The sequence below is a fragment of the Hippocampus zosterae genome, chromosome 11 (genome assembly GCF_025434085.1).
Source record: "Hippocampus zosterae strain Florida chromosome 11, ASM2543408v3, whole genome shotgun sequence".
Taxonomy (NCBI): Eukaryota; Metazoa; Chordata; class Actinopteri; order Syngnathiformes; family Syngnathidae; genus Hippocampus; species Hippocampus zosterae.
The window spans coordinates 17,851,517-17,908,500 of record NC_067461.1 but is presented as its reverse complement, the minus strand read 5'-3'; the positions used below and the strand labels follow the sequence as shown (position 1 = coordinate 17,908,500).

At 40.2% G+C, this 56,984-nt stretch overlaps 1 protein-coding gene across 1 annotated transcript; it reads right to left on the bottom strand.

The window, feature by feature from the left end:
* Positions 1–8,262: 8,262 nt before the first annotated feature.
* On the bottom strand, positions 8,263–53,848 carry LOC127610802 (cilia- and flagella-associated protein 46). The gene is made up of 60 exons (XM_052081244.1): positions 53,746–53,848; positions 53,318–53,374; positions 53,122–53,240; positions 52,694–52,825; positions 52,429–52,493; positions 51,544–51,708; positions 50,882–51,005; positions 49,959–50,053; positions 49,502–49,627; positions 49,042–49,141; positions 48,510–48,608; positions 47,995–48,185; positions 47,045–47,270; positions 46,048–46,165; positions 45,137–45,266; positions 44,757–44,881; positions 43,485–43,600; positions 42,885–42,991; positions 42,260–42,472; positions 40,916–41,105; positions 40,578–40,727; positions 37,611–37,715; positions 36,906–37,087; positions 36,524–36,655; positions 36,241–36,406; positions 35,126–35,192; positions 34,800–34,935; positions 34,533–34,716; positions 34,148–34,301; positions 34,041–34,055; positions 32,771–32,994; positions 31,685–31,792; positions 31,425–31,583; positions 31,149–31,297; positions 30,773–30,871; positions 30,617–30,677; positions 30,125–30,265; positions 29,845–30,045; positions 29,666–29,772; positions 29,211–29,393; positions 27,573–27,711; positions 26,528–26,722; positions 23,442–23,630; positions 22,065–22,184; positions 21,116–21,298; positions 20,763–20,936; positions 18,982–19,079; positions 17,740–17,810; positions 17,045–17,208; positions 16,833–16,939; positions 15,752–15,828; positions 14,813–14,977; positions 12,267–12,337; positions 11,547–11,652; positions 10,859–10,961; positions 10,628–10,740; positions 9,436–9,517; positions 9,131–9,267; positions 8,660–8,767; positions 8,263–8,428 (listed from the first exon to the last, which is right to left on the bottom strand). Exons 2-60 carry the CDS (start codon positions 53,364–53,366, stop codon positions 8,319–8,321), a joined length of 7,725 nt encoding a protein of 2,574 aa, XP_051937204.1. The 5' UTR covers positions 53,367–53,374; positions 53,746–53,848; the 3' UTR covers positions 8,263–8,318.
* Positions 53,849–56,984: the final 3,136 nt, after the last annotated feature.

The following is a 56,984-nucleotide window of genomic DNA, read 5'->3' as shown; positions in this document are numbered from 1 at the left end:
AATATATATTGTTCAGAAATTGGATGGAGGTGTCTCCTGTTTTTGCAAACAGTTGCTTTCCTTGAAGACATGTGTATAATGACTTTTTTGATGCTTCAATCTTGTTGTGATCTAGTTACACTCTTGTTATGATCTATTCTGTGACTAAGGTAAGGCCTCAGGTGCCAAAACAAGGAAAATAAATCCGCTTGTAACTTGTCTTGTCCTCATTGGTGTTTTCAAGGTCATGCAAAGCTGCCACGTTGGACTGATCAATATTTGCTGCAATTTATCTTATTTTGAAGATGGATGTCGGTCCACATGTACACCGTAAAGCTATCGTCACACATCACTAACTACATTAACTGACACTGTATCACATAAAATGAGTGGTAGCTTTAAAGATGCAAAAACATTCTCGTGAAAACTATGTTTTGAACAGATACGCAAAGAAGACCTTGGATTGTCTTTAGAATACAAATAGTCTTTGACTTTTACTTTAAAGAAAAATATTTAGGATCTGATAAACATGCACTAAAGCACAGGTGTCAAAGTCAAGGCCCAGCGGCCAGGTCTGGCCTGCCACATCATATTATGCGGCCCACGAAAGCAAATCAAGTTCCACGATGCTTGCTAAAGTCAGAACCAAAATTTCAAATTGTCATATGTAATCCACAATAAGAGTCATTATTCTTGACGTCTGATTTTAAAAGTAGTTATTCATCAATTTGCTGTGCGATGTGTATGTAAGATGTGGAGGGGATTAAACATTTACTGTATTTGCACGACTATTCGACGCACCTTACGGTTGGGCGCAGTCTCATTAATGGGTGACATTTCTGTATTTTACACATAGACACTAAGTCTACAGTGGTAAAACATACGCCAGCTTAAACATACGGCATGCATGCGCGTACGCTAACACGTTAGCTTGAAACATACGGTAGCATGCCAAGACATACAGATACAAGCTAAAAACACGTTTTTAAAAAGGCAACGAAAGCAGAACTGAGTTCGGGTGTATTTTATTTAGCCATCGTACAATGTTCTCACGTTTTTCGATCAATCATCACCCAGAAATCCATCAAAGTCCTCATCCTCTATCAGAAGCAGAGGACTGCACATCCCAGTTGTCATTGAACGCATGGGGTCAAGTAGAGAGCCTTCACGCATGTACCTATAAGTACCGGCGACCCTGTTAATCTCCCAAACCCACGGGGGAGACCAATCGCTACACCACGCACAGTACTGAATAATTGGGGTGGTAAAAGGATAAACCCTCGGCCCCAATTATGCCAAACTTCAAGATAGTCAGTTTCAATGCTGAAGGAATTTCATCAACAAAAGCCAAAATTCTCTCCAACCTCAAAGCTGACATACTATGCCTACAAGAGACCCACAAGGACTCAATAAAGTCCCAGGCATGCACCTAGTCGTCCACCATGCTAGCCCTGTTCATGGAAGTGCCATCTACACACGAGATCCATCGAACATCCTAAACAGCAGGGATCTCTCCGAAGAAGGGATGGAAATACTTGAAGTAGAAACGACACATTTCACCATTGTGTCAGTTTACAAACCACCATTAACACCATTCATGTGGCCCAGAACCGTCAGCCAAAGAAACAAGGCCCTAGTTGCGATTGGTGATTTCAATAGCCATAACACCATCTGGGGCTACGCCCAAAATGATAAGAATGGAGAGGTCGTTGAAGAATGGGCATTAAATAACAATCTGACAATCATACATAATGCTAAAGATAAACCATCCTTCATGAGTGCAAGATGGAAAATAGGCTATAACCCTGATCTGGCATTTGTGTCCTCTAACATCTACACAAATTTTGAAAAATATGTCAACGACCCAATCCCCAGATCACAACATAGACCAATCACTTTGAATGTGAGGCCAGTCATCAGGCCCCTCGTCGACTCCAAATCAACACCCAGATTTAACTTTAGAAAGGCAAAATGGGAAGACCTCACCCTTGAACTGGATTCCAGGATCTCCACCATTGTAGCACGAGCAGAGAACTATGAACACTTCCAAAAGCTTGTCTGGGAGGTTTCCAGGAGACACATCCCAAGAGGATGTAGAAAGACCTTCATTCCTTGCCTAACAGATCAAAGCAAGGAACTTGATGAGGATTATGTTCAAGCATATAATGCAGATCCATTTGATGAAAATACTATCCAACTAGGTGAATTGTTAACAGCCTCTGTTGCAAATGGAAAATGTGAACGCTGGCTAGAACTTATATGCAACACAGATATGCCTCATAAGAGCAAGAAGGCATGGAGCACTATAAAGAAATTGAATACAGAAAAGAACATCCGAACAAGAACAGCTGCCATAACACCGGACGAAGTGGCAAACCAACTACTACTCAATGGAAAACCACCCAATAAAGAGCGAGGATACCTAAAAAAAATGAAATCAGAAATGGACTGCATTATGCAAGAAAGTGATGAACTCTTCAATCCGTTCACCATGGAAGAACTCTTGGCTGCCATGAAATACCTCAAACCTAGCAAAGCAGCAGGACTCGATGGTATTACAACAGAAATAACTCAGCACTTCGGTACAAAGACCAGATCATGGATACTTGCTCTCTTCAACAACTGTGCAGCAAGTCTAAAGATCCCGAAGATATGGCGAAGAGTCGTGGCCCTGCTAAAACCTGGTAAAGATCCAGAGAATAAAAAAAGCTTTCGTCCTATTTCGCTCCTATGTATCCTCTACAAATTATATGAACGAATGATAATGGCCCGAATGTACCCAACAGTGGAACAACAACTATCGCCAGACCAGGCTGAATTTCGTCCAGGGCGATCATGCTGTAGCCAAATATTAAACCTCACTCAGTACATCGAGGATGGTTTTGAGGCCAAGCAAATTACTGGTGTAGTTTTTGTAGACCTGACTGCTGCATACGACACAGTAAATCACAGAATCCTTCTCCTGAAACTTGCCAAAGCTGTTCATAATACAACGATTGTGAAAATCATACAATCACTGCTTACAAACAGAACATGCAAACTCCACATCGGGAGGCTGTAGCTGGAATAGAACCCGCTACCTGCACTGTGAGGTCGGCACGCTAAACCACTGGACCACTGGGCCACCCAACATGCAATTTCCTCCTCTATATCCTCCTGGAAGTGGTGTGATACATTAGTGTCAAAGAAACTTCAAGGATTGTGCGCTTGGACGACATTAGCATGAAATCCATAGTTGTGTCTCTCTGGCCTTTGAGCAGAAGCAGTGCAGCCAGAGATGCTATAAAGAGAGTTAACAAGGTCATTTGGCAACCTTCAAAAATCCTACATGACATCATTGGTAGTATACATTATGGCTACCTGAGCCCTTGTAAGAATCCAAGTCACAGGAAGCATAAGTGGACACTGTCTTTGTATTACATTTCCTACAATCTGCCTGGTGGGAATTGCAACCGCCTTAGAGATGCTATATATCAGTACAAAGTACACCTATGTACTGTAAAGGACAATATTATAGCCACGACTATTCAAAACCAATACTGAACACGGATCTACTACATTCTGGGCAACAGAAATGTCCAAAGGAAAACCTAAAATTCATTTTATTATCAATAATATAAGAGGTCGGTGCTCCGTTCAGCATGCCGTTTACACATTAGCCCTGGTTGAAATACATTTCAATCCTCCACATCATCCTATTAGTATTACATGCATTGGCATCTCAACAATAGAGAGCCCAAGGGTGACGCCCTCCAGCCCATAAATATTATTGCAAAAATATTTGAAAATACTGTATAGGTACAGTATATCTGTTTGTGTTTGGTGATGCTAAAGTGTGTGTGTGTGTGTGTTTGTGTAAACCTGGTCCGTGTTATGTCTGTTTTATTTTTTCATAAATAGATCTGATAATTGGCATTGCGCTGACATGATCATGTGAATGCAAGACATGCAGCTATACAATTACTTCAATTACATAGACTGACAGCGACTAACTGGTAAAGATTGTTTAACACATTCAATTATAAAATCAATAACAAACCCATGCTCAGAGTAAGCCAGTAACATTGCAGCATCTAATGTGATTTTAGAATCTAATTAGAATTTAGCACAGGGTAACGTGATTATCAATATGGAAGCCAAATGTGAAGTGGCTAAATGTTGCTTTGCTATAAAATTGAGGTCCATGGTTATTAATACGAAGCCAATTCCAGTGAAGTTGGTAAGTTGTGTTCAATATATGATTTGCATATCATGTTCAATCTATATTTATTTGACTGCACTACAAAGATATTTAAAAAAAAAGATTTGGGCTGCAACACGTTCCAAAAAGCTGGGACAGGTGGCAAAAAAGACATTGAGGAATGCTCATCAAACACTTATTTGGAACATCCCACGAGTGAACAATTTAACTGGGGAACGTGTGTGTGTGCGTGTGCGTGTGCGTGTGCGTGTGCGTGTGTGTGTGTGTGTGTGTGTGCGTGGCGGCCTCACAGTGCAGAGGTACCGGGTTCAATTCCAGCTTCGGCCATCCTGTGTGGAGTTTGCATGTTCACCCCGGCCTGCGTGGGATTTCTCCGGGTACTCCATTTACCTCCCACATTCCAAAAAAAAAACATGCATGGCACACTCCAAATTGTCCCTAGGTGTGAGCGCGGATGGTTGTTTGTCTCTGTGTGCCCTGCGATTGGCTGGCAACCGGTTCAAGGTGTCCCCCACCTACTGCCCGAAGACTGCTGGGATAGGCTCCAACACTCCCTGCAACCCTTGTGAGGATAAGCGGTTCGAAAAATGAATGAATGAATGAATGAACATGTGTGTGTGCCATAATTGGGAATAAAATGATTGCTCAGGACTGTTGGAACAGCGGAAGCTGTACATCAAACAACAATGGGAAATAATTCCACTGTACGAAGCCTCAAAAATTTAAGTTCTCAGTTCCGAAATGTTTCTCAAATGTTTGAAAAAAATGTAAAGATCCCAGTAAACATGACCCTGTCCCAGCTTTTTTGGAATGTGTTGCAGCCATAAGTGAATGATTATTTGCTCAAAACAAAAAAAGTTTAGCAGTTTGCACATTAAATATCTTGTCTTTGTAGCGTATTCCCTTAAATATAGGTGTAACATGATTTGTCATCTCCCATCAATCATTGTATTCTGTTTTTCTTTGTTTAGCACAATGTCCCAACTTCATTTTAATTGGGTTTGTATAATGCCTGTGGATTCTTGTTCTGTTTAAAGAGGGAGGAAATCCGATTTGCTGCTCTGTTTGACACATCAGGGCAGCCTCAATGTCCACCTTGAGGCATGGCAGACAGGAGCCAGATGCTCCCAGAGGTTAAGTCAAAATCAAGGCTCAACTTGGGAAAATCAAGTCTAATGCAAAATGAGACCTTCTTACCCACCATTTCCACTCCCAAAACAGGGACAGTTACAAAAAAAAACGTAAGCATAAAAACACCATCAAGAAATACAAAACTATGCAGAGGGCTGCCCATGTGCTTTTCCGCCATAGCACATTGAGCGTCATCTCCTAACCAGCTATTTGGATTTATGTAGCTTGTCAAAGGTACTGTACATTTAAGCTGTGCCAAAGTCAGAATTTTTATGAGATTCATTCATTTAAAATACAAGGAATAGAGGAGCAGGGGCTCAAGACTCCCTTTGATCTGTACGTGTGCACATGCTTGATTGCAGACTATGCAAAAGAACATTTTTGATGTCCATTCAAAATGTAACAATAAATCTACTCATTTCTGACACTCAAAAAGGCCACTTAAAAATCCATTCATTGTGAATAGCACTTGTCTCATTAGGGTCAGAGTTGAGCTGGAGCCTTTCTCAGCAGGACACATGCAGGGTACAACCTGGACTAGCTATTTAATATTACATTTCAATAAATTTTCATTTCCTCTCTAGCAAGCCGCCAGCTTAGAAGATTTGCATATTATGCGCCCTCTTGTACTGACCCACATGCATACCTAAAGTGCATACAAAGGTCAAAACGATACATAGTTCAGCTCCAGTCTCACTGCATCCTCTGGATACAACTGGCCGAAACAAACAAGATTAATGTCAACCCGGTGTTTTGGAACCTGAAGGCTACGCGCATGTTTAAAATTATAATACTGCCCACCTGTCGCTGTTCCACTGATTCATTTTTAGACAAATGAGAAAAAGTTTCGAAATTCACTAAAAGTGACTCACGTTCATATTTTACTGTACAATAAAACATCCAGCCATCCATCCATGGATCATAACGAGAAGAGCAACTGAAATTTTTGTACTATCAGCATTGTCGAACGATTGGATTTGACGACTACTCCAAAACCGACTGTCTTAATTATTGCGGAATATTTGTTATGTATGATTACATGTATGTATGTACACTCTTTTCTCTTGCACCTGCTATCTCAGCAACCGGATTCACATTGCCTGGACAAAGTCAGGTGAGTGAATCACTACACCAACGCACAATAAGACAGATCTCCAAAATAAAGCACTTCAGGGTAAGATGGCCAAATCTTACAAAAGTTTGCAGATGAAGACACGATTTGTTTCTTTTTAATGGTCATGGCCGCCCAACCCCGATAGGAAGTGCATTTCACTTTTTTAACTTACATATACACAATAGGAAGCAGCAAATCTCAGGGTTAAGGTTCCGTCTTCTTCACAAAACAAACAATAGATTGTTTGTTTGTTTATTGAACATAAAACATAAAACCACCTTAAATATTTCTTTCTTTCTTTATTTTATCTGTGTTTTACTATTGGTCTTGGCTGTACAGTGTCCTTGAGTGTTGTGAAAGGCGCTTACAAATGTGATGTATTATTATTATAAAACATATATACAGTAATAATTTGACAGAAAATAAGGTAGATAAAAAATTAAAAAGAAAGAAATCAATCTTCATTCAACACAGTTATGTTCAAGGGAGTAGGAAGGAGTAAAAAACGTCTCTAGTCCTACCCCGTTATGTGTTTATATCAAATAAATCATTTTTATATCAATCAGAAAAGAATAAAAGTAAGAAGAAAGAAGTCTCCATTAAGGCTCATACTTTACCCTTAACCGTGATATTTTTACAACTTTTGGTTTGTATCGGGACTATATACTTCCACACCCTGGCACTCTTGTGTCAATTTTCTCTTGTATTCATAATGGATATTTATATACCTTTCTCTATTTATCAACTTAGTTCTGATGTATCATTATATTTAATGTTTTGAATTTATCATTTAAGCGGTTCGGAAGATGAATGAATGAATGAACTCTGATTGATGTAGGTTGTTTGTACTATTTTTTTGAATTTGTTTTTGAACTCAGCAAGCGATTTACTCATTTTCAGGTCCGTTTCGAGATTATTCCACAGATTAACACCTTTGATAGATACGCTTCTTTGCTTGATGTTTGTTCTTGTTTTGAGTTTTTTGAATACGTTTGGTACCTCTTAAATCATAGATGCTGTCATGTCATGAAGAATGAAGTCGAATGGTACAACAGCAAGTACCTTTGCTATTTTAATTAGTGAGAAACTCTGCAGAGTTAATGGCCAATATGAAAAATATTTGCCACCATATAACTACATTGGGAGAGGAAATGATGAGTTACAAAAACAATTCTATTCAGAATTAACAGTCGAACAAAAGACACTAAATTGGGATATAGTGACGATCACCATCATTTGCGGACTATGGTTCCATGACAGCTGGACGGATGCAAAGAGCAAATACTGTATTGCTAAAGGTTTCCAAAGGCTGCAGTGCTGCATGTTGAAGCGGACAGGACAAGCTAATTGGTGAATTTGTCTCATGACGTTAGTGACAGGTACCGACAGCGACAATGAGAGCGAGACTGCAAACATGTTTCAAAGGAAGTTCTGGGGCTGTACCCTTCTGGAACTGAAGAGGTCTTTGGTGGGTTAAGTGCGCAGGAGGAAGAAGACGAAGATAGCAATGATTTTTCTGGGAGGCTACTGTCTAATGAGCCGTGTTTAGCATTGTTTTGAGAAAAAAAGGGATTTATTGGTGTTCAAGCTCTTACGTTTTTTAAAAATACATCTGTGTGACAACATTTTCAGACTAAAAATTATATTTATTGGTCAAGTATGTAAAAATACCAGGAATGTTTCTTGATAGTCACAACACATCCAAGAAACATGAAAAATAATCATTAACAGGAGATTTTTTTTAAATATCTAAATTTTAGCTGTTGTGGCTTTATGTCAGGTGCGCTTTGTCGTCTGGGATTTCCTGTCATATGCATTTGGAAATTTGCTGCCTGTGTTTCAGTACTCAATATACTTAATGCGCAATGCAATATCCGAGTTACTTTAATAGCTTTATGCGCCGGTCACAATAGGGAGTCCATAAAGAACACAGTTGAAGGCTGATGGTGTCAGTTCAGGTTTGCGCTGACGTTTTTCTTTTGAGTCAGAGACAGAATTGCGATCTGCAAAGGGGGAAAAAAAAACTCATGTCATAAAAAGTCTGCTTTTGAGATGGCTAATTCTGCACCTCGTCCAGTTACATTTGTCAACTGGATGCTTTTCTCTTTCCAGAGAAATGAGAAGAGGTGGAAATGTTTCTGCAAGTGATTTTAGACAAACAACATTTGTATGGCTTCTTATGCAGACACGCTCATTTGTTTGAAAATTTCGGTGGAATGCAGAATATACTCTACCATCTAATCCCGTGGCATCATTATCATCAGCATCCTCCTCGTCATCATCATCATCTCGCCTGAGGGAACGGACAATCTGACCAGAGGTCTGTCTGCCGCTCAGAAAACCTACAAAACAGATTCGATCCTCAATTCCCAAAGCCAAAAAAGCAAATCATGTACTGTAAACAAAACAAGTAAATAAATAAATAAATCAAATCATACAATACAATACATGCATGCTTGAAAGAATTTAGTGTTCAGAAGTGACATGTCCAAATACAGTCAAGAGCGAAGCAGCATGTTTTCGACACTTCCCTACTCCAACACAGCTGACTCAAATGATCAGGATCATCATCAGGCTTCGGAAAAGCTAGCTAATGAGTTGATCATTTGAATCAGGCGTGTTGCGGGAGGGAGACATCGAAAACATGCTGGATCCCTATGCAGTCCTCAAGGACCGGAGTGGGACACCTCTTGTTTAGAACATACTGTCCAAAAAGTTGCTCATGTATTCAGAGATCTGTTGAAGGCTGCTATGCCACTGGTTGAGGACAATGCAGTTGACGCCATTCAAGCTCAAAAGCAGAGCGACCTCCGAGGGCTTCTCGAGGGTGCGTTGTCCTGCCCTGGGGGAAACGAGTAGCAAGGTTAGGAATGCGAGGGAAATCTGATGCATGAGTCTATGTTGACAACATAAGGACAAATGTAATGTGAATGGAGTCACGTTGAAAGCGGAGAGAAAATATCAAAAAGAGATAATGAATGGAAATGTTTTAATGAAGGGCTACATTTACCTTTTGTCCACGTCAAAGTTGGATGAGTGCACAGCATTGGTATTACTCTGGACCAGGTCAAACAGAAGAGCCATATGGCATTCTGAAAAGGACAGAAAATCATCAACAATGTCTGCTTTCATGTAATTTATCCTACTTTTGAAAAGCCCATTCATTGTGGGTTCATGTGTGAAAAACAGGATAAAAAGAGGTATTTTATCCAAACACATCGAAATGCAAATGGGAAGAGGAAGTTAAAAAGAGGGCGGCACGCTGGTCGACTAGTTAGCACGTCGGTGTCACAGTGCAGAGGTGCAGGGTTTGATTCCGGCTTTCCTGTGTGGAGTTTGCATGTTCTTCCCGCACCTGCGTGGGTTTTCTCCGGGTACTCTGGTTTCCTCCCACATTCCCAAAACATCTGTGGCAGGTTAATGGAACACTCTAAATTGTCCCTAGCTGTGAGTGTGAGTGCGAATGGTTGTTTGTCTATGTGTGCCCAGCTTCATGCAATGAATCCCACAAGAGTCACTCTGAACCAACCAGAGGACGGAAAAGTGCTGCCTCTATCCAGCTTGGCAGGCTCTCCGATACTGAATATGAAATCTGATTGGTCGTTCGTCTTTCAAAAAAAAAAAAAAACAGACAAAAAAAAGTACAGATTCCATTCTACTGGGTTTGCAATCCTGCATCTGAAGGCCTTGGGAAGTTTATATAGCAACAAATAGAAGCTGAAATCTCATTGGATGAAAGCGATAATAACGATAACCCACAAACGACTTTAAGACACAAAATTGAACAAAGACAAAAGATTGCTGGAAATGAATCTATGTAATATTGCCCAAATTTATACAACGTTTTGAAGGCAGGTCAATGCTTTTGATTTTTCGGCCAGTAGGGAAGGCCGTGAAGGCCCTGACGACATGCCACTGATATGGCTAAAAATGTTTTGCTCAACTAGCTATTTGGGATTATGCTATTTTAAGTTCGCTGTATCTTAATTACTCATTTTTGCAAAGGAAACTTTCTATGAAATGTTTTTTAAAAAAAAAAAGGAATTCAGAGGTTTTTAAAAGTACATCATGCTAAAGCTCCTTTCCCATGTGATCTGACCCCCGATAAGTGGAAGAAAATTGATGAAGGAATGGGACATTTATTGCTTATAACGGTCAAGAAATACATTAATAATGAATGACTTTGGGAAAATATACTTTACCTGACAAATTGAGAGCTGCGAGTTTGGCAGATGGGACTGGAGTCAAGAAGCGTTCCGCTCCCAGGTACATGAATCCACTGCAGTTGCACAGCACCTTTTCCAACTCACTCAGACTTTTTATTTATTTTTTTAAATAGGAGATGGCATTAGGAATATTACACTATGACCCATGCAATGCTTCTTTCTGTCAGTAGATAAATGTGAATTTTAAAAAAAATGACAGAGCCCCACCTGGGAGTTTGTTTGATGCCCACAAAGCCCGGCAACAAACGGTTAAAGTGCTGACCGTATGCGCCCCAGTTCATCTTCATCCTCTCAACAAGAGTGGTCCCTTCTGGAAAACGTTTGGACAACAATGAATTTATAATTAAGTACAGAGTTCATCACAGTACACACAATTTCTAGCTGATTGCAATACATAGCTGTGAAGATATGTTGAGGAAGAACAACGAAACTTGAGGATGCTGAATGTAAGAGGATGTGTAAATGAAGCAGGAGGAGCAAGCACAATGGACGATTGTGACAGCGTGCTTTTTATCTCATCTATTTACAATCTATAATACTTTTTATAAGTCATTTTGACAAAAAGTGCAAGAATGTTTTGTAATAATACAACAACTGGACAAAACATGAAAAGCACGCTGGCAAATTGGGTCTTACAAGATGCAATGCAAGAGTATTAGCAACGTTCATTACAATAAGGCCCAGTTTAAGATGAACTTCTTCCCTCATTTAGCATCAAGACTTGAATCGAACGATATGATACAGCCTACTACAAACTACAACCCAAATAGTAAACATACAGTGATAGTGACATGAATACATTTCTAACCCTATCTATCAAAACTGAGCATAAAATATTCTTGGTCTCCGTTTCCCCGAAAAGTAATGACATGACTTGGGTTCAAGTTTTACTCACCAAAATTGTTGAAAGTGTTGACAATATCTTTGTCATTAAAGATGCATTTGAAGTTCTGTGAGTTCGTTGGGACGGTGCGCTCAGGCAGAACGTGACTGGCAGGTATCTGCGGACATTTGAAAATATGATAGCTTGTTCACACAAAGAATGGCTTTGTCCATTTACTTAACTGTAAAAGGAAGGTGGCCATAGTTTATATGGACACATACAATGAATAATATTAAACATTGTAAGGGTTATGCAACACCTACAGAATCACAAATTAATTGCTATTCACCATTTTATTTTAGGCAGTCAATATTTAGGCGTTAAATGCAGGAAGTGTTTAATTGTTTCTGTTGGATGGTCCACCTATTAGCGGATAAATCGATGATCACTTTTAAAGTCCTTCTATAAGGTTTGTAAGTAAAAAACACATTCGCCGTGCATGTGGCACATTGGCAAAGAGCAGCCGAGAGACATTTGCAGCAGACAAATTGGCCAATGGAACCAAAGCTGAAGTTCAGAATGTGAGAAATAATAATAATAATAATAAGACATTTTATTTGTGGGCGCCTTTCTCAGAACTCAAGGAGTATGCTTAATTAAAAACCGCATTTGGCAACTGATGGATAAAGATTCTTAAAGGAGTCTGGAGCTTGGGGAAACACATATTACCATACTAACAGCAGGTAAATATGATATTGTCACTATCGAGCAGGCTCAAATCAATTTACTCACCGCTTTGATAGCTTGGCTTTGATCGACTTTCCCCTTCATGCCTTTACCCGCTTTGGGGTCCTTTTCCACCGCTAGAAGCAGAAGGCAGAATGAACAAATACGTGTGTGTTTGTCAAGTCTTTTCCACCATTTAGAGCACTTAACCTACCATACACAAGCAGAGGTACCGAAACCAACCAGTTAATAAGCACATTCAGTGAACCCTTCATTAGTGATAAATAAATAAATAAATATTTACAAATTCAATATATTAAAAAATGCAATTTATTAAACAGAAAAAAGTAAAGAAAATTTCAAGAGATAAATATATATATATATTTTTAATTTTTAATTGTACAACGTACTATCATGACAGTCACACGTTGACTACTAAGCGACCTAAATTTCCCACAGCACCGATTGGACAAGCAATGTCATGTAATCATCTGCAGCCAGTGATGGCCAAGCGGGCGTGTCATAATTAATTGACATGAGTCGGGTGTGTCTTGCCCTCCATGGCAGAAGCTCCGTCGAACCCCTGAGACCGATTCACCAAACCCCTGGGGTTCGATCGAACCCAGGTTAAGAACTACTGATCTAGAGGTTCAGAATATCTCAGAAGTCACTGGCATTTCTTTCAAACTGTATGCTGGGGGTGCAAAGGCTGGTCTTCTCAAAGTTTTTCATATGGTGCAGCATCAACGACCACTGGAATTGATTGCAAAATTAATAGGCTATTTAACCCTTTCAGAGACAGCGGTTACTACAGTGGACAGCTTATCAGGTTATCAGGTTACAGGGTGCATGAGAGGCTTAACTCAGATTTTGTCAATACCTACCATAGTCACACTAGAGTACATGACACACCTTATCATTTATATATTTATTACATTCATTCATTGTTTTCCTAACAATTCATCCACACGAGGGTTGCGGGTGTGCCGGAGTCGATACGAGTTGTCTTTGAGTGGTAGGTGGGGTACACCCTTAAAAACTATTTTAAAAAAAAGACTGCTTCCTCATGTCTTCACAACAATTCTTGTAAGCACACACTTTGCGCCATTAAAAAGACCAGAGACTAATATCCAAGTAAAGTTCAGAAGTCCGAGCAGGTTTTTCTTTTTTTGTAGTTGTTGTTTTTTGTTGTTTAGCAGAAGCCTGAAGGTTTTGCGCGAACACCGATTGGTATTTGGGACTGTACATAATTTCCTCCACCTTGACTTGACCGATGCCTCATTTCCAGCTGAAGAAAAACAGCTCTAAAGCATGATGCTGCCACCAACATGCATAAATCATGGTATAGTGTTTTTTCTTGGGGGGTGGGGTTGATAGCAGTGTTGTGTGTATAACAATGCAAATCAGGACTTGAATTTGTTTTTGTTCACAAGAATGGACAGAATGCTATGGTGTTATCAGAATACAAAATTTACTTTTGACTTTGATCCTATACCTGTCCGAGGGGACCTTGATACAGAATATGAAATGATACTAGGGGAAAAACTTGAAAGTATATAACACATTACTGTATTATCATTATCATATTCGGGCTGTAGAACTTGAGTCTTGACTCTCAGACTTGATTTGAAATCCTAGGCATTTGACTTGGACTTGTTTTGTACTTGGCCATTCACACTTCAGTCATCTATGTAGTTATTATTTGGTTGTTGAAGCCTTATTGTTGAAGGCTTTGAATTAAAATTAAAACATGATATATACAAATCTAAGATGCTGTGGTGTACATTGGTTCAATAATAAAAAACAGACATCAAATATTTGTCCATATTTTTTCCATACATCTTGTTGGATACATTTGGTTATATGTGGCCTGCACAGTCATGCTGATTAATAATTATGCCCCCTCCTTCACTTAAGTTACCTATCCCTGTCCTGGAGGATGGGGAAAAGATGCTTCAGGGGTGGATGTTGCTATTGATGCCGAGGTGACTCGTAATACAGAGCAGAAATAATTACTATCTGCATGCAAATTCTCATCCACAGGCAAAACTTATATCATGTCTTTCTTTAATCACTTCCACGCAATGCGACTGCATAGCTGTGTGCGATATTTCACCATACATACAGTGTCTCATTAAACGGAACCGATCATATACGGTATATTGAATGCTTTGGAAATTCTTTTGTACCCTTCAACTGTTTAATACCTTAGAACAAATGAGTTCTCTACAGATCATGGCTTTTGCATTGAGCTGCAAAAAGGTCCATTAAAGCCTACTAGAACATCTGAACTTTATTGGGGGATAATCAAAAGTAATTTAAACTGTGGAAGGTGTGTGCTTACTCTCATTTAATGAGTCTGAATGTGATCTATTCTGAACGCAGCTACATTCCAGGTGAGAAATATGCACATGTGCAACCACATAATTTTATTATTTTTACTTCCCCTCTCCAAAAGATGACTTTTTTTTAATTTAGTTGTGCTGGTTATGATTCAGTCATTCCCTTTAATTTGATTTTGCTACTTAGCTTTTCTTTTACATCCCTTGCATGTGCCCTGGCAGATTTTGTGTGTAAGTCTTTAAATTTGTGTACATTTGGGTCTTGACTACCTTTCGTAGGCTCTTCTCTTGGAATACGACTGCAAAAAAGCTGGAGGGAGAAATCTCGAGATATAGAGTTTAGAAGATCTCCCTCAAGGACAGACAGCGCCTCCAGTGGCAACTCCATCAACTTTGAATCTGCCAGCAACACCACAAATTCTCCCGCTGTTCCTTCTGATGTTGACAGACACCCAAAAACACAACCAGGCACATGCACACGTACAAAAGCGCGCACACACGCACACCCACACACACACATCATTGTGGTTACAATTACCGTACATCTTTCGATCAAATACTGTAGTGATCATTAGTCTTAGTACTACTAATGGTATCAATATAAACTAAAGAATACCAAACAGTATGAGGGCAAACATGTAGATGCTTATGGTCTTTGCTACTTTAGACTAAGCTTATACTGGGTGTATGAATCAACAAGCATTATGCATTTGGCCAAACACCAATGAAAATAATGTATATCCTGTACGTTACAAGTTGCTCAAAACAGCAAGAGTTGCTTTGGGTTGCCCACACTGAACAAAACTTTTTGGCTTAACGGTTAAATCTAGACTGAGCGATCTGGTAATCAATTTTTTTTAGGAATTATATCTTTTCAAAAATATCAGAAATTATTTCTGGGAAAGTGTCATTTTTCTCAGATTATCATGGTTATGGTACATGTCAAGATAAGGACGTCAGGTGTGTACTGTATTGCCTTCAAACAAACAGAAAAAAACAAAGGCAGCAAACGGTATTTTATTGAGCTATGGTCACATGGAATTCATGACCTGGATTTTTGTTGTCAGAGACCAACAAGAGAAGTTTTTAAAAAAAGGTTACAAGTTTTTGTTGACACAATATTATTAAGTACCAGTAGGTGAATATAAGCTTTGCCTGGGCCCTCAGTGGATCTAATTGCAATGCCTCCGGATAAACCACTAACTGTACCTTCATGTGAGGCTACTTTCTTTTCTTCACCTTTGGTTTGGGCCTTTTCAGAAACTAGCTCAGTTGACTCTTGGGAACTTAAAGAAAAATTGAAAAAGAGAATTAGCATAGCAACACAATCATTAGCACTCGGCACAAAAAAAAAACAAAAAACACTCAATACGATCTTCAATCCAGTACAATCTTATTACAACCATCCAGGGCTTGACAACAACAACCACCAAGCCCACCAAAATGTGGATTTCGTCAGTGGGAGGTAAGAATGTCACTGTCTACCTTTTTTGGAGGGTTGAATTTTTCACAAATGACATTTGGAATAACAAATTATTGAAATGTGATACTATTATACAACTCCCATGATGCACTGCCCGCTCCGTGTTTGCTCATTGGTCCATCCATGAACCCTTTTAGTGACAGGGTTCACGGGGAAGAGCGGTAATAAGTTGTAATTGCAAAATATGCCAAGAGTGTCTTTTGGGGTCGGGATAAGCAACTTATAAACAACAGTGTCTGTTAAAGTAGTTTATTTCAAGCCCTGGAACCATCACAAGATTAATGAAGTATCAGAGATAAATTCATAATTAATTTCAGAATTATGTAGAACACCACAAGGAAAATGTATTCAACTGGTTAAATATGAAATATTGAGGCATGATGGGCAACTGCTTAGCATGTTCGCCACACAGCGCAGAGGTCAAAGATTCAATTTTGGGCCACAGCCTTCCTGTGTGGGGTTTGCATGTTCTCTCGGTGCCTGCGTGGGTTTTCTCCGGGTACTCCGGTTTCTTCCCACATTCCAAAAACATGCATTGCAGGTGAATTAAACACTCGAAATTGTCCCAACATGTGATTGTGAACAACAGGGTGTGCCCTGCCTATTGCCCAAAAGACAGCTGGGATCGGCTCCAGCATGCCCCCCTTGTGAGGAGAAGCGATTGAGATAATGGATGGATGGATGACGATGACATATTTTGTCAAACTATTTCAAACAAAACAGAAAAGAATTGTAATGTGTAAATATGGCTCTTCTAAAATTGCGGGCATCCAGAAGCGGAAAGTTAAGGAACTATTGATAAAATACCTCAAGAAAGTGAAGTCCAACTGAGAAATGAGTGGATTCAGGTATTCTTCCATTTGTTGAACAATTTCTCTAAAGTGAAGTGTTAACGTATTTTCTTCATCAGATCTCTGCTCAATAAGTAAATAGAAAGAACAAGTTTGTCGCTTTTACAATAACTGCAGATCATAGGATGGGGAAAATAACATTGCGGTGAAAGAGGAGGAAAGACATACCGGATGAGCATCGTCAGAGGCTTCCACTTTTCCATCATGCAAAGAGGCCTCCTTGAGGAGTGCGTGTCTCATCTTTTGGTCAAAGACCTGCATCTGCTCTCGAAGAGCCAGCAGAGCCCTCGGGCAGACAGAAACCTTAGCCACCTGAGAGCATGTCAGTGAACCTACAACAAATACATTTACACTCAGTCAGACATGCATGCTCATAGACACATGCAGTTCAGGACTGGTAATTGGTCCCAGTGAGCACCTTCACAGCCTCCTGTCCATGTTTTCCTCCCATCCCTCACTTTTCTCCCCTCTCTCATTCTTTATTCCTCACTCTTCTGTTTCATGAACTATCGCTGATCTCAAGAAATGACACAACATTCAGACATTTGTAGACATTCTTTTCTTTGACTCCTGTTATCACTTTTGTCTCATGTAGATAGGTAAAACGGCCTTGAAGCAGTGTGGGTAAAAGCTACAGGCTTTGCACCATACTTCTTTAACTGAACTTTTAATGTGTGTATTTCAAATACAAAGTACCAGTCTATCAGAAACCAAACATTTTAAATGCAGACATTGTTTCACTTGCTGTGTACGTGTGATAGCACATTCCTAAGAGTATTCACTGGGATACAAAAAGCAAGTGTGTTTGTATAAATGTGAAACAACACCACAAGGAGACTTTTCTTCAACTCAATGACAATGACCTTGTGATGTCTTTAGTTTTGGATTTTCCACACATTCAGGGACCTTGTAGACAGCGCCGTAAAGTTCTGATCTAAAACACAACACCACACAGTTCACAAGCTCAGCTCAGAAGCATTTGGAAAGTGACAGTGAAAGTATTTATGAAGGGTCTACACAACGCCACATTTATCATAGAAACATTTCTACAAGGAATAGAATCTTGTACATTAGGATGTTTAATTTAAATATAGCCACATTTTGTCATGATGAAAAAAATGTAATAATGATGTACATACAATTAATGTAATTCTTGAATGTTTAAAAATACATTTGTATGAGCCAGTCAACAATTTCCAACTATGCCTTAAATCAGAGATGAGCAATTTACAATTATCCATCATTTTTTAAGCCGACCCAAACTGTAATCATCAGCCCAACATATTATTTTATTACACTTATGTAATCGCTTCCGTCAAGACTGTTATTATGATTATTATTAATGTCCTTCTTCTTCTTATTATTATTTTTTAGTTGCGTTGTGATTCGCTAATGGAGAACCTGTTCCCAAATATCATCGGGATGACATGTCTCTTTATTAGAATTTTTTGCCCAGGAGGTTAATGGCGAGGTGAATGCAAATTTTCATAGTTCAGTTTTAAGAATATTCCATATTTGATATTAAGAAAAAAGAAAAAGAAAGAAAAAACACAAACACAAAAAAAAAAAATACTATTAGATATATAGATGCACTGCAAAATGGCTGATTACATGATATATGGATGCCTAGAGTAAATCACGGATATACCAACCAATTCTAAGCAAAGTCTGAAAAGACATATAAAAACATCTTTGGGAGTGAATGAGTTAAATGATATATGGATGCCTTGAGCAAATCACGGATACTTGGATAACTGGAGCAATTGGAAGACGTCATTTATTGTAACTTCCTGTAATTCCAGCAGATTTGTAAAGTGTCCTTGGGTGTCTTGAAAGGCGCTTATAAATAAAATGTATTATTATTATTATTGTGAAGTGAGTATATTTTGAAGATCTTGGGGGTGTCGTTGTGATTGTGAGCAATCGTCTGACGTTAGCATGTGACTGTACCCCAAGCACGAAAGTAGTGTGTGCATAGAGTCCTTCATAGCACTGTAAGAACTAGATATGCTCTGGCGGTCTAGTGGTACATTTTGTTGCCTTTTCGTCAAGACAGCGGGTTAAATAGTTCTTAGTCTAAAATAATTAACAGCTATAGAAATTACCCATCCTTAGAGTGCTGCAGTAAAATAATCTTCAGGTCCAATGAAAGCTCTGCAAGAAGGTTTAGGTGGTTGGGGTTGATGGTTAGTTGGGAAAAGGCCTGCAAAAAGAGATTCTGTTGTAACACCGGCTTGATACGCAACATCAAATGGTCTTCAATTTATTTCAAGTTGAGTCTCTAAAAAGTGGTATATATAACAGGAAAACAATAGTTCTCCATTTCATTTCAGAGAAGACACTTGGGAGACACTAACTTGGAAGAATAATAAAGTGGGTATAAAAAAATCGACACACCTGTTCGGATGCCAGCTATTTGTGGTGAAAAAAAAAGAGACTGAGATAAATCATTTCAGAACGTTTTTCGCCGTTAATGTAACCTATAACATGCACAGGTGAATTTAACCCCCCGTGCCCCGCATCTTTTCCAGAAGGCAACTCAAGAGAAACAACCGGGAAAATATGTCTGTAGAAACATCTGCACATGGCTGTTATCAGAATTATCAATCATTCTTGAGTTAAAATGTGGTCATCACACACCAGCCAGCCACCATGTAATGAAAAGTCTGCTTTCCTTAACAGTTTTGTAGTCATACATGACAGCACAAGCCATCGTCCACAGAGAGATTCACCAGTATCAGAAGGATCTCATTGTTTAAAGGTAGAAACAAATTTACACATTTACACTTCAAATCGGCGGCCCGGTAGTCCAGTGGTTAGCACGTCGGCTTCACAGTGCAGATGTACCGGGTTCGATTCCAGCTATGGCCTCCCTGTGTGGAGTTTGCATGTTCTCCCCGGGCCTGCGTGGGTTTTCTCCGGCTGCTCCGGTTTCCTCCCACATTCCAAAAACATGCGTGGACATGCGATTGAACACTCTAAATTGTCCCTATGTGTGAGTGTGAGTGTGAGTGTGAGTGTGAGTGTGAGTGTGGATGGTTGTTCGTTTCTGTGTGCCCTGCGATTGGCTGGCAACCGATTCACGGTGTCCTACTGCCCGGAGACATCTGGGATAGGCTCCAGCACCCCCCGCGACCCTAGTCGGAAATGCGGTTCGGAAAATGAATGAATGAATACACTTCAAATCTCCCAAACACATGTGGGGAAAATGTGTGCGGTCTCATGCAACCAAGGTTAAACTTCCCAAAAGTACATTCCAGACAAGCTACTTATACAATTCCAAGCGGTATATTTTGCGCAAACAAAAAATGCTTATTGGATTGGATTGGACTGGATAAACCTTATTGTCAAATGTACTGTATGTGTAACATACAGCACAGATGCAATTTCTTCCCTCTCAACATAAAACAAGAGGAGCCGCTGCGGGTGTCCGCACCTTATCACCAAAATACCATAATTCCGACAGTAAAGAATGGTAGTGACAGCGTCATACTTTGGAGCTGTTACTTCTGCTGGAACTGGGGTCTTGGTCAATGTGTAAGTAATTATGAAGAGTTACAAATACCAGTCAGCGTTTACACAAATCCCTTAGGCTTTTGTTAGAACGGAAAAAAAAGGTTTCATCAGGGGCACTTTAAATTGTGGCAGGTGTGAGCCCATATTATTTTGGGACCAAAACATTTGAGGTAATATATATGTGTTCTGCCTATCTAAGCAATTTTGGAGACCACGGTACATTTGGAGCAGAGGCCATAACATCCCTTCATATCAAGTCCGACCTCAAGGGATCTTTGCAACTTGCTATGACACAATCCATTAATCATAAGTAGTGCGTATTGAGTGTGTGTGTGTGTGTGTGTGTGTGGGGGGGGGGGGGGGCTGGTACCTTGGAAATGCTGTTCAGGGAGTGTCTTACTCCTTCCAACACTTGAGTGGGCCTGCCCTCTTGAGAGACAAGGAGTTTCCTGTAGAGGCTGAGTAGAGCTGAGAGCTGGGACACGCTGGTGTCGTCACAGGCCACATTTAAAACATCGGCCATGACATCAACAGTACAAGCACTCTAGGGATAAAAACATACGTTTGACAAAGCGGCTTCTAGGTTACATCAGAATCATAGTTGGTAATGGTGTTCTTCACGAACAAATTAGATAAATGAGAGATGTTGTTTGGTACATTTGCAAATGATATCTTTTATATAGACTGTATAGTCATGTCATGTTTTGATGCGCAGAGCCTTACCTGAAACAAGGCAAGGTACTGACATGCCAAATCATGGTCTGTCTGGCCAAGACACTCCAGCATATTGAGAGAGGCATCACTCAAGATGGAGGCTGACAAATTGTGTTGAAGACAAAGACTAACAGTTTCAGACAGTACGTTCTTGGCTTGGGCCAAGAGCAGCTCAACTTTCCGCTTTTTTTGCTGCATGGTAAAGAGAGACACCAGTTATACTTCAACAGCTAATGCAATGTAGGTATGATGCACTGAGGTTCTATTCAGCCTAAAAGTGTGAGAGATTCAGGTAATAATAACAGACCAATACAACCCTCAAATTCTGTATAGAAAATACATTTTGCATTGCTGTGATGTATTGTATACAAAGCGGTACATTCAACAGATATGAATAAAAACACCCGCGACCCTAGTGAGGATCAAGCGGTACGGAAGATGAATGAATGAATGAATGAATGAATGAATGAATGAAAACACTATTCCAAAAATTGTGAGCTTGCTTTGCAATCGAACTTTCAACCCCCGCCCCAAAAAACGTACGCAGCTTTTGGGTTCCAGTTAGAATTAGGGCCAGAACCCGTTCTGGTTTGAATGCTTTTCGAATTGAATACAACATATATCTTTGTCTTTCTGTTATCATGAAACAACATTAGATTCTACACAGTATTTCAACAAAATGAATGATCAGCTTTCCACTTGCAAAGATATTTTAAACTGAAATAAATGAAATTAGGTGACTTGGATGAATGAGAAAATGTACAGGGAATGTTATATGTATAAAAAAAAATAATTCTACATTCTTTTCAACTGTGCCGCTCAGATTTTTTACGACACTTATAGGGGATCCAGATAATGACGTATAGGAAATAGACGAATGAGGTGAACATCAGTAATTTCACACATAAGATATGAGCCATAAGCAAAAGGATCACATCTCATGCGGTATATATAGTACCTGCAAATCGGTGCTTTTAGCAGAGGTCAACTTGGACTCTTTACTGCTTAAAGTACTTTCCTTCTCTTTCCCAAAGTTATCATCTTCTGTAAACGTGGCGGTGGGGCCACATGTACCTTCCTGTTGAGAAGAATGAGGTAAAAAAATATCAAGCATGTCATCAGAAAGTATCCAGGGCCCTATTTTCGTGCCTAGCGGAAGTCGAGCCAAACGCAGACACGGGTGGTGAACAGAATTGGTGATAAAGGGCAGCCTTGGTGGAGTCCAACCCTCACTGGAAATGATTTCAACTTACTGCCAGCAATGCGAACAAAAGTCTGACATTGGTGGTATCGAGACCAAACCTGCCTGTATCAGGGTTCGGTACCCCATACTCCCAAAGCACCTCCCACAAAACTCCCCAAGGAAGACGGTTGAACGGGTTCTCAAAGTCCACAATGTACATATAGACTGGTTGAGGGAATTCCCATGCACCTACAGAACAGGTCTTCACCCTGCCAAGGGTGAAGAGCTGGTCCACTGTTCTGCGACCGGGACGAATCCACTGTTTTGCGACCGGGACGAAAACCACACTGCTGCTCCTGAACCTGAGACTCGACTTCCTGACGGACCCTCCTCTCCAGAACCCCTGAATAGACCTTGCCAGGGAGACTGAGGAGTGTGATACCTCTGAGGCCAAGCGGAACGCAGCGGTCAGTGGTCGGCGAGGCAAAAACTCGGGCGTGGGAAGAGTTTGGTGAGGCCATTTACTTCCGTTCCACCATCCGACGTCTCAGGAGGGGAGCAGTGCACCATTAACACTGTCTATTGTAGGGACTCTGAGGTAGGCTCTCCTATCTCTGTGGTTGAAGTTACAGAGGTGGTTAAAAAGCTCCTCGGTGACAAAACCCCAGGGGTGGATGAGATCCGCCCGGAGTTCCTCAAGGCTCTGGACGTTGTGGGGCTGTCCTGGTTGTCCTCTTCCACATCGCATGGTCATCAGGGACAGTACCTCCGGATTAGCAGACCGTGGTGGTGGTCCCTCTTTTTAAGAAGTGGGACCAGAGGGTGTGTTCCAACTACAGAGGGCACCAAGCATGGGTAAAATAAATCGCCCTTGGTCTGCTAGAATGTCCAGCATGGTTTACCAAATTCCCAAACACACTAAAGGAGGCTTGCATTTGACGAAAATCAAGATCTGCACGTTTTTATGAGTGAGATTAGTTTGGTTTCTCTCTCTATTCCTCTTTCTTTCTCGCGCTTTCTCTCTCCCACTTTCCGACTCACTGTCAATGAACTTCTTGATGTTTTGATCGTTTATAAAAATAAACAAGTAACAGACTGTAAAGGGATTGCTTCTTTTTCTTCAAAGTTAAATTTCAGTGAGGTGTTTTGTACCTTCAGGTGTCTGTCCCAGAGCGAAGACATATAGACAGGATCCTCCTGCACAGCCAGCAGTCTCAGGGTCTTCCCCAACAAACTCAGGCAACGTGCTCTCATCTCCATGTCGTCCAAAGGGCAAGAGTTCACTGCAGCCAGCTGGCCCAATGATGTCTGGCCTAACGTGCTGCCCACGTTCATCCACTCCTGTACAAGAGGCAAGGATATGAAGTCGGCTGTACTTCTGGGTAGTATCCTGTGAAAAGCTTATCGGTTGTATTTACAGAAACTACTTGGGTTGGAGAGAATAAAATACTGGTTACAGGAAAGCAGTCAGGCAAAATGAAAATAAAGAGATGATTGTGCTGCTGTAAGATTCCACACCCCCATTATTGTTGCTATTATCCGCAATGAAGATAGAGAGTGAGAAAGGTGGAGTGTGTGTGTGTGTGGGGGGGGGGGGGGGGGGACTTAATTAGACAGAATGATTGCAGTACTTAACTGCAATGTGCTTGGACAAAAACTAAACTACCGGGATATCACCTCTCTGCAATTGTAGTGTTTATTAAGTTGCTTGAAGGAGTGCTTACAGTCTTAACTTGTTTCCACTCACATCCTTAAATGCCTCTATTCAGCTTTAACTTACCGGTATTCTTTTTCAAGCTATTAATATTGAATGACCAATTTGCCATTTAACGGGCTGGCCAATGCAGTTGCTTATTATTATTTTTTTTTAATGTGCCGATTGGTCATGTGGCTTTTCAAAATGTATGATTATTGTCAGGAGGGTAGAAGCCAAGTCCGTTTAATGGCCAGCTCAAGTCAGTAATGGTGGCTACGAACTTCTTCCGTCAACGGATGACAAAGCCGTTTTCATTTCAACCTTCAAAGCAGCCAAAGCCTTTCTGTACCCTTTCTACTGATCTGTGCCTCAAGACAATCCCGTCAACTGAAGATTTTATTTATTTATTTTTTAACTTCATGCTTGGTTGGTACGCCCTGCAATCTCAACTTTGGGACCTTATATTGGCAGGTGTGTGTCTTTCCAAAGATTTGCCAGATAGGTTCTAATAAATTAAATTGTAAAAACATTATGCGCCTGAGCTCAATTTCAAACTTCATGGTAAAGGCTGTGAACACTTAGTTGTTTTTCATTTTTTGGTAATACATTTGTGAAAGTAGAAGAAAACAAAACAAAAGAAAAAAACACATTTTCATGATATAATCAGAATCAGATTTATTAGCCAAGTACATAAAAATATACAAGGAATTTGTCTTCACAGTCACAAGCCAACAAACCCCCCCCCCCCCCCCCCCCACAAGTTCAGTATAGAATCAGAATCTGATTTATTGGCCAACTACATAAAAATACACAAGGAATTTGTCTTCACAGTCACAAGAAGCACGGCAAATAATAATGACTAACAAAGGGAGAAAGAACGAACGGAAAGCCTGGTGGTTCGTTTTTGCGCCCCATTTTTTTTTAATGAAAAACAACAAAACGGGAATGAGGGAGGAAAAAAAACAAGGCCCAATCATCATATGGACCTGGGAAAAGACCTCTCCATACACAATGACCTGATGAAAGAGATCAGGGGTGCCCAACTCCTCTCTTCGAGGGCCCCATCCTGAATGTTTTAGATGTTTCCCTCCTCCAACAATCAATATCAGGCTTCTCAGAGATTGCTGATTAGCTGACCAGTTGAATCAGGAGTGTAGGAAGTTGTCTTGGATTCTTGCTAGGGGCTCTTGAGGACCAAACTTGGGCATCCCTGTTTGAAGACATGCACATGGGACGTGGGGGGACATAAAGGGTACACCCAGTCACCCTGTCTACCAGCTCGGCCATTTAAAGCTAGTGCATCCGCATTGCATCTGGTCTATCACGGGGAGGAGCATGTGAGAAAGTCAACGCAGGCAGTGGAGTGTCAGGGATGTGTAGGCATTGTGTTGAGTCGTGAATTGTTTAGCGTATTAAGACTATGTCGATGTCCCAGCCAGCAAGCCAATATATATCTTCTCTTTGCCATGGAGACAGCTTTGGCAGCGTAAACAGAAACGTAGAGCTAAGGAGAACGGGGGAGGTGAAGGATAAGCATCCTGCAGCAACACTTCCAGAAGACAGTCCAGATAACGGTTGTTTTGGGAACAACTCAACTAATCCCAGTCAACCTTGAATTCTTGCTGGCCCCCCTCAGAGGTCATCAATTAGCCGAATTGGCATTCACTTCTTCAAGATGATTCAGCAACGTCTCTACGTTTTGGACCAATTTGTGCAGGGTCTCAAGATTGACTTCGCTCGTCGTCTGAGTGATGATGGCTCATGTGGCACCATCTAGAAAGACCGGCAGCTTGTTCACTTCCAACAGTGCTGCTTCCAACAACTGAGTTTTACAACATATCAGGAAACCGCCAGCTCCAAAGAGCAGGATACTTAATAACAGAATTCCAATGACGTAGAAGTCTTGCACGTCCATGGACAGAGTAGATGAGACAATCTTCCATTTGTTCCACGAATCCAAGGTGTATCCAGCTGCAACTGTCCATTCGGGGCAAACCGGCTCTCCTCTACCAGCTTTTCACATCAAGAAATTTTTTTCAATTGTGTCGAGAGACCAGCAGACCAAACCCATGGTCAGATTTTCGGGAAGAAATGCTGCGCAGGGTTAGGGTACAAGAAAAGCTTTTCAATTGTGTCGAGAGACCAGCACACCAAACCCATGGCCAGAGGCAAAAGCATCGGCCTCTGTCACAGACAAGCCAAATATAAATGAATAAATAAATAAATTGTGTTTTGTGTAGAATTTAGAGAAAATGTAATCAATTCAGGATTTTTTTTTAAATGGGGAAAATGTATGCAATGTGGAATACAAATCAGTCCCATTACATCACATGTGGTTGTACTTCGGTCCTTGTGCAGATTTAGATCTTATCTTCGAGTTTTTGCATTCTTTCTCTGAAATCTTTTTGTGTTGATGATATGTAAAGACCAAGTAACATGCATAACCATAAATTATTGTTTTTTTCTCTCTCTCTCTCTCTCTATATATATATATATATTTTTTTTTTTCCAAGTGGGTTTATAGCGTTTATGCAAGAACTACCTGCTCAATGGAGTTGGTTTCGGGAATGCTGCGCATAAAATCTTCAATTGCTATCTCAGCAATAGTCTTATCCTTGACCAAAGCTCGGTGTACTATTTCTTCACAATGTTCCTCCAGTATTGCCAAGCAAACATCTGCCAGGGTGAGACGGAGGCGTAGTAGTGTCCACTTCGGTGACAATATCACTCCACAACTCTGGCAAAAGAATCCATACACACACGAGTGAGTTCATACTCGGTAATGAAATCATTAACTGAAGAAAGATGCACACTTGCAGTATTATATTGAACACATGGAGAGTAAAATGCCATTTGTTATGCAAAGAAAAAAAAGTACCTCATTTTTTTTAACCTTTTGTACATTGATGAAAGAATAGTTCCATAATTGAGCTGAGAAAAAAAATGGAATCATTTGAATCAGGTGTGTTGGAGTATGGAGGGATCTAAAACAGGCATGATGTGGTTATTGAGGAACCGGAGTTCCCTACCCCTGCACTAAACGAAGCATGCCAAAACTGACTAGGGCAGCAGCGCCATCTGCTGTGCATTACTGTTATCACTGTTTCTCAGACAGCTGAGTCCACACTGACAGGACATCTGATCCAAAAACCCAATTACTTTATAGTTGATTCTCCAACAGGTGTTTGTGGGGTTTTTTCCTGATTCCATCAGTCCAATAAATCAGCCAGCGTTTCACCTAAACCATCCTGGCTCGCAAGCCCTCAGACATCCACGTAAATGTATAATTGTGTTGACAGGTTCCGGTGAGAAAACGTTATCTTGCATATCTGTAATATAATCTGATTTCCCTGACATAAAAACCAGAAATTCATCATTTGATTGAATGCTTCATACATCTTAATATTGGTTGATTAAAGCCCCTCTCCATTCCATCCCCTCTCCAATTCAAACATAAACTTCAATACAAAGTACTATCATAATATGCAGACATTTTCTTCCCAATATTCTCAAAACGAAAAAAGAAAAACAACAGACTGAAAATTAGATAGATTGCTTTTGTGTAAAATTTGGTACAATTTACTTACTGCTTCTTGCAGGTGGAGCAGGTTTTCGGCATTCAAAACCACACGTTCTTGTTCTGAGATTGCTAACTGCATATGAGAGAGTCCATCGAGCAGAAAACGCTGCTTCTCCTTTTTGTCTGTAGCCTTAATGGCCAGAAATCTTCAGAGGGTTCATTATGTTTTCAAAAGACAACAACATAGTGTGAGAGAAATGGTCGAGTGTCAGTTATCAGCAAAACACAAAACGAATAAAATCATATGCTATGCTATCCATTGATGTGACTTTTTATTAATCATCCCACCCATAGACTCCTTCATCCCAAATGTGCACACAACTGCTTTTTGTCCATGATTACACAAACGTTTCTATAAAATGTTTATATCGTATTTTCCACACTAAAAGGCACACCTAAAAGGCTTTCATTTTCTTAAAAGCTGAAAGCGTGCCTTAAAATCCGGTAATATGTCAACCCCAAAATGGCTCCTTGCTGGAGACATGCTTCCAATGTTATAAGTTGCTGTTGGTTCAGTGAACTGTGTCGCTGCTTTATTAAATAGGTTTTGGTTGCAGCTCCGAAAAAAGGAGAGCTGTGGTGTTGTTTTTTGAAAACACACACTTTATTAATGGTTTTCACAGTCTCAACAAATACAGGTACGTCTTCTGTCCGTTTAGGTGCCTTCTCTTTTTCCTTTCGACTCGAACGGCATTCATGACCACCACCGAAAAACGTAAATTAACGATTACCTCAATGAAACCTCAATTGATTGCTTGATTTACCTCAAGGAAATCAAGCAAGGAAATCACAAAATTAATTCTATAACCCCCATACAGAATTTATTTTGTGATTGCCTCATTTGTGAATACACAACAAAGGAATAAATAAACACTTGACTGACATCTGATCCTTTTGTTTGCATTACCTTGAGCGTAGCTCTATCTAGTGGATGCATTGTAGATTGCGTTTTCTAATCCGGTGCATCCAATATATGAAAAAAATTACAAAATAGGCCACTCATTGAAGGTGCGCCTCATAATCCAGTGCATCTTTTAGTGAGGAAAATACGGTTGGCACTTCACTTCTGACTTGAAATATTGCTCGTATCATTCCTAAATGAATAATACTGTACATCAGGCATGTCGAGCTCCGGGCCTGGAGGGCCAACCTCCTGCCTTTTTTCCAGCTTTCTCGGCTGCAATACACCTGATTCAGATGATCAGGTCATCAGCCAGCTGTGAAGCAGCATTAGAACAATCCTGATTATTTGAATCAGGTGTGTTGCTCCTGGGAGAGCTGGAAAACAGGCAGGACAGCGGCCCTTGAGGACCGACTTTGGACACCCCTGCTGTACATAATAATTCATGAAAAATCCATCCATCATACATAATTCCACATCATGTTCTTGCCTTTTCACGTGTTTATTTAAGTTAATATCTGTATACAGACAAAATTAGTACGCATAAAACAACATTTAAAAAAAAACTCAAAATGATACCATTCGCACTTGTTCGGATAAACTCCTTGCCCAAAAGGCTTAACACAGTGTTTATGAGGACTGTATCCACACTTTTTCCTTTTAAAACATGAATATCTTACATTGCTGCATTTTCTTCTCAATGTCACTCAAATCAAAATCTGGAGTAACTTTGCCCTTACTGACCTCAGACCATATGTGCACTCTTCATGGCTCTTTGCAGCATGGTCTCTGTAGTTGAGTTGAGTGAAAACCTTTGCACATTGCCCAAGTGTATCACACGCAGCTTTTAGCATCTGCAGTTCCTTAGTGGACAGTGCAACTCCAGGATCACTGTCAGACATGGCACTTAAACACTCAATGGCACCCCTGGGACACAGCACAAATGACATTATGAGATATAAGATAAGATAACCTTTATTTCTCTACAGCAGCAAAATTGGTGGGTAGAAAGAAGAAAAACAAAGTGTTTGCATGCATGTATCCAGTAGATATATATTTTTTCTTGAATCTGATCGAATATGTCACACACTCCAAACACAGTCAACGTTTTCCTCAAATGAATCATATTTTTAAACTATTAAAACATTTTGTTAGAATGTATATCTTAAATATTTTGCTGGATGAATAAGTCCATTTACCTCATTTCCAATGATGAAATTAAAAAGGTGATATCTGAGAATCGATTAACCCTTTGCTTCAGAACCACTGTCAAAGCCTCACATCCTTGCTTGATGATCTGATCAATCTGTTAAAAATAAATGTCTGCTAATGTTAAAAACAATTTGGGGAAATTGCCTAATTAAAATGTCATCTTTACCTTGGCTTGTGCATCATGGAGTCTCTGGCCAACCACAGCAGCCACCTTTGTGAGGGTAAACTTGTACCAAAAGTGCTCGTCCCCACCTAGGGCTTGGGCCTTATCCAGAAGATAAAGGGCCTGCGGGTAGTTATGCTCATCACAAGCAAGAGTAGCCATACCAAGCAAGATTCTTGGCATGACAGTCTGGTCTTCAAATTCCTAATTTGAATAAACAAAGCAAATTAACATGACAAGATCTAAACTTTTTCTCACTTTCATGGCAATTCTCTGAACTTACTAATGCAACCAACTGAGCTTCTGCCAGCAGTTGCCGGGCTCCTTGGTACAGTCCCATCTCCAGGCAGACCTCTGCTTTGTCAACCCAAATATTCAACCGGAAAAAATTCTTCCTCTGTAAATGTGACTCCGTATCTGATTTCTGTAAAGGGCGAATGATTTGACATGATACAGTCATGGAAAAAAGCACGAGTCCACCCTGGTTTCTTCAGTTTCTTGGACAAAGACAATGATGACAGCAAAAAATAATTCAAATGGCAAGTTTCTGTGAGGTAAAATAAATAAATAAGAATCACAAAAAGACCAGGACAAACAACTCAAATTTTTTTTCACAAAAACGTGATCTATGTCCCATATATCTATATCAGTGGTTCTTAATCTATTTTTATGAATATCTTGGAACACACTTCATAAATAGACAAAGTGTTATCATTGTGTGTGAATATGCAGCAGTTGATGTATCAATAAAGCAGAAAAGCTTTTTTGGGCTGACCTGATTTTGCGACGTGTAAAGGCGTCTTCTCTCCTGTAAAAGAGTGATTGCTCTGTGGCACCTAAGGTGGTGAATACAATTTACTGTTGGCAAATGATGCAACGTGTACGAAAAACAAAACAAAACAAAACATACACATATTAGTCCTTAACACACCTGATTTGTTCTTCTTCCTGTATTTTCATCAGATTCAACAGACTCTCGTGATATGAGCAATGAGACTCCATGCCAAGTTGACAGCAGGTCTTTACTATTCTGGTAAGGAGATAAGGGCAAAAAGAAAAATATGTGATGTGTATCCAACCTCATAATCCCTGATGGCCGATTGCATATTTCTAAAATGTGGCCGTGAATGAAACCAATTAACCCTTGTTTTTTTTTAAATCCCATCCACAAATTAGTATTATTTTGGTGTACGGTAAGTTTCTGACCACTTTTGACATTTTTTACACATGATCTTCCCCATTTAGACCGATCCAACTGTCAGTGTGAGTATTACTATTAAAAAGTAGGAAAGTGTCAGTGCTTTTACCTGAGTCGATACAGATCAGATAGGCTCATCCTTTCCAAGAGGTCATGAGCAAATGTTTCAGCTAGGTGCATAACAGGTAGAGTCAGGTGGTTCAGTGAGAGCGAGTGGAGCTCCTTTTCCAGAAGATCAAGATAAAACAAACTCTGGGTCTAACGATCGGCACATAAAATGTCATCGTTTTAACAAAAGGAATAAAAAAAACTTTCTATTGTATAAATGAATCCTATTCTTTTGCAAGCGAAATATTTGGTGAACAAGTATTTTTAGTCGCCTTACCTGATTTGTAATGCTGTGAATACTGATGCACTGTGGGTTACAATTAGTTTTGAACGTGTAACGGACCTGATCCGAGCAATTGTATTTAACCCAGTACTCCAGAGTAGAAGGATGAGTGGAATCCAAGACAGGCTTGGGAGTCACTTCTGGTGGGGTTGGCTGGTCCATGCAGATGATACACACAAAAAAATAATGTATACCTCATCGAAACCACTTTTCAAAGTAAATCACTCATATGAAAAAAAGGAGGAGTAAAGTACATCTTTCACTTTTTTGCCTTTGCCCTTGTCTTTTTTGTTCCCAGCAGGAGTGGGACACAGGCCTTTTGGAAAATCACTGGGAGTCACAGAAACAACTGCTGTTGACACCTGCAAAGATAAACAATTCCCATATTTGCAAGACTTCATTTAATGAATAAAGGACTTCATGACTTGTGGGTGGCTACGTGGGATGCCTCAGGGCTCAATCGTTGGGACAGTTCGGTTTTCTACATGTAATAATAATAATAATGCATTTTATTTAAAAGCGCCTTTCATGCAACCCAAGGACACTGTACAGTACTGTATAGAATGTACCTTTTGAAAATGCATTAATTTTACTGATATGGCTATTTGAATTATTGGCAGTTTTGAGCAATCAAAAGGTAATACCTGTTTATTGGAAAAAAAACTTTATTTTAATGCAATAATTTCAAACTCTTAATGAATATCTTAGGCATTGAATATATTCCATATTAAGATTCATGATTTGCCACGTTTCTGAAGGATTCTGGAGGATTTTTCTCCAATTGCTTAATATGTCTTTTTGCTTCGCCATTCATCTACGCCGCTCTTCTTTGTCACTGACTTGTTCATGACTGCCAAGAGCATGGCTGTACATTCAGTAAGATCCCTAAAAGACCCCACACATGAAAGAAAGAAAAACATGGGTATAATAGTTTTGAGCATACAATGCGTTGTAGGGACGTAATGATATGCCAATATCGTTATATCGTGAGATTAAAATTGTTATACCGGTAGATGTCAACATGTAACGATTCAAAAAGCAGCACATGTACAATTGCACACTTAAACTTGCTCTACAAATACCGCTACTGGTCACTTTAAAATGGTGCAATGATTATCTGCACCAACTGCACAACTGTACAGTACCACTGAACACTTTAGCTCTGCTTGATACGTTGCACATTGCCACCGACGATAGACTAAGCTGGCCTGAATTATGACCGACGGACTGACGTGCCCATCAATAGTTCTATCTGGATAGGTCAAGGTTAAATGCATTTAAAAGCAAACTCTTTTAAAAGCTTTCCATAAATAAACCCCGTCCCTACCCAACATACTCACCTGCCATATTTGGAGAACAAAGTCGTATGCTCTGAGCAGGTTGAACTGGTGCTCGGATGAATTTCTGTCTGCCATGACAGCAAGCAGAGTGTGTGCTTGTACCAAGCTGTCAAGGCGTTGCACCTCCCTCACACTGGACACAGTCTGTGCGAATGACAGTCCTTGAACAACAGCTAGAGTTTCACATTTTACTGAGCCTGGATCCATCTCCTGTGAGTCTTCTTCTAGACAGAAAAATGAAAAAAAAAATTCAAACAGATAAGGAGTTGTCTTATCTACAGAGCAAGGTTATGACAGAAAAATAAGAGGACTGGGGTGTAGGAAAAGCTGTGACTCCCCCAATGGTTTTCACCCTGGTACATATTTACAAAATACTCTATAGGAATGAGGAGGCAAATGTGTACTCGCAAGGTAACCAACAAAAAAGTAAATGACACAATCCCTTCGGGTTGTGGACTGCAGAAAAACACGATGAACAAAACAGTGATCACGCAGAAATAGAAAAAGGAACACGCCACATCATCTCACACATCTCCCTATCAAACACCCAGAAAACTACATCTTGAGCATAACAAAAACATGCTAAATTTTGAAGTTTGATATTTATTGCCAGGATTTGCCTAATGCGGAAAAATGCCTTTAATTAAGAAATGACAGGACCTTCTTCTGCTGCAGTGCAATGCCGTCTTCATGCAACCATGTGATGCTGTCTGTACCGAATTGTGACTGACTTTTCAATTCACCAGTTGAAACAAAAAATAAATTAAATAAAAATACATTCAGCCATTCTCTTTATAAAGCTCCAGTTTAAAAGAAAAATACCATATTTTCCACACTAAAAGGCAGACTGGATTATAAGACGCAATCTACAATGCATCCACTAGATAGAGCTATGCTCAAGGAAATGCCAACAGAACTCTACACTACACTACACTCTTATTTATATAGCGATGATCAGAGGTCAGTAAAACTTATTTAATAAAGCAGCGACACAGTTCACTTCACCAACAGCAAGTTGTAATATTGACTCGTTAACGTTGCACTCTCATGCCGCTGCTCTTTTACTGTGTTCAACTGCGAAACTGATCGTCTTAAGTTTGAACTCTGCGTTGTAAGCATGTCTCGAACAAGGAGACATTTTGGGGCTCGACATATTACCGTAATCATACACAAGGCGCACTGTGAGCTTTTAAGAAAATGGAAGGCTTTTAGGTGCGCCTTTTAGTGTGGAAAATACGGTAACTTAGTCCACAGCAGAAATTATACTCACCTGACACAGGGCCACCTGTATAAATGAAAGCCAAAAGAAAAAGAGAATTCAACAAATGAACTAAATTAACAGTAATATGTCGAGCAACTTAAGTCACAGAGTGGTACCTGAATTTTCTGACTGATCTGTTTCCAAATGTAGAAGAATGTCAATGGCCCACTGAACTTGGTGCTGAGCCTCCTCTGTGGACATGTTGTGACAGTACAGCCATGCTCCAAATGCCATTAGGAAGCTGACCTTTTGCCATTGATTTTCCTCAGACTTGAATGCCATCATATATGCAGAATTTGAAATAAAGAAAACAGAAGAATCATGCAAATATAGCAGTTATTTGACCATACCTCCCTTCAACTAGCTGCAAACAGCTGTAATGATATCTTAATTCCACAAGATGGGGATAAAAACTAATGTTTTTATTGACCCCCAAAGGCTACTGGTATACTTAAAATTCAGAACATTAAGTGTCACTGTTGAAGCATTATCTTTACTTACCATGAGAGAGGTGACTGATTTCTGATAGCAGGTCAGCTGCTGTGTTACATTGCAAGAACACAGCGCTGCTTTGTGCCACATTAACGAACAATTCTGCTCTTCTTTGCCTTGTAAGGTCTGCATGTCCATCAATACGCTTTCCCCCAGCCGCGCCTTGATCTGTATGCGATATTTCAGCAGAAGTCTGTGAAAAACAGAAAACAGTCACTTTGAACATTTCTTTCACCTTCTTCTCTTTTTTTAATCCATTTTATTAGTTTTACTTACAGTCGGTGTTTGGTGCCAGGCATGTCCCTAACTGCATTATCCAACAGCTGCAGAGCACCGTTGCAATCTGTTCTATCAATGTATATTTGAAGCAACAGACCGTACATCGATGATCTCAGGGTTAGGACTTCTTCATCTGCTCACAGAGGCACGTACAAACATATATAGATATAGACAATATAGATATAGACAATATAGAATTAAGGCCGAAAGGCAATGTTAGAAAGTGTGTCTGTTCAGCTCAGACAAGAATAACAGCACTTTCATGAAGACTGTTGAAAAAAAAAAACATCAACCATGCCAGGATCAATGTACATAGCTCTTACTTGGTGCTTCAGGTTTAGAACTACCAAGAGGGGCTCCTTTCTGCAAAGGTTTCACTTTGTCCTGTTTCTGAAACATTAAATGCGAGAAGAAAAAAAAAAACCTGAAGTGGATTGATTGTCTGGTACAAATATCACTGTTTGACACTTCAGTACCATTTACATGTACAATATTTGGCTTCATTGTTCATGACCCTTTTTTTGTATGTTGCACTGTTTTTTAGACACATGCTTCTTTATTTTAGGCCAAGTATAAACTAGTAGTGTGTGTGTGTGCATGTGTGTGTCTGGATCATTGAGAAAGTGTCCCACTTGGTGTTGACTTTTCACAAATATATCTATTATTCTAGTATATCTTTGTTTGAAGCCTCAAATGTGGCAAAGGGTTGAAAAGTTCAAGTCGGCGGAATACTTTCACAAGCCACTAGATAGATAGATAGATAGATAGATAGATAGATAGATAGATAGATAGATAGATAGATAGATAGATAGATAGATAGATAGATAGATAGATAGATAGATAGATAGATAGATAGATAGATAGATAGATAGATAGATAGATAGATAGATAGATAGATAGATAGATAGATAGATAGATAGATAGATAGATAGATAGATAGATAGATAGATAGATAGATAGAAGGTAAAGGGAAGAGTGAGAGAAAATATGAAAATAAGAGTTTGATCAAGGAATAATTCAGCAAAAAGGCAATTAAGTCATCAGTGAATGATAGACAACGTGCCAAGAGAGACAGAGACAGAGTGAGAGCAAGAGCAAAAGAGAGAGAGAGACAGCAAGAGACACAGTCCTTAGATAATTAACATTTCGCTCGGGATATTTTGTTTTGCAATGGAAAAGTTGCTTTCTAGAAGAGTTGCCATGGGGAGGCTTTCTTACTCCTCAGCTTCGCCACATGTTGTCACCATTCCAAAAGAAATGAATTGGCCAGAATCCCTGCTGTCTGTGTACTCATATTGACAGAAAAGAAACCAATTTCACTCATCTAAAATGCTGTCTGCCAATATTGGCAAGAGGCAATTGTCACGCATAATCCCATAGTGAAAAATAAATGTCTAAGTGCGGTGTCAATGCGGTGAAAGAAAGAGAGTCATCATACATTTGTATGTTTGGGATAAGTGTGAAGCAGGGCATTGAGAATTGCCTCCAATGGCTCTTTGAGCTGCTGTCTTTCCTCCGGTGAATGTGTTAGGGGTAGGCAATTGTTCCAGTAATGCCTGGCGGCTGTAAAACAAAGTTCTGAATGGCCAGCCTTTTGTGCATACCTGTGAAGAGAATATACATTATCGCATGATTCATAAGTGTGAGGCTGAATAACTGAATTAGGATCCTTCAACAAATTGGGCGCAATGTGTTAAATCAGTACACATCAAACACAGCACCTGACACTAGACAGAAGCATGTTCATGGCCGTCTTGTAAATATGTACATCTCCAATGGACTCATGGATTGAACTCAACCCCCTCAAACAGGCTGCTGTGCTCAGCATCTCATTCACTGCCGGTAAACCATACCTAGGTAAGTAAGAAGATTAACCAGGAAAAGATTACATAGAAGTCTGGAGAACTCCAAAACTTGCAACACAACCCCCCACACCCCACACCCTTCCCAATGATATGACCAAAGGTCTGAAAAACTAATCCGCAAATTATTTCAATAAAATGTGTTCACTGACAGGAAGCACTGCGTCCCATACACAAACAGTATTTATCAGTCTATCAACTCCTTCAGGTAACATCTAAATTAACATTTCTATGTACTTACAAAAGACAAGGGGTGGTATTAAGACACTTGGATGCTTCATCCTCGAGCTGCATCGCTCTTTCAGTGCAGCTCAGGACCAAACTGTATTCCTTGGCATGGTGGCAGAAGGCAGCAAGCTGACACCACGTCTGTAACTCCACCACTGCATCAGTCCAGTTGCAGTTTGACACCATGGTCACCAGCTTTTTGTAACGCGAGACAAAAAAAGAACAGTAAATGAAAGAAAATATGTAAGAGTATGGGAAAGGAGTGATTAAGTGATTACACTAGTGACAACAGGACAATTAATGTCACATGTGAATGTTAGTAAAGAGAATGTGAGCAAGCGAGATAGAGGGAGGGAGATAGAGAGTGAGAGTGAGAGTGAGAGTGAGAGTGAGAGAGAGAGAGAGAGAGAAAGAGAGAGAATCAAAATGATAAGGTTAATCAAGGATACGGATGAGGCATAATAAGGAATAAAGAAATACTACGGTGAATAGAACATCTATAGAGTTATGAGAAGGCAGCGGGGGAGATATAGAAACACAAATTAACAGACAGAGCAAAGATTGAGTGGAGCTTATAAAGAAAAATGAAAAGAAAGATAACCAAGGGGAGAAGAAATTTTGGACAGGTGTTAAGTTCGTTACGGTTAAGTCATTCTGGAGGCATCGGAAAGCCCAATGTAGTAAACAAGTTGAAACAGACCAAGATGCAGGTACATACTGTTGAGAGACTGGGATCATAACCCTCCGAAGGACTGGAATCTTTATAGGACTGAAGCATCTCCACTGCAATCAGCACACGAGTCATAGGTGACATTTCTTCATTCTGTCAAGTTGGAACAAGAACTATCTTTATACTTGAAGTTGTACAAACTGATCTTCTGAGCACATATTAAACTCTCTGTTTGTATTTATGGTTGGTTAAGTGTACATTCACTGAATACATCTTTAAGTAAACTTGTGCTGTACGGATTCAACAGAAGAGATCCATACAAACATTTTTGACTTACAAGTTTAGCTTATCTATCTATATATATATTGCGCGTCGTCCCGCACGCGGCCTGTCCTTCCGTCTGTCCCTTTTCAAAACGTACCGACTTCACCGCGCCGCTGCGCGCCGCCACTGCGCCGCCACTGCGCCGCTCAGGCAGTGGCTCACTACGATCGCGCGGGCATCTTAGCGAAAAAATGTTGTCTACCCACAAGCATTGCAATGAAATTGTTAGTTATTTAGTAGAGCTAAACATCTCTTTATTTTCGCGATAAGAAATGAAGATGAACAAAAAGTTGAACCAAGCAAAAACACTTTTGTGGGCCGAAGGCCCACCTTACCAGCCTTCCGCAGGAACTAGCTGATGAGCCGCCCGCAGGGCGGCGAACCACCACCCTACCAGCCTTCCGCAGGAACTAGCTGATGAGCCGCCCGGAGGGCGGCGAACCAGCTAGTATCATATATTAAGGCAATCACTGAACTATAAATGTTTATTTTCATAGTGGTCAATCCATTATTATTATTATTGGTATGGGCAAGTACAACCACTGGCCTTATTTCAAGGTAAGCGTGAAGGATGGCGATACCAGCCACTGATTATTACCTAAGGCAAAAAATAAAAAATTAAAAAAATCTGCCATTGAATAAATCTTCCTTGCCAGTAGTTTGTGTTACATTGTGGCCATTTGACACATTGGTGAATCATCATATGTGTCAGAAAGACAGAAAGGTTCATTTAAATTCTATGTACTGAATCACACATACTAGTGGTATTGATGTCAGTGAGTACCGTACTTAAGAGTGAATCCTGATATTGGTCTGGAAAAAATGGCATTGACCATCCTTAATTATGATAATTTTTAGTATGATTATTTGTATGACTGGATCTTATTATACCAGTGCTGGATTTCGCAGGTACCGTATGTGCCTTCGCCATGTAATTATTAAATATATCCCAAATACTGTGCATATTAAACCATAAAACAAACTCACTTATTTATAAAGCAAGACTAATTAAAAGAACAGGAGTTGAGGAATGATGCATTGCAATTATAAATTCACACCATTTATTACACTGTAGCATTGCGGTTCAGTATGCCTGGTAAGGAACAAATCTAATTAGTTTGGACAAAAAGAAAACAGCTCAAGGATGTAGGAGTAAGGGAACCTATCAATCAGTTTTTGTGACAAACAAGTCATTTTTTGTGACACTATAAGCTGTGCATACTATGCTACCACTGAAGGTGGAAATAACAAAAGGAATGACAGACATAATGTATATGCATAATGTGTGTGGAGCAAAGTTCAGAATTCATAATGAATGAGAGATGCACTTTCATTTTGAAAGTCCATTAGTATGTCTTTTTTAACATCCTCACAAACCAATCGGTATGCTGTTGTGCTTATTTACTTTTAAGGGCAAATGGATTGTCGTCTTTAATTTTCCAGAGCTCACAAAGTCCCCCACCCCCGCCCCAACAAAGTAAAGTTAGCAAGATGCAATAATGAATGACTGCTCTGTGAGGAAAAAGAAGCTAATGGGGGAAACTATTTGAATAGATGCCGTTGGTGTCAAAGAAAGACAAAGCCAAAGACAACACTTTCAAGTTTTGATGCACTGACTATTTGCAACAGCAAAGTCTTTCTCAAGGCAAGTTTGTGACCTATCTTTCTGGGTATGGAGACAATCCACCCCGATAGTGAAGGAAAAGGCAGATTGGTCGGTTCAAAACAAGTTTTTTTGTTTAGAAAGAATAGGAACTCAAACTGTGAACTGACCTATGTACAGTATATCACAGTTAACATACTGGATCATATTACACTTAGTGTAATATAATATTGTAATCTATCATATTACAAGTCGGACAGTGTACAATTCCTACTATGGATCAGTTATCCATCAATCCATTTTCTTGTGTTTATCTGGGGTCGGGGCAAGGTGGCAGCAGTTTAACCAGGGTAACTTAGACTTCCCTCTCCCCACCAACTTTGTCCAGCCCCTCCAAGTGAATTTGGAGGATTTTCCAGGCGATCTGGGAGGTAAGAGGCTCTCCAGATTGTCCGGGGGTCATCTGGGGCCTCCTTCCTATGGGATGTGCCCAGAACACATCACCTGGGAGGCATCCAGGAGGCATCCGAACAACTGGCTCCTGTATGTGAAGGAATAGCCGCTCTACTTTGAGCTCCTCCCACATAATCAAGCTTCTCACCCTATCGCTAAAGAGAGCCGGATCAATAAAACTAATTTGTCACACTTGTATCAATGAGCGTCTTTTTTCAGTCACCATTAAGAACCCGTGACCAGAGGTCAGGATAAGAATGTAGATTTAGATGTTTATCAAGCTGAGCTCTTCCTTCATACACACTGATGCAGAGGCCGCATCACTGCAGACACTGCATCATTCTGACAGCCATTCTTCCCTGACTCATGAAAAACACCCCAAGATACTTGAATTTCTATCGAAGACCACTGCCTCATATTTGGCAATGTCAATTCTCATCCAAACCACATTAAACTGAGTTATGAAGGGAGAGAAGATTTAGGCTTGATGAAGCCAACAGAAGCACATCATCTGCATTGTCTCACATGCCGTTGATACCAGAAATATCGTGCAAAGACAGTGAAATGCTATATTTGATGAGAAATTGATTTTGACCCAAGAGATTACTATCGGGGGTTGAAAGAGAGAAAGGTACCTTTTCATCTGTATCCGTTTGGCAGCCAATCTGCTGCTGCAAGAGGATTTTGATCTGTGCCCATGTAGCCACCAGTTGCTTCTGGACAGCAATGGGTACTGCCTCTCCTATGGTGTTGCCATTGGATATGGAAAGGGCGTAGTTACACAGCTAAGAGTGAAGACAAAACATTATTTAAGGTTATTTAAAGTTGTTTTGGTTTTTTTTTACAAGACATATGGTACAATATCGTGTATTATGAAAACAAAATTAAACTTTTCGAAGATCTAGAATTGCTCTTCCAAACTGAAACTGAAACACTGGAGCATCCCACTAACACATTACACACACTGACATACCTCAAAGGCTTTTTGGACCTTAAGGAGTGCATCAGGGTCAAGCACAGCAGCTTGACTCACGATGGCTTTCTCTGATTTTACTTTTCCCTTCTCTTGTGGATAGGCTTGTTCCATGTTATCTGGGACAGCTAGATGCTGGTACAAACCTCGAGCAACGGCATCACAAAGGAGGACCAACAGAGCATGATTTCTAGGAATGACAACATGAATGGTCTATATTAACCATTTTGGGAATGTTAAGTCACTTAAACTTGGAGTACAATGTCGATGTGGGCAGTCGATGTCAATCAGGGCAGTTTCCCCTGGCCTTAAACTGCAGTAATGAAAGCAGTTCTGAAAAAAACTAACTTGGATGAGCCAACAAAAAGTAACTACAGGCCCATATCAAATCTTTCATTTTTCTGGGAAAACAAAAATCACTGCAAGGGCTGTTTTTCAACATATTCTGTTATAAGATGCAAAACAATGTCTTGAATGCATTCCAGACTGGATTTTTCTCCACATCGCAGCACTGAGACTAGTGATGACATGTTCAAAAATAAGATCTCAGTGCTCCATTTTGACACAGTTGATCATAATATACTGCTCGACAGACAAGAACAGTGGGTGGGAATAACTGGCACTGTGTTAAATTGGTTCAAATATTACTTGCAAGATCGGGACTACTACTTCCTATTTGGTGGTCATGACTATGATCACATGCAGGGTTCAACAAGGTTCCATTCTTGGACCAATTCTATTTAATATTTACAAGATCCCTCTTGCTCAGATTATGGAGCAACACAACATCTCATCATACTTATGCAGATGACAAGCAACTTGACATTTCAGTGTCATCACCTGACTGTATTCCCTTACTGTATGTTCATTAAGTACGTTTATTCATCAAGTTAATGAGTGGATGAACCTGAATTTTCTCCAGCTCAACCCAGGAAAAATAGAAGTGGTTGTTTTTGGCACCAGATGTCAAAGGTCAAAGATCAGCGCTCACCTTATTTCTATGTCATTGAAAGCTACAATAGAAATATAGGTGCAATTATCAACTCAGACCTACATTTTAACAACTACTTAAAAGCCGATACTAAATCTGCTCATTAGCACCTGTAAAGCAGATCTCAAATTAAGGTCTTACTGTCTCAACAAGACACAGAAAATCTTTTATTTTCAGGAGACTAGGTTCTGGAATGGTGTCTTTACGGGTCTTTAAAAAAATAATCAGGCTTTTTAAATATTAAATGAAAAATGTGCAGCTTGCTAATTGAACAGACATGACAGAAGACCTTCTCTCAGGTGTGTCAAGTGCGTCAAAAGCTATCAAGATTAATTTACAACGCATGTCCCTACCCTGTGCACTCCGTCTTTTGGAACATCTCTACCAGGCTTTGGAAGGTGGGGATGAGACAGTTATAGGCTCCAGTCACCAACAAGTGCCTGTTGTAGTTCCATAAATAAATGGCGGAATTTGCCACAACCCAGGGTTCCCTGATCTGTGTGCCAAGCTCCGCTGCTCGCAGGAAAGTGGATGTGGCGTAGGCAGACAGATCCTGGATCCAGTCTCTAATTGGAGTTGGATAAAGAATAACAATAGATCCCTTTAATATCATGCTCTCCAATAAATATATTGTGTTCAATCATTACTTTTTAAGGGAATAGATATGGCACTGTTACACAGTTAAATGTGGTAGATCATGCGTAGTGTGGTCAATATCTCACAGTTGCCCTTAATCGGGATAGACTTTGACGAAAAACAAAACATCATGAATTCAAAACAAATTAAGAGGATCTAGTAAAGAGTACTAACACTACAAACTACACATTAAGTATTAAAAAATACAAGTGTGAAGCAAAGTTCTTTACAATAAACTGCACAATGAACCATGCTAAATTGGAATACAAAGGAAGACGATATATATATATTTTTCCACGGCTGTATATGCGTTTTCAGAGTGTTGGCCAAGTCGTTGTTTACCTGTAAATAATCCAATGTGGATCATCTTCAGACACACCGACATCCTGTGGCAGGACGGCAGGGCTGTTGAGCTGCACACCTTGCATTTGTAGTTTTTGGGCAGTAGCCTGAATAAGAAAGATGATTTCACCTAAAAAAAACATACAGTAGTTCCCTAATTTATCACGAGGGAACTCCCCCGTGATAGACACAAATCCGCAGACCATTTAGCAATCCAGCCGTTTTTGCTCACAAGTGTTGCCGGGTTGCTGGAGCCCATCCCAGCTGTCTTCAGGCCAAAGCCTTTATATAGCGTAGAGTTTAAAGTGGCGTCATTGTGATCGACTCAGACATCCACTTCGCAGTTCACAGATTGTGGATTCAAATACAGGTTTGGCCCTCTTGTGTGGGGATTGCATGTTTTCCTGGTGCCTGTGTGGGTTTTTTCCAGGCACTTCAGTTTACTCTCGCAGTCCGTTGGTATGAATATGAATGTGTGTGTGTGTATGTGTGAATGTGCGGTAAGGGTTCGATGGCGGGAAGTTGGTTGCTTGATAAAATAGATCTACGGTCAAAGGTTGGGTACCCCTGACTATTGTTTTTAGGAAAGACAAAACATACCTCAGCGGTTATGAAGCATATTTCGGCTAAAAGGCGCAACTTCTTCGCACAGGGTTGATATTCTTCAAAGCTGTTAAAGTTTTCAGGAGGGCTTTCATCCTCTGAGCATTTTGATTCTGTACACAAATTGGGCAATAAACCGGTTAAACACATCATACAACTTGTTTTCTATTTTTTAATCAAGGCATTAGTCTATAAACTTGTTGTCATCAAAATGTCATGGTCAATAGATAAATAAAACACTGTCAACGTTTTGACACTCTGGAAGAGGTGGTCAACTGGAGGATGCTTGCTAGGCTAACAGCTTATCAGCAGGGTGGCCCACCCCCCCTCCACCCTGACAGCACTGGGCAACTCCTTCAACCAGAGACTGATACACCCGCGCTGCAAGAGGGAGAGCTAACGCCGCGCGCTCCTGCCAACTGCTGTCAGGCTATTGAATAGACGGTCCTGAAAACCTGGACTATCCCATTTTTAATATGCTTATATCTATATTTGATCATTTATATTTATATACTTTTTGTCTTCGACTTTCTCCCTTAACTCATAAAAGCAATAACTGAGTAGTTTAAGTGTGTACATCATATGTCTATGGCCATATATATCCTATATCCTATGGCTTTGAAGTCAAGATGGCGCCCGAATAGGCAGCCGTCGGCAAGTGCTCTCATGAGCCTTGCTTTTATTGTTGTTTTTTTGGTTTGTTTTATCACTTTGTGTTTATTGTTACGTCGTGTGGACCTGATGTGGACATTTTTCAGCATTTTTTGGCCATGACATTCATCAAGGAGGAAACTGCTTGGTGGATGCGCCTCCTCGGCAGCATGGGTATACCAGCAATGTTTTTGCCTGGGAGGAATGTCGGCGCCATTTGACTGTCGTTGCTGGACAGTCCCGGTGCACTTGTGTCTTGCGCCTGTTATGGGCAGCATTTTTCACAACCCAACTTTGTTCAGCGGAGAGATCGGTGCTTTTGAACGGTTTGCAGCTGGATGGATGTAAGGCTTGAGGAGCCGACGATGAGAAGAAAGGAGCGTCAGCGTGGAGCGCCGATACAGATGTTTTGTTGTTCTACTTCTTCCTTTCATTACTTTGCTGCTGTGAATCGAGAATTTCTCCATTGTGAGACTAATAAAGGTTTTCTTATATTTAAAAGTAACACATAGCTTCAATTGTTTTGTTCCTCGGTTAACAAATATAATTAAATATATCTGTTCTGTCTTCTGCCCAATTAATATGCCTTTTTGATGATCCTTTAATTGAGCATCTTACTGTGACATCTGGACATCTTAGATCTTGCTTCATCATAGAGCAAACAGAATCGACCAGCCACTCTGCACACATCCCAGACTTCCTGTTTTCTTGCAGTCTTTGCAAGGGTAGCCCAAAGCCTCAATCTAGACACGAGAAGAGGTCATGTACACATTACATTGCAGATTGTAAACATTAGTTAATATGGCTATTTACTGTGCTAAATAAATCCGGTTTTCTCAAGTTACAATAGGTTTCAGATGTGCAGCTTAACATGAAACATTGGAAGAACCACTTTGCGCACACACACACACACACACACACACACACACACACACACACACACACACACACACACACACACACACACACACACACACACACACACACAAACAAAGCACCTCTCTGTGTTGTCAGTGTTTTCTCCTTGTCGATCCAGGTATCCATCCAACTTCTGCACAGCTGCATAGTAATTATGAGCCTCAGCAGAGAGCTGCGCTATTGGTCCGCACCCAACATTGGCTTTGGTAACTAGTCAAACAAAAAACAAGGAATTATGTTGTAAAGTTCTATTTTCAGAAATGATTAAGAAAGTATTGTAGAGGTTAGGAATGCACTAACTATTCTATTGATTTTGTTGCTGTTACTTCAGTGACTGCCTATCATTTAGGTAAAATGAATTAAATATGCATGGTAATGCACAGCGGAAATCACACTGCAAGAGGAAGAAATGCGTGAAAATCAATCTCGCTTCAGTCACATCAATGGCTACAAAGCAAGACGATAAGAATGCAACTTAAAAGAGAACTTTTAAGTTCTTGTTTCGATCTTATTTTGATATGCCGTGGTCTCAGCAGCGCCAGGGGCGTTTAGTGTAGTAATTGGATTAAGAAGAGCGGTTGGTGACTGCAATGGTTCAAAATGGTACAGTGTGTACAGTATACAGTATGTGTGCGCTGTTGCTAATCCTTGACTCTATTTGTTTTTGATGATTATTGCTGGTAACTAAATGAGCTTTTCATGAAAATCTCCATCTTTTGAGTGCAGCGATACCACAGTAAATGTGAAACAATGTCATTCATTGTATGATGACATTTATTTATTATAGCCTGTAATGCTCAACGCAGACCGAATTAACGTCCTCACATAAAGGAGAAATGTGATACCTAAGTGCATGCAGAATACTGGACGTATGTTTGGGAAAAAATCTTTTTTTTTCTCCAACTTTTTCAAAACAGATGAAGCATGAGGCGCGTTGAAAGAAAATCAATTCACATCGATGTGAAAACTGAATGTGAAGAAGAAATTGTACTTTTCGAGATGTTGTCTGCATTCAGCACCATCTGGAAATCAGCAGGTGCCAACAGTTGACCCACAGTTAGCAGTAAAGGACGGCAATCTGTATTCTGTTGGGGCTGCCTGTCTTTGACCTGAAAATACAAAAGGGTGCTTACTGCCAAGTACAGTAAACCTAACGACTATATACAATCAAATATTTGGCCATGTGATTACTGCGTAATGTAAATTTAATGTCAAAATATTTTGGGCCCCGAAAAAATATATGATGAAATTTCATAGAATAAATTCTCCATCGCGGAACGCTGGAGTACTGGTAATCACGTCCGCCTCATAGTTCAGAGGTGCAATGTTGGATTACGGCTCTGGCTTTCTTGTGCGGAGTTTGCGTGTTCCCTGTGTGTTTAGCGATATCGCAAAGCAAAAACGCTGTTGCATCATCATCATCGAGTGCTGAGCTATAGACACTATGGTTGTGTAAATGACGAAAAATAAGTGCAATCATTTGAATTGTTTTTTTTTTCTCAATTTTTGGCTGAAAGGTTGCCACAGTGGGTCACTGGCATGATTTGTTTGACACAATTTTTACATAACATATTTTTCCTTCCACAAACCAGCCTTTTTTTGTTTTTTGTTTTTTTAATCTAGGGTTGGGGCCAACAATGGCTGGGTATTGGGGCGCTGGCCTCCAATCAAACCCGAGTCGTCTGCACGAAAGGAAGCAGCAAGTACCACGACATACCTGTACTACTACTGCATTAGATTTCATAAAGGGTACAAATAACAGTGACTTCAGCTGCTGCTAAACGGCTTACACACTTCAAAATGATTTGTCTTAAGCAACACCAGTTAAACTGTCTTATTAAAGTTGGAGATTTATCAAGCGATGTATCCATTTTATTGGAACCTCCTCTATCCCATCTTCATAAATGTGACGAATAGCCTTTCCTTCCAAAATTCTACTTTGTGCAGCTTCCAAAAATGTTCAATGTGTGACACAAAGTGCTGTAAACCTGCTGCATAAGCATCGCAGCTTTATCCTCGCTCCGAGAGGGCGTTTGATAAAGGTTTCTTCTGAGCTGTAGGAGATGGAAAGCTGACGACAATCTTTCTTTCTGTGTGCCATTATCCAGCAACATGGCTTTCTGGAGGTGAACCATTGAAGCCTCGAGGAGGCCGTCTTCCTCTTCAGTCACTGCAAGCTCGGCATGGACCTGACATCGAACTGGGAACAGCATGCTGGAAAAATTAAATTGTAAATGTTAGAATAGAAACTAATGCATGCGTTCTGGACTGACAAACAATGTAGAGTTTTATTCAATTATATTAGAATCACATTATCGTTAGCTGGTCGGTAGGTACAGTAGGTAGGTAGGGGGGTTGGTAGGCGGGCTGAGAGGCAGGCAGGTAACTTCATTCAGAAGTATTAAGCATACACCACGAGGGTCTTCCATTCTATAAGTCTGGTGCTGATATCAATCAGGACCGTTGCGTATAGCACAATTGAATCTGATCTTATAAATCTTTATTTTCATCCCAACTGAAATTCACTTTATTTAAGCAAAGGCAGTCACAACCACAGAAGAGAGCTCTGTTGCAAAGTGAAGACTGGGGGTTATCATAAAGCAGCATTCAGACCCGGAACGGACAGCAAATTTCTGTCCTGATGTGGGAACTAATAGGCCCGCCACACAGGCTACACGATCATGCTGTCTATACTGTGAAAAATGGTTGGCAGAATATCGCAAACATCTTCCCTTGGTCTTGGTTGATAGTTGGGAATTGGGAAGAAGGAAAGGTGGTCGAGAGTGGCGCTCACTTCCATTTTGCACAATTTATAACACATAAAATGAGATTATAGTGTTGGGAACATAGATAGCAACAAATCAGGTTATACCACAACTAAAGGGCTAAGCCCCAAAATATGTGCACATTATAGATAATATCAATACAACTTTTTTACCATTGCATGTCTTCGAGTGCTTGGGCCACCCGCGACAGAGGTGTCTTGACGTGTCTGCGGAGATTATGCTGCAAAAGCGGAAGACAAAAGCTCCACTGGGTCGCACACACCGCTTGCACGGCTTGAGGGTCCCCTTCTCTGAGTGCAGCCTGCAGACAGTGATTTAGCTTTCCAATTGCTTTTAGACGGGCCTAGGGGGCGGAAAACAAAATCTTCTGAATCAATTAGGAGAGACAACTCTTCCATCACCGAGTGCACTATTTTGAAAAAAATTGGTTTATGATCTCAGAATTGTAGTGCGATCTGACTATCGCATATTAATATATGGAATCATGAAGACATTAACAACAAACATAAAACTCAATTTCAACAGCAAGTACGGCCATTAATTTAACTAAGATTTAAGCACAAAAGCTGACTAAAAACAAAGTGATACTTTTTCAACTGCTTTTCAAACTAGTAAAATTGCCGCTTGATTAATAATATGTTCAGAGATGTGTCTGATGATTGAGCACCTCCACACTGGATTTGGAATAATCATTCGTCTTTGTCTCTTTCTTCCGGAGGTTTATTTCACAGTTGACACACTCCATTATTATTTGTTCACCGATACTCTAAAAGGAAATAGCAATTCAAGAATTAGTGTTAGATGTACTAAGAAAAAGATTAGCTTCATTTGAAATCCAAGTAACTATTCATACATGAGATATGGGTATTATGGCATCATTTAACTTTTCTCGTCATCAATGTCCCTTCAAAAATGCACATAAGTGCCATTTTGCTAAGAATATACTGTATATTTTTACTTATATTTAAGATTAAGATTAAGATATCCTTTATTTGTCCCGCAATGGGGAAATTACAATCAGAATTCAGAGAGGAAAAATATTACAAAGTAATAAACTGTACGTATGGATATGTGTCTTTTCAACACCGGGCTGTTATAATAATAATAATAACAATAATAATAATAATAATAATACATTTTATTTATTGTATGGAGCCTTCCTACTGCTTCAAGATTTTAGGACAAGATTGGACACTTACAATCTCCCCTGTTGACTTTAACCTTTTTAAACATTTGGAAGCCACTTTGTGATTCTTCCCTTGTAAGGACAGCAGAGCGAGCTCCAGGAGGAAGGACACTCTAAAATCCAAGACAAAATCTCATATGCAATATGCAATTCAAATAACAACAAAATCATTATTTACCTCTACCTTCTTACTGCTGCACTGCATGTGTGAACTACAAGCATTCATGCTGCCAATCGGCATAATAAACATCATTTTCTAGAATTGCAGCATAGTAATTAGTTGGAAATGTAGGGGTCACTGCCATGGGTACAAATAAACAAGTACAAAAGGGTTGAGCATCGTTTGTATTTGAACGATTCCGGTTACAAGTTGGGTTCCTTGTTAAGTCAGAATAGGACCACTACTACCTCAATTGTTGCTCCAAATTTCATATTCATGATGGGATTTAACCCGGGCACTCAAGGTGATATACCTGTGAGCTGGAGGGACGGGTATCCTGAGAGAAGCTTTTGTGGAGTCCCCCAGGAGACTAAAAATCTCCTCAAGCTCATTGAAATCCTTTTTTGCAAGTTCATCCTCGTTTATTTCTGCCAACCCCCTAAAAACGAGGAGATTTCTTTGAGTAAATAAATCCAGTGGATGTTCACTTCATTTGCGTGTGAAAGAAATAAACTGCTTATGGTGAAATATGCCACAAATCTTAATACTGAAATACATCAGGATCAAAACCGGTTAATATTGTAAACTTAGATCGTATGTCATCAGTCGTAAAAATCATAACTTTGATTGACAACACAATGTAAATTAAAATGTGAAGTCACCATTTTGAGTGCCACAATTCACTCTCAGAGACGCATGCAGAGAGAAAGCAAGAAAGAAATGTATTCTAAATATTGGCACTTATTATTCTGCGTATCAAAGTTCCTTACCTTTTAAATTGCAGCATTTTGTAAATCACCGTTAAGGTAGTAGACTGGCGGCTTTTTTTCAGGAGGATTTCCCTTTTTGACAGGTTATGCCACACCTATGGCGAGAGGGCTGCGGTTACAATCGAAATTGACTTCTGGGATTTGCTATGAATTAGATTGCAATGCAAGAAGTCGCTTCATTCATACCTGCTACTGCTGAGTGTGTCTGAGTATGTACGTGCGAGTGCGTGTGCATATCTGTGCACATGTTTGTGAGTTCCCTTACAGAATCAGTATGATGTGGCTTACTAAACACTGCCACGAACGTGGACCATTGATTGCAAATATCAATTTCATGTTTTTTTTCCCCGTTACAGTGTTGCAAAATTGAGCACTGTATACACCAATGGATGTCTAGCAGAGCTAAATATGAATTCAACCACATGTTAATATTGGCGAATATATTGCTATCCAGACGTGAATTGAATTGTTGGTGCCCTTGTGTTAATGAATGAAAAATAATAATGAAAAAAAGAAAATAGTAGTAGAAGCAGTAGTAGTAATAGTAATAATAATACTAATAGGGCAGCACGCAGGTCGACTGGTTAGCACGTCTGCAGTGCAGTGGTGGAGGGTTCGATTCTGGCCTATCACAGGGCACACAGAGACAAACAACCATTTGCACTCACACTCACACCGTGGGACAATTTAGAGTGTTCCATTAACCTGCCATGTATGTTTTTGGAATGTGGGAGGCCACCGTAGTATCCGGAGGGGGATCCGGAGTGAACATGCAAACTCCACAAAGGAAGGGCTTGGACTCAATCCCTGCACCTCTGCACTGTGAGGCAGACGTGCTAACTAGTCGATGATCCTGCCGCCCAATCTCCCATCCTGTTAACATTTTTTGGACATTTTCCTTGTGAAGACATTGCATCGCATACCTGTAAACGAAACACGTTTGAATAAAGATGTGGGCAGTGTTTTCTGATGAATTCCTCTGTAACTCGGGCATAACTTGCAGCGTCATCAGTTTTCCCAGCGTCCAAAAGAGAGTCAATTAGGTGCCTGAACCAAAGTAGACAGTGGCGGACATTCTTTAAAAAAGTGTTTGCACATTGTTTTGAAGTCCAAAGCACAGTGTATCGATATGTGATAACCAAATGACATAACGTATTGCTCATCTTTCGTCAGTTTTCTCGTCACGCTGCAGTTGGATTGTTTTGCATCATAATTTAAGCTGAATATGAAGTTCAGTTATATTATATAACTGATTGTGGACTGAGATACAAATAGGTCATCTACACTGTTTATCCTGTCAAGAACTGTGAATCCAATTAAAACTCACTCACATCCCAAAACACGATATAACCACATTGCACATTGTGTCTGGTGACCAAAAAACTAAATTAGCATTTGAACCTGAGGTGTTTTCATGAACATGAGACAGCTTACATCAGCGCACTTCCTCTATTAGATGAGAAGCAAGCCAATTAATTGGGGAGCAACAAAGCTGTTGCGGCACGTAAAATGCTGCTTAATTGGCTCTGTATACCATCCCCGTGAATCCAGAATGAGCAAAAGAAAACAACAGGGTACCACTTGCATCATGAGTTCAGCCCTCCAGCTGTGGTCCTTGTCTGCCACCAATTCCAGACTTTTGACCACCTGCCTGAGGGAGGATATGAGTTGGCAACACCGCCCTGGCTGCAGGAGAGGACGCACCATCTGAAGATACAGTACTGAGGCATTGAACACAATGTAGTGCGATCTGGCAGAAACAAACCACAAGCACAACAAAGAAAAACAACCTTTATTTAAATAGTGCCTAAAATATATATAAATATATTCACAAGTAAGGAATGTATTGTCTTTGCTCAACTCCAGAATTGGAATCTGACAACCCAAGCAATGCGAAATGCAAAACAGTGGAATTTTGAACTGTTTGTTTAATGAGCCACAGTAGAGAAGTAATGTTCTGCGTAAAAAGTAAATGTATATTCATTATAAATAAACTACTTTAGCGGGACTATTTTATCCACCGGAGAGCATGTTGTGTACTTGTCTGGGCAAGATTTAACATACATATTCCCTAAGGTGCTAATTGGAGTTTGCTCATTTGACCCTTTTCTTGACACATTGTGCATTTGTTAGCCAAGAAGCACGTACAAACATCTTTTACAGAAAAACACTAGGGGATTTATACACTTATATATCAATGACTGCCGCAAAGGTGTTTGAATTAAACCAACAAAGTACAGATTAGCCAAGCGTGAATAAGAGGTCATGGTAAGTAAGTAGATATCATTTAATTATTCATTGTTTGCCATTCAAACATTAATGTAATGGAAAATCAGACTAACTACACACAGTCTGCTGTACACGTTCTGCAGAAGGTATATTTAATTGTGTATGCATATTATGTCTTACTGTTTATGTATATGTGTTCACCAGTATATGGCAACAATTGGGGTATGGAAGGATTACTGACCTTTTCTCTCGCTTTGAAATGTCAATTGCTTTCAGAAAATACTGCACATTTTCTTTAAAGTCTCCCTAAAACAAAACAACATAACCACAATGTCGTTGAGAAGTCAATACCTCAAACATATTGTACAATGATTCAAAAGTAATTTCCTTGATTGCATAGACAGCTAACATAACCACTTACATTGTACCATAAAACTGCATAACATACTGAGTGCATACCTAGTGTAAATAAGTCCACCAAGGAGCTGTGCCTTTCCTTTACTCACCATGCTCCCTGTGGGTGCGGGAACCTTCAGTTGGCTCTGACAGAGGAAGGCTCGACACAGATATTGATCAGCTGGTGGATTGCCATCAAAGAACCTCTTCAGACAGGCTGCAGTTATTTCTAAACAACCCAGCTAAAACACAATCCAAAGAGAAGAATTGTTTCTACATGCTTATCATTTTGTCATTTGAATTGTACATAGAACTGTCAAATACATGTTTCAGTTAAACTCCTTTGTTGCTGGTCTATGTTATTTATATCAATTTTTGAAGTGTCAAATTCAGGTCTAGGAAGTAAAAGCTCCTCAGATGCTAGTTTACCTGCCGGGTGAGTAGATGGCACCTATGGCTAAAACCAAACTTTGGCAGTTTTCACTTTCTGGACCTGGATTTGACACCTCTGTTCATTGACACAACCATTGTCCCCTACCGCCAGAGCAACTTCTGCGCAGGAGATGTACATATGTTGGTCAAAGCTGAGTGGTCCTCCTGAGTCAGCTTCTGTCATCTCTTCCAATTCATTGAAGGCTGATTGCAAAGCTGCAAGGTCTGTATACAAAGCAAATCTGTGCAATACAACTTCCATAATGTATTTTAACAGTACCTGAGCATGCAGGAACACAAACCTTGTTTTTTCCTGGCCTTGGCCAAATACTGAAGGACATCCAGATCCATTTTTGCTTCTATTTGCAGAGCATGCAGTGTAACAACAGAAATAAATTGATTCACATTTATTTTCTCTGTTCTCCCCAAAAAAAACTATTGGTGACTTTTTTTTTCTTTCCAAAAACCAAGTAACATATATTACGCTTTTGAAACGGAAACAACGACTTTTCATGGCTCGTTTCCGGACATGAAAGACGCCAGCACGCGTCACTTCTTTCATTTTTTCACGATAGATCAGCTCTTTATTCTTTCGTTCATTAATCAACATTTCTAAAATGGCACATTTTTATTTCATTGGACGTTATTGTCAAAAGAATTCGCTAGCAAAATAGAACGTAAATGTTACGTCTGACTAGTAAGTTAATCAAACTTTAAATATTTCAAATACCTCTGTGGTAGAGTGTATCAGGAACATGTATTTTCTTTAATTTTTTTGCGAGGAGTTTTTACCAATCATGCGTTCCTGGTACTGTATTAGTTTTCGTGGGTTGCTTAGCAACAGAGCTGTCTGCCCTACGGCAAGCAAAGAAAGTCAAAAATTGTGAACATCTCTCATGGCTGGAAGCTAGAATATCTTCTTTTTTTTTTTAAATCTTTAGGAGCACTACTGACCCTCACGCAGGATATTAGCAATACAAGTCGGAAATTTAGGGGTACCGTGTGGTGGCCAGGTTGACACAACACATCACTGAGGAATGGGCTGGGGTGGCCGTGCATGTGTACCTGCATGCAGCGTGTCCATATCATTTGTATTGTTGTAGCCCCCTCTGCAACAGAGAAGTCATTTTTTTGCTGGAGCGTATCCCAGCCGACTTAGGGCGAAAAATGGGCAACATCCCGAATTGATGACCAGCTAGTCGCAGAGATGAACAACCATTCACACCCACATCCACACTGTCATTGAGCGGGAACCAATCCCACGCTGCCCGCACACAAGTCAGGCAAGTGTACCACTACACCATCAGCGTCACCATTACCCAGATCTACTTTGCAATTCCAGCTCAATGAGTTGTTACGAACGTCTATGATATCGGCCAGTGTTTTTCCAACCAGGGGTTTTGCATATCCAAATGGGCACATTAGCACCTAGCAGGGGGTATGTGGAAATATTTAATTATTTATTTGTGTGATAAATAATCTGAGGCACAGCCGAGGCCCAATAACAACAGCCATGTGTCAGATCAAGTGTTTTAATTAAGCTCAAATGATTGATGAAAAGAAAGTAAACCGCATCCAGTGTGTCTGAATATTTGCTTCGTGCTTTGTTCCTGACATTAAAAGTTTGAATATGCCCCCTTCAAACAGAAATTCAAAGACCTTGATTATTTTATTTATTTTTGTCTTTTGGAGGGCCGGGGGGCCAGGGGGGGGGGGGTAAATGATATGTTCTATAGTGGCACGGTGTTGAGTGATTAGCACATCCGCCTCACAGTGCAGAGATCATGGGTTCAATTCCGGCCGCCTCGCCTTCCTGTGTGGAGTTTGCATGTTCTCCCCGTACCTTGGTGGGTTTTCTCCAGATACTGCGGTTTCCTCCTACATTCCAAAAACATGCATGATCTTTCTTAATTGTCCAACGGTGTGCCTGTGATTGTGAATGGTTGTTTGTCGATGAGTGCACTACGATTGTCTGGCAACCAGTTCAGAGTAACCTGCCTACCCAGCATGGTGGACCCAGACAGCCGGGATCCGTTCCAACAAGCCCGTGACCCTCGTGAAGATCAAACGGTTAAGATAGTGGATGGATGGAGGTTATGTTTGCCATAGAACAAAAAGGTTTTTTTTTCTTTAATTCTTATTTACTTATTTATTTTTAAGGCATGGAGAAGTTGAGGAAATCTGTCACAGAGGAGCTTATTGTTTAACATATCAATATTCATTTCATCAATATTCTGTTCATTATTAGTTTCATTTGGGTCAGAAAATGACAATGCCTTATTATTAAATATTCAAACTAAAGAACACACTCTGAAATTAGTCCATACTGTCAATATATTGGTGGATTTTAATGGTCTCAGGAATATCAATTACGGGCAGGGATGTTTCTGGCTTGGAAAAACAATAATTAGCTCAGTCCGCCCCACGCAAATGGTGCTAAATCATGATGATTAGGTTTTTAAAATGACAAATGTTTGTTCCCATCACTCATTATGCCACAGGCAAACACCTGTTCTGCAGTATAATTGAAGTAAATCTACAAGCTAAAAGTGCTTCAGTGAAGCGACACAGCGGAACCTCTCTGACAAGTGAGAGATGTTTTCCAAATCTGTTAGAAGAATCTATGAGCAAAAATGTATCATGTTTAAAGTTTCATTTATTTGGGCACATCGAAGCGTTTGGGTGCATATCCAGCACCCCCAAATGCCTACACACAAAGGCGCCGGCCATTTGGCCGGCGGGCTGTTGAAGCCCACAATTAGCACGTCAATACAGGTGGGCGACCACAGGGGAGAAGGCGAAACTCTGTCACAAAAGGGGAATGAATAATCCGGGAACAGCGGTTGAGCAACAAAAGACGAGTTGAGAACACCCGTCGCGCCCAGACGACATTGACCATCCGCAAAGTCTACAGCATGCTAATTCGATGTAGACCAGCCAGAAAAGGCGCCAATGTACTGGTGGTTCGAGGTTGAAAAACAGGTAACCAATCACTACTGAGGTGCCCGACCGGGGGTGCGGCATGCAAATATTGGGGGCAGTGTTTTTCTTGTATTTTGCATATGTTACAATAAAATGTGGAACTCGCGGAGACGGGACTTCGAGTGTGATCGCGGAGCAACAACCGTCGTTCGCTCTCAGAGGTCCGCTCCCGCCGATATTGAAGACAATTTTCCTGTGTGCCGAGTCGTTTCTTTAACTTTGTCCGAGAAAATCTCTGACAAAATCCAAAATGGTTCACTGAAAGGGATCAAGCACCTGCAGAAAACAACATTTATTCAACATTCAATGCTTAAAATAAAAGCAAAATCTTATGCTATTCACTCCCGCGAGTCTATCGTACCTATAGTCTACGTGACCTGTGCTGATGAAGACCAGGGAACACATGTACTGCGACCTGTGGCAGTGGTGTGCAAAGCATCAAAAGCAACAATATGGCAAAACAAACACAAGAGCACCAAGATAGAAAACAAATACAAATAATTTCACCATTTTGCTGGTTACTAATTGTCATTAATAATTGCTTCCCGGATATCAACTGAAGCAAACCTCAGGGAAGCTGTTGCTACAGTGTTTCACGACAGGGGTTCTCCTTGTTATTATGCATTTAAATTAGCTGAACAAAACTGGAATTTATACCACTCTGAAGCAATTATAGTACCAAATTAGGCTGAAATGTAGCTATTTATCCTTTATTTAGAAAGCAGAAAAAAAACTAATTACAAGGAGCATGCTTTTATGAGATTTGCATGCTCCTTGTAATTTGTTACAAGGAGCATGAGTATAAGATTTGCATGCACACACCAATTTAGGGTGTACCCCGCTTCCTATTTGATGACAACTCCAGCACGCCCGCGACCCTCGTGAGAATAAGCGGTTTGGCTCATAGTTGGGTAAGGCAGATCCTGCATTGTCAGCGAAATGTCAAGATTAAGATCCAGGCCATTAACACCTACGCCCTCCCAGTAA

What these genes read in the sequence shown, in the direction of transcription:
- LOC127610802 (XM_052081244.1), bottom strand. Translation starts at nt 53,366, where the DNA reads ATGGATCTGGATGTCCTTCAGTATTTGGCCAAGGCCAGGAAAAAACAA. An exon ending in CCGCACCCACAGGGAGCATG is followed by an intron (nt 52,494 to 52,693) that starts GTGAGTAAAGGA and finishes GTTTTGTTTTAG; the next exon opens with GGAGACTTTAAAGAAAATGT. An exon ending in ATGCTTCTGTCTAGTGTCAG is followed by an intron (nt 36,407 to 36,523) that starts GTGCTGTGTTTG and finishes TTCTCTTCACAG; the next exon opens with GTATGCACAAAAGGCTGGCC.